We start from the raw sequence: 67,168 nt of genomic DNA on the forward strand, positions 1-67,168 counted from the left end.
CCTCAAACCTACACACAAACACACACACGCCCCCACGCACCCCCCCACACACGCATGCAGAGTCACTGAAAGCTACGTGCCTGATCCTCCAGAGACTCAGCTTGCATCATTCTGAGTTGTTACAAAACAAATGGCCCTTCCATCACTGAACATTACTCACACAGAGAGGATGCTGCTTATTGCATCTACTAGGTGTTTCTATACAACCTGTGTGATAAGAGAAAAAAGCCACATCCACATGGCATTGTTGGCTGATTGGCAGTCCAAACAGGAGTGAGCCACCTACTGAGGCCACATGGATGATGTCACTGACAGCAGATCCATCTGTTGTAAAATCACCTATTACGAGGCATACATGTGAATCTTACTGGGTTTTTTTCTCAATTTGTTTATAGATTTCAAACACATACAGTACAGACCAAAAGTTTGGACACACCTTCTAATTCAATGGGTTTTCTTTATTTTCATGACTATTTATAAGCCAAGAAATCCCACTTATTAACCTGCCAGGGCACACCTATGAAGTGAAAACCATTTCAGGTGACTACCTCTTGAAGCTCATCAAGAAAATGCAGAGTGTGTGCAAAGCAGTAATCACAGCAAAAGGTTGCTACTTTGAAGAAACTAGAATATAAGGTGTATTTTAAGTTGTTTTACACTTTTTTGTTTAGTGCATATTTCCACATGTGTTATTCATAGTTTTGATGCCTTCAGTGTGAATCTACAATGTCAATAGTCATGAAAATAAAGGAAACTCATTGGATTAAAAGGTGTGTCCAAACTTTTGGTCTGTACTGTATGTCACCGAAGTGTTGTGAAATATTATTTGTTTCTGTGTTTAATTTTGTTGCCACACCTGAATGCCTCTGATAGAAAAATGATTTTGATCATAATCGCCATCAAGAATCTTCCTTCACATTACTAGAGAGCAACGTTTGAGTTCGGCAGAGTTGTTTTAATTGCCTCACATTAGAGGGCATGACCGGCCATTTCAAGGTCCTGATGAAGTCTCTGTCTTAGATTTAAACAGGCCGCACAAATTCACGTCTCTGCTTATTCAGATCCGAAAGAAAGGCAGTTGCAAAAATGTGTTCATCACTTCATGTTTATGCATAAAGTAGTATCTCGACAAACAAATACAGATTAGCAGTTTGAATGATGCACAGAATTTCAAGTAGATTTTGATCTTCCTGAATGACACTGTTAATATTCATGCAGCTGAGGCAGAAGAATCTGAGTGGCTGCCAGTTGTTTCCATCAAGCCCTAATTGGGGCCACAATAGAGTTGTAACCGTGTTTGTGGTTGAGTGCTTGCGTCACAACTACGCTGATTGAAATGTTTGACAAAAAAAACAGGACAGTGGTCACGATTGTCATGAAACGGTGTGGTGAAGGTGGTGAGGCAAACGCTGTAGACCCAGGTTGAAGTGAGAAATTATGATTTTAATGAGAGAAGCACACAATCCAAAGTCCAAAATCCTGGCAGCAGAGCGGAGCGGAAGACAAAGGCTCAGCACTGGTAGCAACAGGGTTTACGAATGGACAGCAGACGAAACAATGACTAGGACCCGACAGAGACGCAGACACACAGGTGGCATTAAATACACGGGAGGGTAATCACAGAAACGAGACACACCTGGGAAACAATCAAGGGGAAGACAGGACAACACGAAGACTCAGGGACACAGAAACTCTAAATACACAGAAAAACACAGATCCCGACAACGATCATATTTTTAATCTTTTTGTAGGCGCTTGCAGGCGTGTGTGTGTGTATGTGTGAGAGGCAGCTAGCATTTCCACAACACACACACCTGAGCATACTTATCCCACGTATGATGATAAGTTGTGGATGTGTGAGCTTGTTGTTCCTGCACGGTTGTCAGAGGGGAGATTTGTCCCTTTCGTCTTCCTTGAAGAGCTTGAAAAACTGTTACATGAAGAAAGAATTTTAAATTTAGAAAATACTGAATAAAATTTTTTGGGGGGGGGTATGGACTGATTTGCAAGCATTTTATTTTTCTTATTTCTTCCAGTGCTGTGAGGTGAGGGAAGCAGAGGAGGAGGATGAGCGCCTCTCTGGGGAGAATGATGCCATTTGGCTTTGCATAACTGTGTGCTGGTGTGTAGATGTGCACACACAGTGTAGCCCAGCAGGGTGATGAGACAGAGGAACATATGAATGAAAACAAAAAAAAATGTCAGGCAATAGCGTCCTTATCACGATAATAAAAAAGCTAGGAAGATTTATTGAAGATTTAATTCATTGTATGTCACATCTGTACATTTATAGATTTTTGGATTTGTTATAAAATCTCTGTGTGGAGTTTTTTTTAGATCCTCTCATCTACCTTAAATACAGACCAATGAACATGTGAAATATTAGTGCAGGAAGAAAGTTTCAACGAGGCTTTCATAACAAGAGCATGATCCCACCTTTAAAACTGACTATTACATAACAAATACGTTCCTCTTTTTGAAGTGCTAAACCTGTAGTACACTTTTCAAATTTTAGTCGTGTGAAAAAATAGAACATTCTATGAAAACCTTATCGATTCAAGTTCATGTGAGACTTCTCAAAACTTCTGTAAAATCCGTATGTGACATAAAAACGACTACGTGCAAAAAAAAACTGTTCAGAGTTAGAAGGTGAATGTATGGAGTGGGTTAATTTTTCTTAGACTGTCTATAGGAACCATGTCATTCACTGCAGTTATTTCAACTAAAGGAATGTAAAAAACACAAAAAAAACAGTGACTGACTCTCTCTCTGTATATGTAGTGATACAATGTTTTTTATGTACTCAATATGTTCCTTATTTTGCTTAGTAGCTTCTGGGAAACGTTTTGAATAAAACTTTAATCTGACCTAACGTTGGTACGCTGCAGGATGTAAAATGATGCTATAGCTGTGGCAGTAGCAAAGGTCTGAAGAGAGATTTGCAAGCTGACTAACAGAAGGTGTTAGCAGTGCTCAATATGTCACTGTCTCTTGTTTGGTTAATTGCAGCATGGTGCCGGTGTCAACCTTTCAGCAAGCCAAAATTCACTCGTAAACACACACTCACACACCCATGGACACATTCCCACACATGCATCCCACGGCAATGAACATATCAGTCCATCATGACTGAATCACAATGTGTGATCTCGCGGCTAGTTTCTGTGCTCATAGGTTTTAATTTGATAGCAAAAGCTTCGGACTTTCAAAGTCACAGGAATATTACAAAACAGCTTTACTGATAATTATGTTACTAGAAAATAAAAAACACTAAGTTCATTGAAGCCTACAGATCAACGGAACAAGCTGATAGCTACGGGGTTAAAAATATCAAATATGACTTAATGTTTAAACTGTCAAAACAAGTCAAATATTTAATCTATTTACTGGCCTTCCAAACTGGGAGGCCTGTTAATCTGCTGTTTTCTGACAGCTGTGTGAACATGCGAAAGAGCAGCTGAATGTCACGGGGATCAATGAATGACAGGGAATTTGTGACTGGAAAGGAAGCAAAGAGATCAGATTCATTTTATTCAGGTGACTGTATTTTATTTATCTTATTCATCTTATTCAGCTTCCTGTATTAATAGGGAAGAAAAGCAGTTAGGGAGTGGACGTTAATATTTTTTAATTCTGTGGCTTTCGTTAGTGTATTTTTATAGCGTGTATAAAGTTGTGGCTGTTTTAGTTTTTGAGATTTCCTTTTATAGTTGGTGTAAAACAACTTTGTACTTCCTCCCACTCTCTCTGCGTTGACTCTCTGGTGAGTCAAATGTGATAACAAAAGGCCACGGAGTGGTAGTCACCTCCGAACTTTAATCAAGCCCCTTCAATCACTGACACAGGCACTGCTGGCAGAAGGAAGCTGAAGAAAATGTTTTTTGTTTTTTTGATCTTCTTCTCTCTGCTCTACAGAACACAACCTGAAGATAAACTTGTCTTTTGAGTCTAGGGGGAAATTATATCTATTTATTTATGAGCTTATCTTCTATAATTGTGTTACTCTTTTATTTGGAACATTTTTTTTTTCTGCGGAGGAGCTTAATGAGCTGCCTTGAACTGAGAATGTGTCCACACAGGACCCAATTAAGTGGAGTATAAAGACCATCATTCTTCGCTCCCCTCACTTGTGTGTTTGGTGTTCCTGTCGCCTCCTGAGTGGAAGGACGTGGGGAGGTACACGGCTAGATTCATTTTCACTTGCCAGCTAATTGCAGGTTAAATATGTCAGGCTAATGCTTATGCATGGTGGGATGTTAAATCAACTCTTTTCACATCCAAATTCAAGACACACGTACGGTACTGTGAGTAGGGCCTTCCCCCTTACAAATGTATTACTGCTACTTAGCTACAATCAAATGTTTCAGATGAAGGTAATTTTACTGTAAATCCAAAATGGAAATGGGGAAAAAAAAAAACTATCCCAACTCCTGTTCGCAACTCCTGCGGCAAACATTCATTTCTCAATCTAAAAGTAATCTGAAGCAATTAAAGAATCAAATCTTTGTCATTAATTGGTCTCTAAAGGGTTACGAAGTTTTTTTTCTAGGCTGTGGGGAATCCAGCAAATCACAATGAAAACAAGGACAAGTGATTATTGACAAGGGGGCGGGGGGATGAACTACTGTAAAGCCAACGAAGCATTTTAAGAATAAAAGAGTATTATATTAGTATTTTAAGCTGGTGGGAGCATGATGGTCTGGGGCTACTTTGCTTCTTCGGGAACCATTTAACTTCCCTTTAAGTGATGAAACCATAAATTCTGCTCTCTAGCAGAAAACCCAGAAGGTGCCATGTGAGTGGGCAATCCATCATTTTGTGAACTTTATCTTAACCCCTCTGGTCACATGCAGAGGGAGAATGGTCCAAAGCCAACCCGGAAGCCTTCATTTTGAATTTGAAGTTCTGCAAAAGAGTGACCTAAAAAAGAAGAAGAAGAAAAAAAAAAGGAAAACCTCATTTCTGGTTATAGAAACAGTTCATATTTAGATACAATTCATTAACTTTAGCTTAAACAAGGAAATAATCATTTGAAAACTGCTTTTTGTATTTATTCAGGTTATCTTTGATATTGTAACATGTTGGGGAATGGATGGATGGAGTTCCCATGATGCTTTGCAGATTGTTGTATCCACTTACTACTTAATTATGCTCCGTTTTACCTAATTTCTATAACTGAGTGTTGGTTTAGTATCACAGTTGCTCTTTTCATTTATTTTGAAGTTAGATAGTAACACATTTCTGACACTGGAAATTGCATGGTGAGTAATACGTATGTTCATTTTCATCCCCATCGTTTTTGCTTGGCTATATTTTGTTGAATGCTCGTTCAAGAGAATTAAGTCAATAAAGTAGCGCCTCTGCTCAAAAAGCATTTCTCTTTACTTCATTATTGCTGCTTTGAATGCCACAACATGAAATCTGGTTTTGGTATTCTTGAGACATTTCACCGTAACGACAAAAGTGGAAGCATACATACTTTTGTGTTCAATAAAAAAATATTTTGAAGCAATCATGTTTTGTTTTTTTTCCCCTTTCAGCAAAAGATACGACAAACAACCAAAGTCATGTTTTACTGACTTAATGAAGCTCATTCAAAACATTGCAAGGTGCCTGTGGTCATTTCACCAAAGCAGAGTGAGAAATCTTTAAAAAATTTAATAAATAAACTTGGTAAAAATGAACATCAATTGCAGCTCAATCCTATGAAAGTGAGGAAACTGGAAGTGGCCAATCTTTGCAGCAAATGAAATCCAAATGGGGATTCAGTTTGGTGGTCAGAGGCCAGACATTACACTTTTTACCCACAGGAATTATTTATTAAAGTCCTTCTAAACTCCCACATACACATTCATCCACTCCAGTGGAGAAGAAGGTGCCGCTGGCTTCTATACTGCAGTGTTGCTGAGACACACACACGCACTCTGTAATGGGGCTGCAAGCTTGTTTTTTTGTTGTTGTTATTGCTCTTTTTTTTTTTTAAAGGCTTTAATGCTTGTTGTGTGCACCCATGCTCTGGCCTCCACCACCCCCTCCTTTCCCCTAATGATTTCCATAAATGTACATTTCTCCCCCTTCAGCCACCTTTTCGACAAGTTGTTGAAATCGCACATTAGAGGAGAGGAGAGTGTGTCTTTGGGTTGCTGTGGCAACAGGGTGAGTCATTCTGCTGCAGTCAGTTTAGTCACACTTACACCGACTGTATGTTTCCCTCTCTTCCCGTTCTTTCCATCTCGCCTTCCCTATGGCTTCCTGTCCTTCACACACATGCTAACACACTCATGGTAAATTTTCCCCAGAGTGTGTATGTTTTCATACATCGAGGTTAAAAACTGGCTCATGTTTCTTCTTCTGATTATTATTACAAATTTTCTACATCTCTGCGTAAAGAACAAGACAGCTGCTATCTTGAGATCAATTGAATATGCGCGAGTTTGTGATGTGTGCAAGCGAGCGATGATAAGGGCGATCGGAATATCTCTGCTCTCCCTTTGATTACTTATTTATGGAGAAGGCTAATCAGTAAACCCAGAGTTGAGAAGCATGCTGTGAAAGAGACGGGGAGGCGTGAGAGGAGATGAGGGAGAAACTGAGAGGCAGGGGGGCACCTAACATTCATTCTCTTCCAACAACACTTGTTAGCTCTGATTTAAAGAGAATACTTTTAAAGTTGATCCCCCCCTTTGTGGTGCTTTTTCTTTTCTTTTTGATTAACACTGTGACTCTTTGCTTCCTGTTCGCCCATTAAAGGACTATGCATGTTTAGAGCTCGCATGTCAACGCCACACCTCTGCCTTTGGAAGGGAATCATCAGAGAACTCACTGTTGCTTAATTGTCACAGAGCTTGGACAGTGTTTTGTTATGACGAGGAAGTGAAAAATACCCCTTGCAGCTGACACCTGCCACAACTTTAGATTGAATAGTCGGAAATTAGTTTTAGCAACAGAGTCAATATCGCGGTTAAATGCCCGGAGTTACTGTTTTCCAAGCTACATGGAAGAAAAGTGATGATGAAACTAAAATGTGTAGCGCAACTTTAACTCAGTCAGTCCAACATGTTTAAAGGAAATCACAAAAGGATATAACAAAAGCGGCTTGCGTGTGGTGAACAGAAGCTCCCCTTGAGCCAGCGGGCAAGTGGTTGAGTGCAGATGTGACAAAATACACACCCAACATGCCACATGCCTCACCAAAGTCCCAATCAAGTACATGCACATGAGCTCTATAAGGAAACACATGAAAACATACTTGTTTCCTCCCTATACTCAAGTGAGCAGCTAACCGGAGTAGAGAAGGGTAAAAACACCTCTAAAATCAGAGAATTCACAATGTTTCTCTCACCGTAGGGGTAATATCTGTAAGTATAGATGGTAAGGATTGTGAAGAATTTCTAAGTCATACTATGAAATCCAGTTACAACTAAGGTGTGAACAGCTGTACTACGCAGCCTTCTGTTGCCAAACATTTCAGTTATGGATAAAGGCTCATTTTCAGTTTTTACTGTCCAGTCGAAAACTGCCTCAGACGATGTCGTCAAGCAGTACTCAGACTTTACAAACCCCAGTTCATACCTTTACCACACCAATGTGCTAATCGTAGTAGTTTCAGAAAACAAATATAAAGAGTGCTGGTTATAGATACATCCATCTAGTCGTTAGTGTTATGATCCATAAGTGTTTTAACTTTGGGTATTAATCGGGTCACTGTTTTCTTTTCTTATTCCTCGTTTCTTATTTGACTTGTTTCCTTAGATTAGTGTCCATTGTGTTTGTTAGATTCAGGTTTTCCTTTTGGTCTGCCATCCTTCTGATCTGTCTTATCTTTTCACCTCCCCTCCCAGCTATTTTCCATCTCCTACTTTCCCTCTGCCTTCATTCCCCCTCAGCTGCTCTCTATTTTCCCCTGATCAGTCCTTCTGGTTCTCGTGTCGCTCTCCATTCTTTCAGTATACAAAGCCTCCCCCCCTGCCCTCTCTCTCCCCAATTTCATTTCTCCTATAAGCATCTCCTCCCTATTTCATGAATATTTGTACTTTTTGATGAGCCAGAGTTCCTGTCTGCATTTTGAGCTGAATTCAGCTCCACCAAAAGTAATACTTAGAGGAAGCAAACTTTGCTTTATATTCTAGTATTTCCCTTCCATCCCTTAACCTTTCTTGAAGTTTTTGGTTTGCAATACTATTATCCCTTGAAATCCAAGACTTGGACACTGCCCAATGGGTCTTAGAGGCAGATGGTAGGTGGCAGTATAGCACAGTTCCTACCACCCACATCTTGCACAAAGAGCCCTGTTCCTCTTGTTCTGGCAGAAGGAGATAGAAACCAGTCAAAAATGACATAAGAACAAGACAACAGCACAGAAAACAAAAGCAATGGAAGCCAAGATCTGGCACATTAGACAATATCTGAAAAGAAGGCTATGCTGACATAAATAAAAAGACTACTCAAAGTGCCTTAAAACTAGAATCACATTCCCTCAGCTGCAGTCAAACACCAATATGCCTGCAAATCGGAGTAAGATCACAAGTTTCCCTCAACCATACAGATATATAGGGCAGGGGTCTACAACCTCAGGCTCTTTGGAAAATCCAATTATGGTTGCAAAATATATAATTTTAGGAATGTTTCCGCAATTTATCACACAAAATTTGCTTTTAATATCTATACATTTTTTAAAGTAACTAGCTTCGAACCGTGCTGCCTTCCTTCCTCTTTATCTATACTTATAGAAAAAGCTCCCCTCATTCTACAATTTGTTTTATTTTGCAATGGAGAATTAATTTTGCTCTAAAATCTGAATTTTAGTTTGATTTTAGTATTTATGATAAATGTGGCAATTCAAAAAAAGAGAAAATCCGAGAAGAAGGAAAATCGAGCTTGATAATTACTGAGAACTTAAAGATGAGAAGCCATGGAAAGTCCCGGTGTCAGTACTGTCAATGATCAGTACCACTACTGGGGCGATGCTATAGAAAACTTCTGAGATCTCAGACCAGAGGACTGAAGCATTAGGAACAGTAAATAAAAAGAGTGTTTGCAATCCAGTTTTGTTTGAAATTGGTAGTCTATGCTGCTAATAACAGCAAAATTGGTAACATCTACAGTAGAGTTAACCAATAGTTTTGCTGATGCCAGTCATAGTTATACCTCAGTCCAGTCACACATGGTATGGGTTTGAGTAATCATTGGCACATAATGCAACATTTTTCACTTGGTGTGATGGTGTTGGGCAACCAGAAAGACATCGGAATGCATCCTCAGATGGTTACTGTTTGGTAAGTTGAGCCACTGTGACAATGCACATGTTGAGCATTGGCATGATTGACCACCCAGCCTTGCGAGCCCACAATTTGACCCCTGACAAACTGTGTCGAGTGCTTATAGCAATCTGTCTACAAGGCATGACCTGCATCTGATGAGCTTGACTCATCATTTTGCCTGTCAGTTGCTCTTGTAACTGCGACTCATCATGACGACGCTTATGCCCTCTGGCGTCCATTGTAGACATGCAATTTTTTTGTTGAAACTGAAATAAAAATTCAGTGACAATTGGAGGTTAGACCTTAAATTAGTAAATTTGACAAAAGAAGGTTGAAGATGATATTTACAGGTAGGTCGTACAGGTTTTTAAAAGTACGTTGGCCGATATCATATCCTTTTCAGTCACTCTTGCTCTGTTATCCGGATGTGTTTTGTTATTTTGATAATGTGGATTTTATTATTTTTTATTTTCTTTATTTAACCAGGTGAAACCCATTGAGATCTAGATCTCATTTTCAAGAGGGACCTGGGCAGAAGTCTGTAATACACAGCAACCTGGTTACAAAATAAAACTAATTAATACATTAATTAATACATATGCACAAGTGTAAAACAATAGAAACAATAGAATTTAAAAGCAGTGACACTGCTTAATAGAATCTCAGAACTTTCCAGTCATGTCCTTGTTGTCGGGTAGACGCTTTCAGCTTGATGTCTCAAGATGGAGTGAGTCACTCATCTTTACCTCGGTGCTGACCCACGCATCACCCCAGGTTGCCCGAGGTAGATTGAAGTGATTGACATGGTCATAACAACCACACACACACCCCCCCACGCACACACACACACACACACCAACCCACACACGCACACCCCCCCCCCCCCACACACACACACCCCCACACAAACACACACACAGGAAGATGTCTTTAAGCAAATGCGTACCCATTGCTCAATAAATATTGCTTTGGGTGTCTCTTGGCCTTTGAAAACATTTTTAAATATTACCCTGAAGTGTCTCAAAATCTGATTGAGATCCTCTGCTAAGCATGAGACAAATTGCTACAGCTAAATTCAAGGAATTTTACAGGCTAGTTGCTAGTTGTTTGGAATAATGTCTGAATATGTGTGGGTGTATTTTTGTCTTCCAGCCCCATCGTGAAGCATAACTGCTGTAGCAAAAAGCCTGAAAGCTTTAGTCTGTATATCACATCACAAGCAAAAGCTGGCAGGGGGTGAATGTTGGGGGGGTTGCTCCATCTCCAGAGAGGTAGGCGGAGGGAGGGGGGTGGTGGGGATGCACAATGAAGAGCTGAATGACGCAGCCAAGAAAGGAAAGGGTGGGATGCATGGAGTAGAATCCCCAACAAGGAGATGAGGAAGAGGAGTAGGAGGAGGAGGTGGAGGAGGAGGTGGAGGAGAAGAAGCGTAGGCAGACTGCGTGGGAAGGAGATGCTGCATAATCAGCTTTCTAGGGCTTTCTTCTGCTTCTCCTCTTTACTCTGTCAGCCCTTTCCTTTTTTAAATGACCGTCTCTCTTCTCTTTTAATTTTTCACCTTTCGTCTACATTCGCTTCTCCCCCCCTCCCCAAGAACGACCCATTTAGCAGCACCAATTCAGATGTGTTAATATTTGTCTTGAAATTCACACTTTAGAAATTCATTTGAAAAAAAGCTAATTTCAAGTAGTCTCTGCTTGTGTCTTGAGACAAGACACCTCATGCTAACTATTTGCGTAAGCTGGAAACTAATACAAAAACAGTTTAGGACCAGTGGTTTGTCTGTATGCTTTTCCCCAGTCCAATTCGCAAAATAAATCTTTTTATAGCTTTGTGGCTATCTAACATTCTGCTCGGGTCTTCTCAGTCAATCCTATTTCACACTTATCATCTTTTGGCGTCACATTAAATTAGCTTCACAAAATGAGTGAGAAACAGAGGAGTCGACTGATCATGAGCAAAGAGTAGCCCGATGACTCATCGGCATCTCTTACGCGTTCAAACCGCGCCTGATGCTGCTCCTCTAAAAGGCAATCCGGAGTTTAGGAGGAGAGAGGCAGGGGAATGTGTGGGCGGAGGGGGAAGCGGAGGAGCAGGTGGTGATCATGGTAAAGGGAAGCGATGAGGCGAGAGAGAGAGAAAAGGAGAGACGGGGTTTTCCTATCAGAAGCATCCCCTGAATACTGAGTAACTCCACAACAGATTAGGTGGAGCAGGTTGGGAGATGGAGGAGAGGCGGAAGGGATTGCAGGGGTGTTCATTCATGTGTGTTGGGCAGACTTCAAATGTGCAACTCGTGGGTGGGTTTGTGAACAAATGGTACAAAAAAAGTCCATGGCTATTTGAGGTCCTAGACTCTATGAGTACATGTAATTGTGAATGAAGAACTCCTACTTAAAGAGACCGATCCAAGAAATCTGGGTTCACATATTTTAAAACTGCTGAGCAATGACTGACCCAGTTTTGGGTTATTTTGGAAGCCCTGTGCTGCTTCGTAACCACCATGCAGCCCTGAAATATTTCTTGTCTGAGTTTAAATTTATGTTACACTATATTTTAAAATTGGAGATTATATTTAAATCTCATAAGGTCTTATTTTCAAGACCAAGATGTTCTAAAGATGCATACAAAACAATCTGCTACAACAGACAATAGTCATTGCAGTTTGTTCAACAAATTTTAAAAAGTGAAAACAAAGACGGTAACAATCAAGCATTAAGAACATGCAACAGGCACCCAGTTTGAGTAATGATCATTTGAAGTGTGGACTGTAAAGCTTAACCCCCTTAGCCAAAGACTACAGTATTTATCCATCCATCCATTTTCTGTTCACCCTTTGTCCCTAATGGGGTCAGGAGGGTTTTACAGTATTTAATGGTTGGTAGAAAGTTTGTGTCCATGACAAATGGTGTTCAACAACTGCAAGGAACCATCAGGGGTGTTTGTATGCATTTTGTTGCCATAATTACTGTGAGGTAAGAAGGTGGCCCTGAGAAGTTGTTTCTTCATGGATGTATTTTTCATATTTCCATAATAAAAGAAGCATAATTTCTATTTTTCTTATGTCTACAATTTCTATGTCAGACATAAGATGTTCAATGTGAGACTCTTAATATGTTTAATATTCATGACCATGATTTAGTAAGGGCAAATTGTGCAGAAATAAAAGTAGCCGGGAACCTTTTTTGGTTTAAAAGTGACCCTTAGATTTGCTAGCAACCAGTTAGAGGTAGAACAGAATAATGTCAAACGCGAAAGACCGTTCCTTCTGCTTTTGAATGATATCAAAACCAGAAGGAACGTTCTTAAAGATTGCCATAAAGAAGAATCTATATTTCTATTTTTCTTATGTCTTTAATTTCTTTGTCAGACAGGAAAGCAGCTGTAGATGCAGCTTTCCTGTCAGTAAACAACTGTGTCATCTGCATACAGATGGAGAGATCCAGACTTAAATTATATACAGTACATTGTTAAAAATTATTGACCCAATACAGAGCTTTGTTTACACCTCACTAAGAACAATGCAAAGAATTTCATGGAACGAATATCTTTTTGAGTTACAGATTTAACTTTTACATCATTATAAGAATAATATTTGCATACAAATTTTTTGCTATTGCCACCAACTGACCAAAATTTAAGTATGTGAGAAATCCAGGGATGTAATACACAGATCAAAGTCAAGGTTCTGATCATTTCATAAAATCTGACTTGCTTGAGAGAAGAGGGAACAGCTAATTTAGTTTGCATTATTAGATAACACAATATTGAAGGAAAGAAAATGACCATCATCTTCACTATTCATATCTGTTATTCTTTTTTTCCCCTTGTAGGTTCAATAGAAGTTATTACTCATTCCACACTCTGATGATGACAATGATGACGTCTCCACACATAGCGAAGGACAAACCAATTTGGTTTTGCCACTGGCTGCCTGCCGATGTGTCAGACCCGGTTACTGGCTGGCAGACAATGGTGACTGTGGCGGAGGTAAGCCTTGGTATGATGCAAAAGAGTGAAATGAAATCACACGGAAGGCTGTAGCTGTAGCTGTCTCCCTCTTTCAGGAAAGATTAATGTCGGACTCCCCAAAGCCTTACAATCACCTCCACTTTTAAAGAATGAATGTAGCTTTTAGTAGTCTGCTCTTTTCATCCTGCTGTCCGTCAGGGTGTAATACAAAGAAATGTTTGAAACCAGGAAGCTGGCAGCTATTTTGCTGAGAATAAAATATTTCCTGTTATAGCAACTGTGTTAGAAACAAGCTGCATGTATTTGTACAGCCAGAGGCAGATAGGTATAGATTTCAAATCAGTGTGAAAGTATCATTTTATATCCTTTCAAGCCTTTTCCTACGTCATTGTTATTTTTGCCATTTCCTTAATAATGGGCATTTAATTGGAATGAGCTACTAACACTTGAATGCAACACAGATTTTTTTTGTCTGTCTGTGCTAAATCAATTCATGGAACTTTTCTGCGTCATAACATTTCCTCTGTTTCCTGTGGTTTCTCCCATCTCAGCTGATCGCACTGCACTTTTCTTCACCTCACGTTTGACATATAGATTTGACTTGTAGAATGGCAGTACAACAAAATTTAAAAAGCACATTTTTGGCTTCTTTTGAGACAAGCGACTTCAGATTCGTGGTGCAGAAATTATCTTTCTTTTAATCTGTTTTAGTCCAATTTCTACCATACAAACTCTCTCACACTTTACTGTTGGCAGTAGGGATCTAGACCTACAAGATCTCGCCATAACAAAACACCACAGTATTTCTCATTGAGGTGACTGCTATCTTCCAGACACAAGCCAAGTGAGGTCAGCGTCACCCGATGAGGTTGTAATAGAAGATGCCTCAACTACTCGTAGAGCATTCGTTTGGCAACATTTTGGATTTCCAGAGGGAACAATGCATAACAGAGTGACAGGGCATACCATCAATAGAAACTGGGAAATACTGTACTGCTGACCATGGTTTAAGCACTTCTCTAAGGTCTGAAGAGATTCAATTTGGTTTATTTGCTTAGCGCCAAATCACAGCAAATATCATCCCAAGGCACTTGGCACAAGCTGGTGCAATTTGTTTTATGGAATCAAAATTTTCATTAAAAAATAAAAATAAATTTTTTCTCAATCCAATCCAATCAGCTCCCATTACACACAGTCTAGTTTGATCCCTGCTGTTTTATTCCTCCGTTTATCAAAGTCAGTCAACCATATAATACCAATTAGTAAAAAGTTAATTATCCAAGAAAATCATGCAGATTTCCTCATGTCAATTGTTCTGCAGCAATCCTTTATCATGGTGGCAGGGCAAAGAAACAAAAAGTAGAAATCTCCAACAAAGTTTTGCTTACTTTGAATGAGAGGACAGAAAATTCAGAGAAAGCAGACATACAGTAGTTTCACTTATCTAGGATGAAATTTTTATCAAAAGGAAATTGGCGTAAATTGAGTTAAAGCCCCTAAAAATCTGCTTTTGTCTCAGAAAGAAACAAAGTTAAACTTATAAGCACTAAAAAACAATCTGATAGTGAAAACATAGTCAATGGCAGCATGAGGTATTGCAGTTGTTTCATCCAGGAAAGAGAACAGAATCTACAGAATTACGTGGCAAAGTGCATCTCAGCAGTCTGAGGGAGAAAGAAAGGTTTGTCAGTTCAGTTTAAAAAAGTCAAATTGAGATGCAAGTACCAAATTTGCAATTTTATTGAGCTGTATGACTCATCGGTGTGGAAAATCTTGTGGTGCCGGGAGGCAAAGGAGGCATAATTTGATTGATGTCCTACATTAATTAATCAGCGAGCTAGTAGGTGATTTTTAAGATTTCATGAGGTCCCATTATTTGCTCAACGACCAGCTCACCACCCAATCCCAGTCGACGAGGGTAGATGTAGATGCAGCTTAGCCAATGCGGCATGGAAGCTTGTTTAATGTTACAGAGGGTTATGATGACTTGTGGTGTTGCTTGTGAATCCCAGTATAATTAAATTCTGTTTCCATTTGGGTAAAATCTCATCGTGGTGAGGTGTTAAACCCTCTGTCTGACAAAAGGGGCGGCCTAAAAGGCATGAAGAAGACAAACATTTGACAACTCCCCTTTGTAGATGACAGACTTGATTTGGCTTTTCTATTCAGTTAATTTGGGGGGAGGTGATAAGGGCATGAAAAGAAATCAATGTGAGCCGCAGCAGCAGAGAGAAAAATGAAATGAGATTCATAAGAGGCAACAAAAACTGCGATCAGTTCCCACGTGTTGATAAACTACCATTCCCTCTGAATAAAGCACACTCTGGCCAGCTTCGCTTCATTCATTTATTGACAGATTGTAAAACAAGCCTAAAATAACACTTTTTTTTTTTTTAAACAATTTGGTCCCTTAAGGTTAAATAGGTTTGACTCAACAGTAGCTAAGCTGCTATGAAAGCTCATCACATTTCTTCCCCAAAAGAAATGAAGTTCACAAACAAGCAAATAATACAGATTTACTTTTTTTAAAGAAATTGCACAGAATCTAATGGGTGACACCGTTTGAGTGTGACTCTTTAAAAGTGAATTCCGTGACATACAAAATGTCTCTGCCTTTAACTAATAATTATAAATTATGGACTTGATTATTTTCTTCTACCTTAAGTCTGAGAAAGGATAAAGATTCTGTTTTTAAATGTGAACTCTCATGCAGTCCTACGTGTGGCTATGGCACCAATGCATTTGACAGGCTACTGATTGTATACAAACACCGTTTACTTCACTTTTACAGTATCAGTCTAAATCTAATGAAGAACATTGATTTAGCCTAGCTCTTGCAATATTGTGCTGGAGTGCACAGCAAACTGTATTACATATATATTTTATTTTACATCTGCACTGTTTCACTTAATAAATATGGCCATTTTCTCTGTGGTTTCTAAACTGTTGTCACGGATGTTTCAGGCTCTCGGTGTGTAGGGAAAGCAGTTGTCCTCCCGTTTCACAAGAAACCTTTTATCCTGCTGGTATATCGTATTACCCTCTTGCTGATGACATCAGATATTTGGGCCATAATGGTTCAATATGCATGTGGCGTGAATGAAAGGAAAGAGCAGCAATCATAAGGCTCTCCGGTCTCTCTCATTTGCATTCACCTCCTTTCATCTGAGTCAGGGAAGGAATTCAGCTCTTGCCCACTTTGCAATAAAAGAAGACTCTTTTCATGCAGAAGAAGAAGATATAATCTGGGCAGACAGGAGAGAGGTATTATCATCACCATCATCATCATCCACCCAAATAAATAGAGAAAGAGTCCTTTGCATTTACTGCAGGGCAACAGCCTCAGAGGATGAGATGACAGAGTTGGGGGATGCAAGGAGGACTTCCCTCCTCCTCTTATTATTAATATTTATCCCTGTCGTCTGAGGTGATCCCCTTGCTCCACATTACAAAGGCAGGGATTTCTACAGCCCATCTGAGGAAAACTTTATGAGCATAACCAGTTTATGATCAAGCTGACAAAGGTGCTGAAGATTAATAATGTACTGTAGTGCGTCCTCGCTTTACTCCTGATAAATAATCAAATGTTCTTATTTTACTCGAATGGCAGCTCCTGTTTCCTGGAATCGCACACAAGGAGTAAATCGATTTGATTTTTGTTCAGTTCAAGTTTGTTTGTTTGGGGTTTTTTTAGCAGAAGACAAAGGAAACCCAGTAAGGACAGCTGCATATACAGATCAAGTTTAAAATGACGACATGCTTTATAATGTATTGGTTTTTCCAGATAAAATACACATTACCCATAGAGCCACCAACTCCACAACGTCCCTAAATCTTTTGCTCCAGATGCTTTTGGTGTGAGCTACTGGAATCTGACTTGCTTGTTCAGCAAATCCCACCGGTGACAGACTGGACAGAAATCTAGGGAATTTGGAGGCCAAATTAAGCGTAAAACTTCTTGTTGTTAAATTCTTTGAAAAGTTGTACATGGTCTACCTTGGTAGGTTTGGTAGTTTGGCTCATACAGTCTGGCCTTCACTCCAATGTGCATAAATGAGCTACTTCCCTGTTGCCAATTCACCTCCTTGGACCACGTTTGACAGATACTGCTGCTTACTGAACAAAAGCTGAAGTTTTGGAAATCCTATGACCCCTTTCTCAAGACACACCAGTTTCCCCCTGATCAAACTCTTTACAACCCGTCAATTGTTAGGACAAACTCTTCACTTACAGGCTGCTTTCCATACAGTAACATATGTCATGATGAAGATATAATCAGAAGCCTTCCTTGCAAAAAAGCTCCATCGTAAACCCACATTGACCAAGCTCTCTCTCTCTGGGATTCCACTAGTCATTCAATGGCCCATGCATGTGTGAGCTTTCAAAACTCACATTATAATTATGGAACAACTAAAGGTTTGAGATTTCATCAACCATTATACATAAAAAAAAAAAATCACATCTGTGATGTGTTTTCTATTTCCCACAGCACCTGTTCCTGAAAACACTACACTTAGTTGAAATCCAGTGATTATTTTTTATACCTTTAGCCACACTTCAGACAGCTTGTCCTGTGTGCATATGGCTAAAAATCAGAGCGGTCAAACTTCATAAAGGTGGACTCAGTGTGTTTTTTCAGCACAGCTATAATTACTTCTTCATATTCTGGAGAAGCAAAGTAGTTTATTCTTTCAGAAGTCATCTAACACTGGGCTCTGCCTACCTCGCTTGGTGAGCCAAGGGAGAGCCCACGATTGGCTAACTTCGCAAAACACAACGAGATGGTGAAAAAGTGTCTTAATCCCACACTTTTAAGTTTTTCCTTTCACACCACCTGCCAGAGGTCACACCGTTATGATCAGTGTATGCTGAAAGGCAGAGCATGTTTTGAGAGCTTAGTGTGGTTTTGAAAGATTTCTCACAATAAATACCCATCATGTTCAGTAGCTTTTATGTAACTGCCTAAAAGATAGCTGTAAACCTGTGAACAAAAAGGTCTATTTTTCCTGCCAAGACAGAGACACGTTGTGTCAGTGCTGTGCCAAGTGCTAAGAGCTTATTGAGTTCTTACAGGTACACCAATTGTTCTTTAAGCTATCCAGGTGTTCTAAAACTTAGAAGTACCCATTAAGTAAAACACAAAAGCAAACAAAAAATCAGCAACAAAGTTGAGGAATGGACTCAGCAAAGAGAAATATAAATAGGTTTCCTTCAAAAGATACATTTTACAAGAAATTTGCCTTGTTTCAGAGAAGGTTGTAAGCTTGTTGATTTAAACAACCAGTTTGAACCTTTTCTTGCAAGGTTTAAAGTGACATAGAATCTGCCAGCATGGAGATTAATTTGTCTGATATGGTCTTGACAAATTAATTCAAATTTTAATCCTTCATTTAGTTCAGCTAATTATGACTGGCAGCTAACTGTTGTACTCAGTTCAAGAGCTTTTCACTTGTCTAATAGCACCTGGTTTCACAGTGGATCAATGAGCAGAGGCTGAACGTGGGTTCAGCTTCAGGTATTCTAACTGGAAAGACATAATTGGCAACACAAACTGAATCCAGACATAGAAAAGGCCAAAAAGGATGGAGTTATCAGTAAAGCAGGTATGATGTTTTGACATGTTTCTCTGCTTATCTATTGTTTTCCATAATCAATCATGTTCATTTGGAAACTGCAAAATGTGAACATGAAATACATTCAAAATGCTTACATTGAGTACATTTCTTTTAGATCTCTTGGTCTGTAGGCTTAATTTGTGGACTGGTTCAACATGTAATTTGTATGTTTTATTTATGGCTCTAGATTTCACCACTCAAGCCATGCACAAAAGAACACAAACTAAAACCAATGAGGAAAAGTTAGGCTGACGATGTCGATGACTGGAGCCCTGCTACACTGGGCTGTGGTCGGGGGAGGCATGTGCGGCTGTTACGGTAACACACTCGGTGGGTGTGTCCTTGGTCCGGCGAAGGGCCGTGTACAGCCTCTCGTCCAGGTTAGAAGTCAGCTTGTCCGTGAGCTCTGCTGTGATAGTTTGAGGGCCGTAACCCGAGGAGTTAGGTGGGTGAGGAGGTGAACGCTCGTCCGGGGGTTCAGGAGGGTGCCCGCATTGTTTGCTATCCTCCTGAGTGTCAAGTTGCTCAACCAGCCCTCCATCTTTTTCAAATAATGAGGGCTGAACAGGTGGAAGAGAGGAAGATGTGTGTTCCTCTGAATCTGTGACCGTAAGTTTCTTGTTCCTCAATTCAGACTCAGTAGATGTTGGCTCAACCTTTGGGGTGTCAGGAGTGCTGCCAGTTCCATCGCTGGTCTCCTCGTCAGGTGCGCTGACGATGCGGGGCAGTGTACTGTGGTAGCTTGTGTCCAAGGGGTAGTTTACACTTTCTCCCCTCCGCAGTGGGATACGGTGTCTTTCAAAGGAGGACTGGAAGTGTCTTACTCCGGGGTCACTCCACTGTTTGTGGCGCTGCCACTGCTTACGAAGGTGAACGCGAGAGCGGTGCTTTCTTGGCGACTCCTGCAGGTCAAACTGAGGATCGTGGCGGAGGAACTCATGGAAGAGCGCATCTGTTTTCTCGTCTATGCTGTAGTCACGCCGATGAAGGGTTATTGGTTGAGCTGAAGGCTGCACAGCCTCTCGAGGGTTGAGCATCTGACCATATGGCAGCCAGCTTGAAGCACTAGCAGATATTTCCATAGGAACTCCTCCACTGGCACCCAGCAACAACTCATCTTCAGGTTCCTCTTCGAAGAGATGAGACTCGAAACTCTCACCGATAGTGCCTGTTCGCCCCGCATTGGTGAAATGATGCCTTTTCTCGTGGGCAGTTCTGTCTTTAGGGCTGTCAGTGATGCTGCTGCTGCTAAACAGCCTCAGGTCCTCTGGACCTCGTGACGGAGCCTCTATTGACGCATACCCGCTGTCCATCTGTAACAGTTTACGAGTCCCAGATTCTCCATCACTACCCCCACGCTCTGATTCTGTGCTACCATGTTTTCTCTTTATTGACTCTTGCTTACCCAACTTCTCATCTGCATATGCAAAGAAGTCCTTGTCTTCCTCTCCACCCTCTGCCTCATCACCTAGGTTCTGGGACGGGTAACTGGGAAGCCCTCCTCTTTCAGCATCTGTGCATACACTCAGCGAACAAACACTGTCAGCATCGCTGCAAACCGAGTTCCTGTCATTGTTGCTGCTCTGGTCAGAGGCGGCGTACTGTTCTAGTGATGCACGTAGTGTCCAGATGTCTCGGTAAAGTGACTGTGAATCCTGGGGTTGGAAGGAGTCTGAGGAGTAGCCGCCTTCCATCCTCACCACAGAGAGGGTCTCTTCTTGGGGATCAGGGCACAAGCCAATCACCCCTGGTCCGCCATGGCTGCAGCTGGGCTCCACCACCACCTCTACCTCTACCCTGCAGTGTGCACACAGGGGTTGGGAGACAAAATAAAACACAATAATAAAATAAAATGGGAGAAATAAGGACACAAGTGCAACACAAGTGCCATTGTCAGAGCATTGACCTGAGAAACGTTACTGTGTTCACAGAGCACAGAATGATTTTTATGACTTGCAATGGCTGCTGCTGAATGTCCTCCGAGAGCCAAATCTTGAAGCCACAGGAACTAATATTCTGCTGTCGGGTTTGGAAAAAAAAAAAAAAAAAATCTTCCAAGAAGAATAAATCCACTTGAGTAACTGAGCAAGAGGCTCATAAAACAATTTTGCTCATTGCAGCTTCCGAGAAGTTAATTACATATTACCCAATATCATCAAGCACTCACAGGAAACATTAATGTTTATATGTTTATTTAATGTTCAGCACTAGCAAAATCAAAAATTATATACTGAGCAGTTTTTACTTTATGAAACTAAAAAGTTAGAAAACAATTTAATGTTTGAGGACCTTGTGAAATTACCCAGCCATGTCAGCAATGGAATGGGTTTTTATGCCAGAAATAAACTCTGTGTCCCAATTCTCCACACCACTCCCGGGGGAGGGAGGAAGGGAAGAGCACTCCGGGAATCCCCAACATCCTGCTTAAAACATGAAATCGAGTTTAAAAGCCCTCTTGTTTACTGGAACTTTGTCACACAAGTGGCTAGATTATGGCGAAATCGCATCTTCACACTAAGTTGGTATGGTGTTGGGAACTGATTACATCTCACAGAAAAACCATTCCTCTAAAAAAGATCAGGAACACTCTGTCATTTTTATCCAATTTTTAAAATGAAGAATTTAGCTGTGAATTCATAGCAGTTATTTCTGTAGGGTCAGATGAAATGTGCATCCTGCTAAAACTAGATTGTAAGAAGGAGGAATTTATAGATGGATGGATGGATGGATGGAAAGACATTTTACGGAAAATGACTGAATGCTTCTGAATGGATAGTTTATGGATAGACAGATGGATCGTTTAATGCATAGATGAATAAACACAATGATTGCTGAACCTACGTATATGTCTGTCGCAATAAGCAATGAATCAATTTATTGCATGAAAAATTTAAATGAGCTTTCTAATTTCCATTCTGATGATTGATATACTGAAGGGCAGTTTTGTTTTTAGAGACGTTGTTATCCATTTAATATGTGTTTTGGTTGTGTGGGATTTTTATTTCTGTTTTATTTGTTTTTGGTTGCTGTGTTTCATTTTGGATATTTAGAATAACTTATAATTTCAACGTTAAGTGTTTTTTTTTTAAACAAAATTAAAGTGTATTGGTCTTTGAGAGAGGGAACTTGCATTATTATGCCATTATCATTATTAAAATGGTCTCGAAACAATATTATCATTTATTGCAATAATTACTGGGCATGAGAAATTTCTTATTGTTCTTTTTAAGAATTTACCAGACAGATTAGTGAGGGAGTATTGAGACTCAGAGTTGAAGTTTTCTGTACAGTGTTACCATAGCTTTCTTGTTGCAGTAAAACATGGTTGCAAGGCAGCAAAGCAGTGGACGGGATGAATGGCAAGGGAATTAAAGATACCTGCCGAGGGAGGGGGGTGGTGTGGATGGGGGTGACAGGAGGCGTGTGGTGGGCTGGCTCTGATAGTAGGGGACATCCTGGATGCGGGCAATGTACTGGATGAGGTCTATGTGGTGAGTGTCATTGTCGTCCTGGTCCATGCTCTCGCTGGCGGCTCGCTGGCGTTGGAACTGCCTCCGCTTGGGGGAGCCTGGTACACACCAAACACAAAGAAAGAGCAATGAGTTCGACAAGCCTTGAGGCAGCAGGAGCCAAGTTACACTTAATTCAGCTGAAAGCTCTGTCCGACTGTTTGGGATTTTGTGATCTCTTTGGAGCAAGGATAGAAGAGCCTTGGGAGGAATAGGTGGTAGTGTGTGTACGGTAGATGAGGTGAGCGGCAGGGAGGATTAAGTCAAGGGCTCAAAATGATTTGGAACAACCAAACTTTACGTCATTGAGCCATCTGTCTTGTATGCTTGTGTGTTTACATCCAGCTCAGGCAAAAGGCGGCTCACAGTTGGCTGCTGGAGCTCCCTGCTAAACCGTTATCTGTTTACCATGAGAGAATGTTGGCAAAGACACAAAATAAGAGAAATCTACAGGAAAAAAAACAACAAGAAAACAATGAATGATGGAACAGAACGGAAAGAGTATCAGAAATGACCTCTTGTGTCCAGACTGGACGCTCTCTGGCTGCTGTCCAACTTCCACTTTTTTATTTTGAAGTAGGGGCTGGCCCCCTCCAGACTAGCATGGCGCCGAAGTTTGGTGAGAAACTGGAAGACGGGCCTCGGACTTCCCGCAATGCCACCGGTGGGGCCCATACCACTGTTCCCCATCATCGGCGCTGCCTCTCCTACGCTGACATTGCTGCCCCTGTCCCGGGGCCTCGCTCGCATCATCTCAATCTAAGCAAAGACACAGAGATGTGGTCATGCGCAAAAATCTCCCCACAGCAGTAGTCTGAGTGGAAACCTCTCTGACAGTCCGTCTCTAATGTGGTGTTTCCACGTTTACCCTTCAACCATCATTCTTTCACGCCGTGCGAGCTCTAATCTAATGTCTGCAGAGATGTCTTTAGGTGCAAAGTCTGGCCAAAAATGCACCACTTGAGAAGTGGTCCATGTTTTCATCATCATGAACTTGGTAATATACTTTATTCTAGTTTCACTCTATTGTCTTTGGACAGTAGTTATATCCTTACTTAGTACTTTCTGGTAAATTGCAGGTTTACTCCTAGATATAATGTTAGGTAAAGTCACTTACAGAGCCGGAGGTCGGCTTCTTTGAGCCGAGAGCTGCAGAGATCTCACAGAAGCTGGTGTCAACCACAGAATTGAGAGCATCCCCGGGGAGGGCACAGCTGGGATTCACACTTAAATTGATCAGCGGTGTTTGTGGCAGGGGGCAAAGCATTGGCTAAAAAGGGAGGAACAAACCAAAAAAAGGACTCGTTTTAGGCTTCATCTGTTGACAATGTGGCTTTTTGGAAAAAAAAAAATCTAATAAAATCATACAGAAGAATTGTAGTCTCTGACCTGGAATATGGAAAGAGCTGATTTAGCCACAGGACGAGTCGTTGATGTGATGGTGTTTTCAGCCGAGTCACACTCGTGAATCGTGACGATTTTGAGTGCCGGCGGGGGGATGTTGAGGTTTGTGAGCCGTGCGTTCTTCAGGTGGTGGAAGTCGCCTTCGGTCAGAGTGTACCTGAGGTGCACAGGTGAAAGTGTGTTTGAGGCAGAGGATGTGCACTGCCTTCCAAAGGTACCACTACCTCAAATTAAAAAGAAAGATCTGAAAAGTGTGGCATGAATTTGAATTAGACCCCCTTTAATCTGGTAAACCCAAAATAAATGCAGTGCAACCAAACAGACTTTAGGAATCAACAACTAGCAAAAGAGTTCACTTAGACATATTTTAGTCTCAGTTAGACTGGATGTGTTCTGTGAAGATCGCAGAGGTTTGCTGGAGAACATTAATAGACAAACAGCAATTATGAGAGCCTTCCAGAGTTTTGTTCAGTCCATCATTTGTAAAGGGAAAGAGTGTGACATAATTACAAACCTAAGAAATAAATTAATAAGCCTGACAGAGAGGGCTAATCAATTAATTTAGCAATTCTGACTTTATTGGAAGAGTAACAAGAGAGAGAAAAAAAACTGCGTTAAAATAAAGTCATAAGAAGTCCCATTTGCAGATTACCACAAGCCATGTTTTCGACATAAATGTGCTATAGACTATTCTGTTTTGAAAAACTGGATGGATGGACATAGCCCTGAACGCATCGTGCATGGTAGTAGCAGTGGGATTAAGGACATAAAAACTGGTTGCAGTTGATAGGAAGATGGAAGGAGGTTAATGAGAGGCACACCTGTAAAAAAAAAACCTGCATAACACTTGAGAAGTGACAGGATTTTCAGCTTCCAGCAGGAAAAAGACCCTGAGCATACAGTCAGAGCTGCAACGATATAACAAAGTCCAGACTTAAATCAAATTAAGAAAATTACTGAAACTCTCTGGAGAAGCCGCAGAGATCCAGATGGATCTCTGGTGGAGGAATCTGTCAACTCAACAACTATTAGTCCTGCATTTTTCTTCAGCAGAAATGTGGAAAGTCATTGAAGCTAAGTAAAAGGCAATCCTGGAAGAAAACTTGTTTACAAAAGATTTTACCTTCTAGCAGGGCAATGCTCCAAAACACACAGTCCAGCCAATGTGAATGACTTTAGGCTATTTTTGCAAAGAGGAGTGGATTCAGTTTTATTAATTGAAAAAATTCTAAAAAAAGACCCAGATAAACAAGAAAACATTACAATAAAAATCAGTAAAGTTTGTGGTTGCAATATAACCAAAAACTTCAGTGAACATTAATACATTTTTAACATGTATTTCTGTTAAAAAAATTCAACATGTAGAAATACTTTTGCAACCCAATGGAAGTGGCACACATTTGTATTATAAAGTTCACATTGGTGTGTCTTATTGTTGCATAAGAAACCAAATCAAGGGAAGATCTCTGACTTCAGAGACATCACAGCCTCACGAAACTCAAGGTTAGGCCGCATAGAATAATGTGCAGGGCTTCAGGAGAAAAGTAGGGCAGCAAAGAACAAACAAACAAAAAAAAACTCTTTGTGTCCCCCAGCATATATAATGGATTCTGCGGTCATTCTCAATGCTACACCAGCGTAGAAGTTGGACATACTGAATTGTTTACATTCTTTGATCTGAGAAAACAGCAGTCAATTAGTGCAAGTGTCGAGTGCTGAACGAAAAGTAAAAATCCCTTTTCAAATGTGTGTGTGTGTGTGTGGGTGCGCACGCTGGCTATCTGACCTGCGGCCCTTCTCCTGGGGTTTCTTGCCATGATCAAAGAGAGCAGCTTCATTGAAGGAGACACGGCGGCCTGTGGGGCCGGTGGACAGGAAGCGCTCTGTCTCTTGGTTGTGAGAACTGGCCATAGACAGGCAGTCTGACTCATCCACCCTGATAGTGATTTCTGCCCAAACGTAAAGAAACAGAGGGAAGTCAGAGAGACTCAGATGTTCAGGCTGATAGATGAAGAAGAGTTTTAATAAAAGATGAAAAGGAGATGGATGAGTAACTATATAGTAATGCACTCAAAGTGACTGGTGGGCAGCTGGTCAGGAGGTTCATCAACATTCAACAAAAGATTGAAACCCAGTTACGCTGATTTAAACGTAAGTTAATGAAGTTTCTCAATGCCTTTATAATGAAGTGGTGCCAAATCATTTCCTATGTGTTCCCTAGCTGTTGTGTAATTTCACAATGTATTTTTAAATCAAATCACTAAAATGATTTGACTTAAAAATCATTTTAGTGCTAAAATGATCGGTTTCTTTGCTGTCTATACTTTTAATAACTCCTTTTTCAAAAGTTAAAGCTCCTATAACATTTCACAAGGTTTGAGCATGCTGTACAGATTGTCCTTAATTGGTGGCTTCGGTGTTACTGACCCGTATAGTTTCTTTTATAGAATTTAAATCTTAGTATGGCTGGTCATGGAAAAGGGTTGATTTTTGGAAACAAGTATAATTTATTTATATAACAAATAAAAATCGCAAGCGCTTCAAGGAAAGCCTGTCATATTACATTTCTAATAAAAAAGGAGAACAGAGTAGAAATATGAAAACAAATTACAGATTTTATACATGGATATATACTTTGGAAAAGTATTATGTTAAAAACTTTGTTTTAGCACAGGCTGCCAGATTTTTGTTTCATTTGCTCTGATATCTTGAAGGGATCTGGAGGCTATATTATGTCAAATCTACGTAGCTTTAGCTTTTTATCATACCATAATGCTCTTTCGAAACATACCTGGAGTGTTTGTTTGATTCGTTCATGCATGTTTGAGAAATTCTCTTGGCAGCCATTTAGGGGTGCCTATGTGTGTGTGTGTGTATGTCTAAGAAAGAGTTTGTGTGTGGCCTTTGAACTCTTTTTCTGGTGTTTAAATGGTTTTATAATTCACGGGTCAAAAATGACCCATAAGACAATCTTTGTACCATAGTGGTGTGCAGCCCACATGGAAATATAAGCAAAAACAAAGTGTCCCTTTTTCTAATGATGGGATCCATTTAGGAAAAGTAATAAAACTTCAAGTTGGAAAAAGATAGTTTATGGTATTTTTTTTCTACATCTAAACATGGTAGTGGGTCACTTTTGACCCGCAAGACGACACAAGGGTTAAAAAAAAACAGCTTCCATCAGAGTCAATTCCTCCTTTTAAGTGTCTGTTCATTTATCCCTTCTTCCTTTCTGCATCCCCATCTTACCATGGGTGGGCTGAGACTCCTCCATATAAGTGGCAGTTTTCTCGGGGTCATCGTTGGCCCTGGGATTGAAACACAAGAGCAGATTATTGCTGTGACAGAATTATCCACAAAGTTTCTGACAATAAAGACACCCAGCCATTCTAACCATTTAGTTTCATGTATGTGCATAAATCTAAATGGTTAAATGGCTAAATGGTCTAAATCTATATAGCTCTGACTGTTTGTTTAGTGTTGTTTATCTCCTGGGGGAAGATGCTGAACCCCAGTATGAAGTCTTCTGTTGCATCAAACAGGTTTTCCTTTAGGAATGCTCCTCAGTTGCCAGCTTCTCCGTACTTGCTGAAAAACACACTCCTACATGACTACACTACCACCACCAGATTACAGGCTGTTAAGTACCAATACATGCCACCCTGTTCAGATTTCCATTTTGTTTAAAAAAAAAAATCATCCATAGTTATTCACTGCAGGTGATCAACTTCTTTGTAGAGGTGTATGTGCTAAAATCCATTCATGCAAAACTATGAGGAAGTTCTTGGAGTAGAAAAACCTTTGCACTGTGTGCCTATCTGTGTGGTTATGCTAAGTGAAAGCCTAACTTTTACCAACAATAACATAACTTTCAGAGCTTACTCATGCCTTATTAGATTCTAGACGCACTTTTTAGGTTGCAGGTAAAACTCGCATTAAATTCTGTACTATCAATACGACAGAACGTCTACACCTACTCACCAGTTGCTCTGCGTTCTTTCTCAACAAGTTTATTACACATTTGGGATATTTTCTTAAAACCCTCTCTGTTTTATCATCCTTATTAGCTGCTGATCCTCTATAGTGCCTCCTAAATCCCATGCAGAGGATTTGCTTGATGAGATGAGAGGAAAAAAAAAAAAAGAAAAAGAAACCAAAAGCTCTCCCTAGTCATTTTCCTCCATTTTATTTCACTGAGCAGGGCTGAAAGCTGCATGCATGTGCTAGTGTGGGTGTGAAGTGACTGGAGGGACATCTCCCTCCACCCAGATCTGTGCTTTTCCTTGTCTTTCATTTCCTCTGTGGCTCCTGCTTTGCCGTACAAGTGTGATTTGGTGACTCCGATAGGCATGTGTGCATGTGTGTATGTGTGGAGTCTTTGCACAGTGCTGGGTTGAGACGCAACATTAATCACCGCCGATGGCTGCTATGAAATCTCATTACCCTCATCATTTGTACCAGTCGGCCCGATTCTCGTTTTCACGCCTCGGCCTGTGTGCTCGCTGTTTATCTGCACCTACAGCTCTCGTGTGCTCGTGTGTACGATGCTGTGCATGTGCTGCCGTTAGACGGAGCCACAGAATCCGAGGGGTGAGGATGGCGGGGAGGGGTGGGGAGTTCTGGGGGAGGAGGGACCGGCGGGAGAGGGAGGGGTCAGCCATTTCTGCAGTGAATAAACACAGATGATTCACAGATAAATAGCAGTGAATACTGAAAGTGCCTCCAACAAGGTGTTTTCATAACAGCACCACAGGAGGTCCTGACATTCAAGCAGCAGCCATGTAGAATGAGCGAGCAAGCTGCGCTGTCACGCTTTAACATGCTTACACGTCTCTGTAGCAATCCTGCAAGCAATAACAATCCAGCAATGAAAGCATATCGGTAAAGGCTTTTTTATTATTATTATTTGCACTGCAGGGACTGTCAAAAGTTTGCACACCCCTGACCTGATATTGAAAAATTACATCTTTTTTTTCTTTACATTTAGTGTGACGTCTGTTCTGTAATATTTAGCTAAAGCACTATTTTATTAGAAGAAAAAGTAAAAAAAAATAAAGTTACTGTAATAAGCTGGTAGCATAAGTAGCCTCATTTTAAGCAAACATGTTGATTGAGTTTCACTACTGAGACACTGTCCCACATCATTGCCAGCTGAACTTTGCCAATATTTTCCAAATCCATCCGACTGTTAGGGCATCTCCTGTTCACAGTCTTCCATGAGTGAGCTGGGAGACCTTCTGCCAGATTTAGTTTTGGAAATTTTGGCTACAATTTTCTAATTTTGTGAAGTTGCGAACAAGCTGTGACTTAGTGTGGTGCTGGACAAAGAAATTCCTCTCCATACTTGTGTATTAAACAGTCACCTTCAAGCTTGGGGTCAAAACTAACTAGAATTAAGAAGTGAAGATAATTTCATAACTGGACAAAAAATCCAATTCGAACTGAGCAACAACAACAGAAATAATTCAGACCATCAGTCTACAGAGGGTATGATGTTCTTTAGATGATGCACAGTGTTATTTTTTCAATGTCAAACATACCTTGTAGAAAAGTGGACAAAAACAAAAACTTGGATTAAACAGACAATTACACATTCTTCAAAATAAAGTTAGATATTTTAGCTATTATTTTAGAGGAAAGGTCCAATCCTAACTCTTAATTCACAAAAACAAGTAACGAATACAGGTGATTGTAACCACACATAGAGCACAACCTGTACTCGCCAGTTTTCAGTCTTGGTCTTGCCTTCTCCTGACTGATACCTTTGTACATTAGATCCCTTTTATTTTTTGCAACCTCTCTGAAAACGATGATGTAGTCAAAGGATGCAAATGAGTTTCTAAGACTAAATGCTTCAGTTCAAAACAAAGGTCCAAAAACGTTTTTGTCTAAGAATTCCTGTTTTATTTTCCTCTCCAAACTGTTTTGTTTTTCAGTTGAATTTATTTGAATTGTACAGGATTTATGTCACATAAAAAAAGAAAAAGAAAAGGGCATGCCGTGGTGGGGTAGGGGTTAGCGCGACCCATATTTGGAGGCCTTGAGTCCTCGACGCGGGTTCGACTCCCGGACCTGACGATATTTGCCGCATGTCTTCCCCCCTCTCCTTCCCCGTTTCCTGTCAGCCTACTGTCATTTAAGGGACACTAGAGCCCACAAAAGACCCCCTGGAGGGGTAAAAAAAAAAAAGTTTTGAAATGATCTCATGCTTTTTGCATGACAATTTTGGCGTTTGTATACTTCTAGAATCTGCTGTATGTCTCACTTGTTGCTTGTTTCACGCGAGTCTTGTTACATCCATTTTGCAATTACGATCAGCTCCATAATGGGTCTATACTGTACATATTAGGTCTAACGCCAGACTCTCCTTAAATGTTGCATCTGAGTTTAGCAACAACAGACTGTAAAGAACCTCCCAAATCTTCTGGATTTGTAGCCTAACTTGTGGTTTTGCCTCAAACTGAATGAATTTTAGGGAGTTTTTTATGTGCAGCAGAGCATTATAGTAGGTTTGAGGGGGATTGGTGGGTAGATAACCAAGACATTTGGCAATAACATAAAATATAACGAAAATCAATACAACGGCCCTTTCCTACAGCCTCAACATCAGCAGCAGACTTCAATCAGCCTCGCTGAAACATGGTCAACAAAAAGTGAGCACTGAGGGGCTTTATGAGGTTATCATTTATTACTGTGCTCTTGTTATTAGATTATACAGCTGCTGCTTTTATTATGTTCTCTGCTTTTATCAGTTAAGTCTGTCGGTCTCATGTCGTTTCAAGGTTCATATAACTTCAGACGAGGGGGGCGTAAGCAAACGGTTGAGCGACAAATAAAATACATGGTGGACCTACTGTAGGTCTACCACATTGTTTCGATGCCGCACCTGTCACAGAAGCGCCCTCCTCGGCAGCAGCGGCGACAAACGACGAGGAAGACAGAGATGCTGACCAGCGTTCCTACCAGAAAGACAGAGAGGATGACCAGGAGGAGCACATAGCCATCCGGCTGCTCCTCGGGCTCAACTGGGATCTCCTGAGGTAAAAACACAAAAAGGTACAGAGATGTTAAAACGACATCTTTGCCTTTCATAGGCTAGACGATGCTGCTTGCATCTGTCTGAAACAAATCAACTTTAGAGGGAAAAAGTCCATGTTTTCAGTAATGTCACACATTAACAAGCGCAGCAGCTTGTGAATCCTTGCTGTTGCCAGTTAAAATTGCGTTGATTCATATTTTTCAGCACCACAGGTCTTTGTAGCAAACTGTCGCTTTGGGCCTGTACACTGCTTTTTGAGGTTTTTAAACAGATTGCACTTAGTGTTTGGACTGATAAACTGTTAGGGGTTTGAGGAGCTCTTCTGCTATGAGGCAGCATGATACCAAAAAAAAGTATAAAAAACTTTAAATGACACAACATCATTTATTTGGCTTAAACCAGAAAAGCAACAGATGTTCCTACAGTTGCTTAAGTAATATTAGGACATATTGGTTATAACAGACATAATCATGTTACATACAACAGTGGCTTTTTTTTTGTTTTTGGGTGGGTTGTTATCTTCATATTTTTTTAATCAATGTTATTTTGTGCAGACCATCAGGGAACAAAATCTACAGCTCATCTTGCTTCAAGCACTGACCTTGTGCCATTCAGATTGATGAAAAGAAAATTAGTATCACATTAAAATGGTTACAAAGGACGAGTTTCATCATCTGGAGAACATTGCCAGAGAGCAGCTCCACTACAAAAAGGCGAGATCTTTCTAAAATGCAGAAGAGGAGCAGAAAGAGAGCTCACCTCAAGCTGGCATTTAAAAACTCTGCTCAGCCTGCTTGTGTATTTTGGTATTATAGGAAGGTGTTTTATAGTTTACTGAAGATATTAATATGTTGTAGGTCTGACCTGTTACTTTTAGAAGCCCTCTAGACTTCTGATGCCTTCAGAGAAAGTTCCTCTCTTACTGCTTATTATTAAATCTTCAACTCACAGTGAGGCATCATCCATTAAATACAGACATTTGGAACAACGTTCCCAAAGACCTGAGTAGAGCTTTAGAGTTTTATGTTTTTAAAAGCAATTTAAAGACTTTTTATCCTTGCTTTTGGTTACAGTTTTGTAATTATTTTTAGTGTATTGTAGTAATTGATTACATTTTAGCTTACTGTATGATTATTCGGCTCTATTGAATTTTTCATTTGAATTCACTGCCTTTGCCTCATGAAAAAAATGTAATTTTTAGTTCTGCGTTGTTTAGAATGCTTTTGTTTGTATATAGATTATCTTTCCACTTCACTTCTGTGTTTTTATTTGCTCTGTTTTATATGCAACGTTTTGCAATGTCCTATAAGTTCAGTAAGACAGCCACCTGCCTTCTGTAAGCAGTGCATATTTTTAGATACAAAAGATAACTTTCTGGAAGTTTTCTGGGATAACTGAACTTGTCTTCTTAATTTTACTCGCCAAAACCAAACCATAATTTAATACTTTAGCTAGCGAGACCATATAGCTTTGTTATTTTCTGCAAAGTAAGCTAGAAGGTGACAAACAGATGCTAACCTTCGAATGGCACAAAATTGTTTACTTTGCAACATGAGAAGCTTTAACAATAGAGCCGATTTATGGCTGCTTCCCCCATAACAGCAGCACCATGCAGTTTAAAAGATTGATTTTAAGCCCACCGGTTGGTTGGCTTGCATAAACTAAATCTATATATACAACTGTCTGAATGATCAATAAACTCCAGGAACTATTAACCTGTCTAAGATTCACATTAGCAATGGGAGAAGAAGGAGTACAGCTGAGGGCGAACCCACAGCACAGGTGGATGCCACAATTAGCAGTTTTTTTGTTTCACACACATTTAAAGAAGAAGGACAAAACAATTCCCGTTTAAACCCGAAATCATCATGGTCTTTTAATTATTTTTCTCCGGAGTTCTCTATGCTACATTACACTACTCAATGTCTGGACAAGTGCAGTAAAATACTTCAGTATAGTTGTCCAAATGTGCCCATAAAAAGCAGAGACATTGTAAAACTGATACATTTTTCCAAGTACTTGCATTCACACTGAATTCTGTAGTCTAAAGGACAAACAAGATCTAAAGTAAGAACATTAAGAGTGTAGATGAAGCAATGCTGCGCTAAAGAATCTACCAAAACAGTTAGCAACTAAGATTGTTTCTCGCAATAAATGTAACATTTCCTCTTTGTCAGTAAGTTGTTCAACACAGCCTTGAGGTTTAATGTCCCCAGAATCATGACAAAGTAAGAGAAATGTGAAAAAAAAAATGAATTACTTGTGATATTCTGCAGAAAGCCACAGCATAAAGTAGGTCGTTACTTCAGCAATTATGAGAAAGACTTCCCAACATGATTATAGCTCACAGCTAATAAAAAACTGAATTTCAGTTTCTCTGAAAATTTACGTAACAATTACTTTTTTTTTCTTTTAACAGCAATGCATGAACTCAGTGTCTGCACTCAATATTTGGTTGGGAGCTCTTTTGCATAAATTACAAAAGTGGTACCTTTGGCAGTATGGGCAGACATTAAGTTCTGCTATAAAATGAAATCAGCTTCTGTAAAAGCTGATTTCTAGAGCTTCTAGTAAGGAGAGGGAAGCATGAAGTGCAATAAACGTTGCTGGTAATTGGCTAAAGTTGAGAAAACCTCAGTGAACCAACACCAGCAGGTGACATAGCTTTCTAAGTTTGACTGTGGAAACGTCACACTAGACCTAAAGAAACGTTGCTTTGATTCTGTGGATCACCTGTGGGGCATTGGGAATGCTCCCACTGTAAAATGACAAATTTTCTTTCATCTGAAAATTGCACTTTGGACCGCCGAGCAACAGTTCAGACGTTTTTCTTTTTAGCCGAGGTGAGATGCTTATGACATTGACTCTGGTTCAGGAAATGCAACAGCTGTAGCTCAGGCCCTGAATACTGTATGTCTGCATGTGGTGGCCCTTGAAGTGCTGACTGCAGCTTAAATCTATTTCTTGTCAATCTCAACCAAGCACATAAATAAGCTTTTGCTCATTGTCCTAGTTTCTTTTGCACCATACTTTTTCCTCCCTTTTAGCTTCCCAATAAAATTCTTGTCTTTTGTCTCCCTTATCATTTGTTTATGTTATAACATGACCATTAAATAACATTTTTGTATGGAAGACGCCCGTCTATTTATTTTATGTAATATTGAAAACGGACTTGAGTTTGTTTTTTCTTATTACCTATGTCGGGATTCTTTAACAATTAACAGAAATAATTGTCAAGATGCACACGTGGGTGTGCAAATAAACTACCGAAGAGTTTCAATTGATTTAGAAAACAAAAATCTCACTTTTTAAATGATGTTTTCAATGTCCACCTGCATAAACATGGCAGACATTTGGATATCAGACTGACAATCTTTGAGCTCTGTAAGAGACAACACAACAAGTGTTAATGTCTGACGTCACGCCATAATTTCTCTGCAAAGGGAAATTAAAGCTGAGATTAGATCAGAGATTTAATTATATCAGACCCAGGTCAGGATGTTCTCTATTAGCCAGTCAATCGACCAGAAGAGAATATGAGGGGAAAGTATGGCTCTGGTGCTGATCTGCACGCAACACACACACACACACACACACACATGCATTTAACAGGAAGTTTGAGAACAAAGTCAGTGGTGGAAAGCAGACTTACTGTGGAGTTCTCTGGTAGGATGTTCCAGACGGCAGACTCATTGCTCATGGTCCTAGCCAGCTAAAGAGTCCCCCTGAGAGACAACGCAAGCACACAAATGCACAAAGGAAGCGCCTGTCACTGGAGCCGTTTATCAAATCACAAAGTCAGTCACCAAATGTGCTGTTTTGTCCAGGGGAATAAACCCAGGCATGTCAGCCAAAAAGCAAGCTGACAGAATGGTGTTTATTAGCTCTCTAGAATCTAACTGGGTGCTATAATTTGTTGATTTTAAGGACAGCTGAAAGCAAAATCTATCCTGGAAACTAGAGGGACGCTGCAAAAAAAAAAAAAAGGGCTAAATATCTGGGGTTTTGGAAGTGCCCAGGCACTGAAATGGCTTTTGTAAATTGAACCATTAACTCTTCGGCTGTACACCACCACACATAGTTTTGGATCAGCCTGACAACTGAATCTATTCCCCACATATCCTCTCGCACAACAGAGAGAAACACCAGCTCTTTCAGCACTGCTGCCTTGTATTTGCTCTTCCAGATCACACCCTTTAATACTGCTACTGCTGCATCAAACACCCACACACATACACACGTACGGATGATGCTACTCACCCAGCGAGGAAGAAGCAACATGCCAGCAGCATTCAGCTCTTCTTGTTTGCCAGTCAATCACTGCAGCACTCAACTTCAGCAACACAATCTTTAATCTGTTACCTAGTTCCCATCTGACTTCCATACACTTGTAAGCCATCTAAGAAAGAATGGTTTGCTTTGCAGTATATTGCTGCACCACATCCTGCTTTCTGCCAGCCCAGTGATCTTACCCTGATGGAGGGCAGCGCGCAGCGGCAGCAGCAGCAGCAGCAGCAGCAGCAGCAGCTCTGGATTTGTGTGTGTGTATGTGTGTGTGTGTTAGGCTGTATAGCTCAGGACTCTCCTCCTCAGCTCCCTTGCTGCATCCTCAGCCGACTGAGCCAGAGCAGCAGTGCTTCCCCCTCAGGACCGCCCCGCTGGCCTCGGAGCAACGGGACGAAAGCGCTGCATGTCTGGCAACAGGCAAACAAATAAGAGAATTATTATGTTATTACACTGTTGACATGATTCAGTTACCCATATTCAACAAATACTGTAAGACTATTTTGAAGATTTCTTTTATTTCTCCCGATGACTTGGTGGAGGGTTGGAACTTGATCAGCTCTGGCTATGATTGGCTAATTAAATACTAAAAATGAGTTGTTGTTTTTTTATTATTATTATTTCTGTACAGTGAATGAATCAGAAGTAATAATTTGCTATTTTTAATCTATCACTGCACCTACCAACAGCAAGTATTTTTGATACTTTTCTCAGTTTAATAACAAACACAAAGATTAGGGATATAGACTTTGACAACTGTATTTTTATTTATTTATTTTATTTTTTAGCTAACTTCGTCGAAGAACCTGCAGCTAATTTTCCTTGAAGTTTTATAGTCCTGGTTGAAACAGAAATTGCGACTGGTTGAAGCCTAAATCTTCCGGCCAATGAAAAATCGGCGTGTCGGACAAGAAACTGATGATTGGTGCATCACCATGTGAAGGAACGAAAACTACTTTAAGTACAGCATGATAACAACAACAATAACTTTCATCGCCTGGTCTAAATGGTTACATGAAAATGATAGATATTCAGTGTCTGGTGGAGCTGTAATAAACCCGAGCTGTGGCATGAGTTTGTAAAAGAACTGTCAGGTTTCTCTGTGTTGTAAGCCCTGAAAATAGCTCTGCTGATTAGTTGCCAAAGCAGATGGTGAGACGCGGGTGACCCAGCAGTACCGTATCCTTTCACGCTTAAAATCTCAATTCCTACCAGCTGCATTACCGGTGTCACACGGCGCCGCTTTCACAGCGCGTTTAGATTTTGTTCCATCTTTTAGCGCCAATTATCTTAACGCCTCCAACAAAGTAGGAAAAACAGCCGCAAGATTTCAAGAAAAAAAAAAATTCTTTGTGATTGTGTGTTTGTTTTTTTTCTTATTTATAATTCCTGAAAGAATGCAGACTGATCCCGTATGTTTTTGTTTGGAAAATGATTGGAAAACAAAAAAAAATGCACAAATGGATGCAGCGAGGCATCTTGATATTTCACAGGCGCCTTTGATTTTTATCTGTCCGGCGTTTGGCAAAGCTTGAGCGAAGGCAGCAGCACTGCTCACGATCTGAACTGGCGGCACACACACACCTAAACACGCACACACGCACGCACACACACACACACACACACACACAAAGCGGCTACGGGCAGTACTCACCTACTCGACCAGCCCGGTCCATACAGGAGGTAGAGGGGTCGAAGGCAGCAACACAAAACACTCCTGTGAGCACTTCAATGTGTTCTTTTTCAAGCTTAAAAGTATTTATGAATGAAACGCCACCGTTTGGGACACGCCCACCGCCCCGTCAGAGGCGCACCACGTGACGTAGGGAGTGAGGTAAAGGGAGTGAGGGATGAAGGGTCTCTCAAATCATCCCGAAGCGCATCACAGCTGGAGCACAGCCAGAGGAAAGCCTGGGAGGCTGAACTATATGTAGAACAATATATTTTACACACCTTCGTCATAGCGAAGGAATTGTTGCTAATTTTTTTTTATATATAGCTCCTTTCATTTGATTTACACGTGTAAACAAAGCCTTTAGATTATTTGGAAAAATAAGATAAAAGTATGACTTCCCCCCCCTCATTTTAGTAAATCAAAACATGCTCCAGTATCTGCCAACTCAACTGTGTTTCTCAATTATAAAAAATAACCTTGTGGGTCCACGGTTTGTGTTGCCAACAAAGGAATTTTGGCGCCATCACCTGGCAGCGAGAGGCTATGAGTTTGCCGTGTCCATAATGGCTTTTGGGTTAAGGATCTCTGCAGGTTCTTCTCTTACCGTGGGGCTTCTTAGTTCCTTTATTTGACCGGTCGCTTTAAATGGATAGGCCTGTCTCTTGGTAGATTCGCAGTTGCAAATGAGTATACATTTCATTTGCAAAATATAGTGAAAATGAAATATATATTGCAAATGTATAAACATTGTTCTTTTACTCTGTGAACTACTGACAACATGTCTTCAAAATTCCAAGCAAACATTTAGCATGTATTTACAGAAAATGAGGAATGGTCAAAATAACGTAACAGATGCAGCGCTTTCATACCTGAAGTAAGCCAAAGAAAACAAGTTAATATTATTTTAGTAACAACAATACTGATACTTTAACTCAGGAAGAGTTCAGAAATCAATATTCTGTGCAATAACCATGAGGTTTCCAGTGGAGTTCAGTGCAGTGGGCTCTTAATTTGTATCCAGAGCTGCATATTGTTTTTTGAGGAATTCAAGAAACTACACTACCCAACGTCCTTTGCGTCTTTGCGCGAGCACAAAGCCTTATGGGTAACCCCCAACGTCCTTGTCCTTGCGCACATCGACTGCCTTCACGCTTGGGCCGGGGATATTTTTTTTGTCATTCACCTGTACTTGAATAGAATAAAAACTTTCAAACATGATGGCTGCCAGGTTTCTCCGCCGGGCTCTCCCTGCGTTGAGGCAAGCTCGCTCCTACGCTGAAGCCGCCTCCGGTGCCCCGCAAATGTCCTTCACTTTCGCCTCTCCGACGCAGGTATTGGTTGTAGATATTAGCTAGGCTCAAGGCCTAGCTTAGCCTGTCTGGTATTTACAGCACTTTTTTGCAATTAAAACGCATTGTCACCGGTTGCTAACCTGCATATCCCTGGTGTTGTGCAGATTTTTTAGCAATTGGACACATTCGCTGCCATTGCGTCAGACGTAAAATACGTCAAAAACACGGCTTAGGTCAAAGTTAGCATTGTGATGAGGTTAGCTTCGATAGCTAGCCTGGCTGTCATTCAGTGGCTTTAGCCAGTTCTGTCGTTTGTCTTTAATCATTATCACTAAAGAACCCTTTCTATTAATTTAACCAACTTATTTTTTACCTGTTTTTACAACAACAACAAAAATGTTGACACATAAATGTCTATCTTTGTTTAACTGGTGTGATAAACCTTAACCAACAGAAAAAAATGCTTGTTGATAAACTGTAACCTTGGAAGTTTATATATATTAAACAGTTTTAATTTGACTTAGAAGCTTGAATTTAGAATGTAAAAAAAAATGCATTTGTATGGTTTTACATTTAAATCTCATTGTGCAGCGTGATTGTGCTCAAGCTCTTACAGTTTGATTTGGGGAATCAAATCAACATCTACTCGTTCAATTAAAACATTAGTTCATAGGTCTTTGTACTTATTAGAGTTGTTGTGCTAGCATCTTTTGCACTTGACAAAGTTAAGCTCATATTGCTCATTTTCGATATGATGTCAAAAAAATATGTAATTCTCTCTGCATAGGATTTAAAGTAGTCTTCAAACCAGTTGTTTATTTGACACTTATGATTTGTTGGTGCTTTTCTTTAGTGCTTTTTCTTTTCTTCATTATAAGCCTTTAATCTATTATTGAGAAGGAAAGGAATTACTGAGATCTAAGATCTCTTCTTCAGGATTGTCCTGGCCGAGATGGGCAACTCTGCACAAAAGACGGTTTCAAAAGGCTTGACATGTAGCAACCAAGACACTAAAGATAAAACTAAAGTTGCCATAAATGTCTAAAAAAGATAATCAAACTTGGCAAAAGCACCTGCAATTTGTTGTGGGTGATTTCAGGTTTTTAAAAAATATATTTTTTAAAATACCTTTTAAAAAATAAAAGATATTTTATGTCCAAGGTAACAAATTCACTCAGATGTCTTGTAGTTTATATTTACAATAAATATGCAGGGGGGTGGGTTAGGATCACAGATGTGAAATTGGTTTTCAGGACTAAGAAAATACAACCGTGCTGTTGATGAGAAACAGAGCTAGACATAAAAAAAAATAGAGATCACAAATAATTAAAGGACTAGTAAATAATGCAATAATTGGAAAAAAAAAAACATCTGACAAAAATAAATGTTGTTTTATATGTGTGTTTTCTCTCCCAGGTGTTCTTCAGAGAGGCCAGTGTGAAACAGGTTGACGTCCCCACACTTACCGGTGCGTTCGGTATCCTCCCGGCTCACGTACCCACCCTGCAGGTGCTCAGGCCCGGTGTCGTCACAGTCTTTAATGACGATGGCTCCTCTGCCAAATACTTTGGTAAGATCTTACTCTGGTGCTATTACACAAGCACTTTTGCCTGTATCATAAACATGTACATCACACTGTCACAAAATGTGGAATTTGATTACAATGTTAGGCACGTACTTAGTGATTTATATTTAAACCTCAAATATAACCCATTTGAATTTAATTGAACAAATCAGCGTTGTTGTAAATGAATATTTTAGTAATCGAGTAATCTATTGATTATTCTTACGATTAATCGAGTAATCGGATTTTTAAAAAAAGATAAAGTAAAATATTGGTAAATCTGGCATAACACCGGTGTTACTATCAGATATCAATATCAGTCCAATTTTTCATATTTGAGCCTCCCTAAAAGTTACTTTTTTGTAGTTTAGAAAACTAACCTGTAATAATAGTGGCTCACTTTCTAAGTTAACAAGAATAAAAGTTATACAAAAATCTGAAATTATATTCAATTTAATAATAAAGAGCAGGCTCACAAATACACTTATAAAAAATGTCTATGCTCCAGCTTTTAGTTTATGTATTCATCTTCAGTGAGTTTAATAGATGAATTCTCACCTTGCCCCATACCTGTCAAGCTTTGGGTTTGAGAATACGGGAAATGTCACCTGGAGTGGAGGGGGCTTGGAGTGGTGGAGGGCAGGCGAGCGAACGAATGAACGTAAGATGGGGGTGGAGAGGAGGAAATAGACCAGGGGACAGTCCGGGGGGGGTTAAACGTCAAAAACACATAACCAAAACAAATCTGTTAATTGCAATGACCTTGTCCTAGCATGGCATCATCTTACATTTACATTTCACTGTAAACTTTGATTTGTCTTTTTGCACCGAGTACTATGCTAATTGATTCATGGAAAAGCAAAGACTTTCCATGACTCCTATTCGAGTAGGAGAAATGTGTAGGAATCCTGTTAAACTCTATTAGACCACATGTATTTGGACATATACTGCTCTTTTTGCCTATCATGCACACATCTAGAATCACACATTTAGAAGTTCTTACTAAAAGACACTGCGTGTGTTTTTGCAGTGAGTAGCGGGTCAGTGACGGTCAACGCTGATTCCTCAGTGCAGCTGCTTGCTGAGGAGGCTGTTCCCCTGGACCAGCTGGACGTAGCAGTGAGTATAAACTCTGCCGTATTACTCACCTGTGCCGTAAGGTATTAATTAAATTAATACACTAGATTAAAAATAATTTTCTCTGCTATTCTGGAATTCCACTTTGCATAACTTGTAATGCCCATTACAGCACATTTCTCTAAAGTTTTTCACTTAACATTTTGTATTTACGTCTGCGCTCAATAAATCTTTACGACTACGACATACTAGTTCACATCTCTTTCACAAGTTGCTTCTTGTCATAAAGGTAACTGGGAAAAGACACAAGTTTACTATTAGAGCTAAATGTTTAATGAGCATTTTGCAGTTGATTTTAGAAGCTCAGACACAATTATTGTCTGAACTTTTGTTGGATTTTCCAGGCAACATTTAGGTAATAGCAGTTTTCAAAATACCAATATAAATCAAGTAAAAACGTATGGTTTCAGTTTTATCAAATTAATTTGCTAGATGTTTTACATAACAATTTAGGCATTCTTTTGGTGAGACAGTAAAGTTTACCAGAGTTAGAAGATTAATTAAATAAGAATAAGGAAGGCAGTTAGGAAAAATCACAATTTCTTCTGCACAACAACTGCATTTAAATTAACCAACCCCACCATGTTTTAGTATTCAAGCTAATTAGAAGCGGAATGTCCTCTGATTTCTTTTTGGGACATTGAGGACATACTCTAATATTATAAGCCATTCCTTTTTGTCCTTAATTTAAAAACTACTACCTATATCAAGGGAGGTGCAGCACATTCTTACCAATGAATGTTTACATCTGATTGTTGAATTAAAACAAAGTTTAAGCTGGGCTTTATTGGGATTTTTTTTCTTATCCCCATAAGATAAGAAAAAAATGTCAAATTACAAAATTTGACATTTTCTAATGTCAAATTTGCTGACATTAGAAAACTAATGCCGTTTGTGTGTAAACTGAATATTTGGTGCTTTTAAAGCTACAAAACTCACAAAATGCCATGAGGAGAGTTTGCTGTGTTGTTGTGCCATTGGTTACTCATTCACAATTGGCATCAATTCGGTCAACTTTTTTTCCCCCCTTCACATCAATTAAGCTTTTCTCTTGAGCTCTTTGTAAAAGGTTATCTGTCCCTGCAGTCTCAGATCATGTGCATTCTGCTCTGAAAGGACTTCTCTGTCGACTTAAAGTTTGAAACAGTGTGACTGGTGCTTCTGGTGCTGAGAGCAGCTCTGCAATACTCTGCTGTTCATGGCGTACACTGGGCTGGATGAAAAACGGCACCAAATGAAGTAGGGAAAGTTTAGCCCAAGCAGAAGAGGCGTTTGTGCTCTTTGAAAGACCCAGATCTTCAGACATGGCTTCATATCGTTTATGCCTCGCTAAAATCAGGAATTGATGGAAATTTGCTGCATCGCAGTCGAAGGTTCTGAGCTCGAGTAAAATCCAGTTTTGTTTATACGTTTGTAAAAATTAAAACAAATGCTAAATTGTGACTTATTTTACATGAACGCATATTTTGAATTATGTCAAAGATTACAACAAGGAACAAATGAAGTCATTGTTGTAAGGTCTAAAATCTGTCTTTAACATACTCTATGATTAAAACAAAATAGGCAAAATAACTGTATAAATGTGATGTTTCAATCTATACCCTGCTGTTACATTCCTTCCTTTCTAAACAGGCACTGACGTTAATTCTTTACATACCATGATCTTTCAAGACTCTTACAGTATTATAACTTGGGAATTTCAAATTTATAGTAATAATTATAATAGAATTGTTTTATTGAAAACTGCAAAGAATACCATAACAAAGCAATTTGTTTATTAAATGCATTAAAACTTAACTCTCAAACTTAACTTAACTCTGCGCAGCATCAACCACCAGCAACAAGGTTCCTGCCATCAAAACCGCTAAAATATAACAAATCACGGTTCCTATGGCATTAAAGCTTTTTGAGTTGCAGATGAATTAAAGGAAATAATCTTCTAATTTCTTTTTTTTCTCTTGGGTTTAAACTACTACCTCCATCAAGAAACCTGCAGCACATTCAAAATGTGAACCAGCAAGTTAGACTTCGAACACAACTGGAAATGCGTATTGTCCAGAAAAGGAGTAATTGGAGCATGTCTAACGTATTTCAGCTGTGATGTTGATGATGTGGGTGTTTTTTAAAAATAACTTTAGTCTGTTCCGTTCCAAGCTTCAGAGAACAAAACGAATATGTTTTGTAAAACCAGAAAACGCCATCGGGGTCAGTCGGTCCATTTGACAAGGATGAAGATCTGACACAGGAAGTGGAACTCGTGAGCTTACATGGAGCAGTGTTTAGTTATTTGCTTACTGTTACTAGCTGCGTTTCCATTACAAATGTGGACAAACCTTCCATATTCCTGTAATGTCGAAAAACAGAATTTCTCAAATGCAGTGACTCCATGAAATAAGAAAGGCAATTAAAAACGCACGTGAATTAAGTTTGTCCAGCTGATAAGTCATTAAGAAAACATGCCGCGCCATCATCCTCCTACACCTACCTGTCGTCTTCTTTGTCTTTTCCACCAGTACTAACACCTGGTTGTTGATCACAGGACTTCTGTGATGCAAAAAGTGTTTCTATTGCAGTTTTGCGAAATACACTAATGTCTGTACAACTGAGAAAGCACCTCAGCCTTGTGCAAAAACCTTTTATTGAAAAACCATAACTAAATGGTCTGTTTACATTTATTTATGAAAATAAAGCAAACTTATTTCCATAATTCCAGTTGGTTCAATTTTAAGGTGAATGGAAATGCAGCTACTACCTTTCTGTTGGACTGTTTAAGCCGTAGGAACTGTGAGATGTTATATTTTAGCGGGTTGTAAAACCGGGAAGCTTGTTGCCATGCCTCTCCTTGGCACACTGGATTCATTCACACAAAGGGAACAATGTAAGTGATCCTGTTATTAAATGGAAAACCTGCTTAATAGCCCACATTGTGGTTAAGCCAGACATGTGTTAATGCTATTAGCATCACTTCATACAACTCCTGTTTTTTTGGGGGGGTTTTTTAAATAAAGTTCTCATTTAAAATTTAATCAGTTGGTTTCCTCTGAGGGAGGTGTCTCTGACTGACTTTGGATTTTGACTTTCACAGATGACCAAATCTCTGTTTGATATTAATGTGATGGCGCGTGTCTGAGGAGGAGACCCGCAGCACTGAGGTCGATGTCACAGTTTATCACTTCAAGCTGTCAAAGCCGCCGGCTTCCCTTTAAAGTATACGTCCAGTACGTTTAGTCGCAAACTCTACGAAGGAGGGGAGCTTTTATGTTTTACTCTTCTAAGTTGTTCTTTAAAGCAATATCAATTGGCTTAATTTCCCTCTAACTCTAATTAGATTTTCCTATCCATCTGACCAATCTGGAGGTGAAGCTCAGATTAAATGTCGGCCACGATAATGTTGGGCCGTGTTATTATCCACTCATCATAGAGTTGTCAGTCTCTCGCTCTGGGCAGTGTTACAGTCTGTCAGCTTGACTCTGTCGCAGTAAATGAGTTATTTTTTTTTTCTTTCCTTCCTGGTTGTCTTTCACTCCATAGTAACAATGCACATGGGCCCACACTGTTAATAAGGCGGGAAAGGTCAGTCACTGTCGAGTTATAGCAGATGTGCCAAGTCCCTACTGGGAGACCTTTAACTTCCAGCTATGTTTGGCATTTCTCGTTTCTAATCGCGACTGTGACAAATGGAGCTTTCAGAGCAAAGAGACGGTGGGGATTTTCTCCACTCGTCTTTGTCCTCACTTTCCACTCTTGCTCGGTCTGGCTATTTCAACTTGGACATCCCCGTTGGGAGATGCACGCCAACAGTCTCGAAATGTTTGGAGTTGAAGTATTTTCCTGTTCTACACACAGATGGAAAAGGAGAAGAGAGTCTGGAAGAAAAATGTATTTCTGGACCGTATTTCTTGTACAGCTGTAAAAATGTTGAATCGTCCATCTATCCCTTCCTCCCTCCCTAGAGTTTTTTTTTCAGTTTAAACTGTGTCTGTTGTTGAAATGTGCACTAAACTCTTGTTTTTGTACTTTTTACTTGTATGGTAAAAACTGATAGAAAAAAGAGCACAAAGTCTGGGTTTCTAAAAAAAAACAAAAAACTCCTTTGTTGTTTTAAGAAAAAACAGACTCATAAAGCTGCACAATCTCTGAATTATTTTCCTACTTTGGATGCATGTTCCAGATTGCAGAGCTTGAATTCACTTTTTTGTTTCATTGCTCCATCCCTTTTTTTTTTCTTCTTCCATTCATTTTCAGGCAGCTAAGGCCAACCTTGAAAAAGCCCAGTCCGAAATGGCCGGTGCAGCTGATGAGGCAGCAAGGGCAGCAGTTCAGATCAGCATAGAAGCCAACGAGGCCATCGTCAAGGCTCTGGAGTAGACTTGCGGTACAACTTCTCAGCTCCTTTTATCAATTTTGAGTGAAAAAGCTGGACATTTGACGCATTATTGTGTTTTTGTTCTCCTTTTTGGTTTCAGATAACCTGTTGCTTGGATGAAAATGTTCTGTCTTCTTGGGATTCCAGCTCAGACCTGTCAGTGTCCGGAAAATACCATTCTTTCTTTGTACAGTGAATGAAGTTAACAATAAATTTATTTGGAGTTACTTTGTGAACTGTTTCCTAAATCTGTTATTTTGATGCTCAAAGTGCGCCGTTGTTTCAGATTAACCTCCATATCTGTTTATACAATTCAGTAACGTCATTTTATCACAATCGCTTTCAGTTTTCCGTGCAGCAGCAATTACTACCACTTGATGGCAGCAGAGAGTAATTAACCTTATTTAAGCTGACCCATTTTTTGTTTGTCATGACAAATGAAACATCCCTCACTAAAGTTATGATGATGCCATTCCTAAATGTTGTCAGTAAACCCCCAAACTTGGGAATTTTCTAATTTCTTTGGTTCTGGGACCCGGTATCAACTGCTGTTGCTTTGTGACTTGCCATAAAGAGATGTGTGGGCAAGCATTACTTGCAATCCTATGTCCCAAAAAACTGAGCTGGCAGTGCCCACTTCTGAGAGACAACAAAAAGCATCGGTGATGAGGATAGTAAAATGTCTCCACTGTCTGTTCTGTGGAAAACGGAGCCTCACGCTTGGTTTGCAACCACAGCGTCCAGCTCTCATTCACTCTGAGGCAGTGACCTCAATCACGTGCTGAATTGTTGTTCTCAGAACAAGAACCACAAACCTTTCTAAAAACACAACACCCGCAGTAAGTGTAAGGTTGATTTTTTTTTTTTTTGTCGTTATGTTATGCTCTCTAACAGAGCTCTGAGACCCTAATAGAAAAGTTGTATTTATGATTAGATTATAGTATACTTTGTATTCGGCAGTGCTTGATTTTAGTCAGGGGTGTGTTTGTCTATTACATAAAATCCAATTAAAACAAATTGAAGTTTGTAAGTTTGAGTGTAGAAAGTCTTGCTTTCCGCACACCACTATGCGGTGTAATTGCTGCACATTCATTTGAAACCGTTCTCAGATTTAGGTTACTTTTTTATTTTAAAGTCATCCATTTTAATCAGAAAAAGTGAGGCACAGATGGGAACCCAAGTGAGTAACGCAGTTGGATTAAAAAAAGCAGTGGTCGACACCTTTCACATCCTTCTCTCTGTTCTTCTTTCTAATCTGTCATCAAAACCTCGTTCCAACTGACAACATTTATAAAGAGTGCAGACTCATCCTCATGCATCGGTTTTTCACAATGCACGGCACGTGGCACTTCAGACAAAAACGGCTGTATGTATATATATATATATATATATACATATACTGTATATATACTGCTCAAAAAAATAAAGGGAACACTTTAAGTGTTAAACACCTGTTTAAGTGTTCCCTTTATTTTTTTGAGCAGTGTATATATATATGATTGAGGGAATCATCATTAATCCAGATTTATTTTGAGGCAAGGTGAAACCAAATAGTTTTGTCTTTTTTTCTTCTGATTTCTTCGTCAAAAAGCGGCCTTGTGTTTTCCACAACAGTGACCGGCTCTGGTGTGTAAAACTCTGCTGGGTGTTTGTGGAAAATAAAGACTCTGAAATTGAGGAAGCTGTTTTTTTTTTTTTAGGTTGTGGCGTTTCCAGTGCTGATTGCTTATGGATGTATTTTTAGTCAACAGGATAGATGTGAGGTGAGGGCACGGTGTGCTTTTTAAAATTTTTTCTTTTCTTTTTGTCTTCCTCAGACGCGCATCCAGATTAAGTGAATGTCTCATAAATGGGCTTTCAGACCTGAGTGTCTAAGTGCTGCATGGCAGCAAAAAGCATCCCGCTTTATAACTGCTGCACATTGATAATAGGGGATGAGTATTGAGTGAGAGCCCTTACTGGAGAGCCATTTCGAGTTGAGTAAGGGCCTGGGATAATAAGTCACCGTCTATACCCCATGTACTGTAATTAAAAGACTGTACCGTCTGCACCCGGGAGTGAATAACATCATCCAGGCTATGACAGTCCACAGAGTCATCTTTGAGTGGTACTCCATAACGAAGCGAGTCACAGCTTTGGGAAAGCGTAGCGTAGCACGTTTATTAAATAAACCATATGGGGAATACAGGAGACCAGCCCATGTGAGTCATTTTATTTACAATGATGTCACCTCAGAAACAGACATGAAAGAGTTCAAATTTTATTTTTTTTTTACCCTTGAGTTTAAAGAAATGTGTTATGAAAAGTGGTTTGTGCTAATTAAAAACGGTATTGTAGCGTTTAATTAAATGTGCTACTTGGGATGCTTTCAGTGGAAAATGGCGGTATCAAATAATGACGTGAAAAACTCAATTATAAAAAGGTTTTAAATCTACTGCTCCTGGTATAAGAAGGTGAAAGTGCATACATATATGAAGACTTCCTGGAGCAACTCCTCAGCTGCTCTTGAAATTCTTTAGAGTAACCTGATGCATTCCTTTTGAGATCTTTCACCTACTTTATGACGCGAGACATGCTCAGTATATGTAACTGCTTAGTGAGACATGGCAATTGCTATTGAAACTATCAGAAAATGTGGATAAATACAGTTACACAGCGTTGTTACTTTTTTCAAATAGTGACAGCTCGATTTGAGTATTTTTTTTCCCTCAGTAAATGATTTTTGTAACACAATTCTGATGCATGTGTATCGCTACACCACTGTGAATACAAATGTGTAGCCCTCTGATAAGCAACGTCTCTGTAATCCAGTTCACAACAACTGACTGTAAAAAACAAAAAAAAAAAGTGAAGCAATACCTTTGACAACTAACAGTGGGATTGACATTTGGCTTTGATCAACAGTTTTCAGTTCTCTGATGGACATGGCATCCTCTGAAGCAGAGAACAAAGACAATCACATAAAGCATTGAAACCAGCATGGCTGAGCTTTCTGCAGGGATGCAGAGGGCAATAAAATTAATCACAAAGCCGATAGAACTGAGGCATAAGATTTTCTTTATATGTGGGTAAAGGCTGGAATATGACACATTCTCGTTATGAGACAGTGTAACATTTTCCTGTGTCTCTTTGGGGCGTTTTCATGCAGGCTTTAGTCACCAGCTTGTATGGATCTGAGGCAAGCAGACCAACTTTAACCTCCCCAGCCTTGAAATGCAGATTAGAGTCTCTGAGTGGACGCTCGAACCAAAAATCCTCTTCATCGCTTTTACATCAGTGCTCTCATTCTGCTCACGAACACCGTTGGACACGCTTCATGCACACTCACGTTGACATTTCGCACTTGGTGTTAATGATAATTCAAGCAGCTGACAGCAGTTGGCGACACGTGGATTTATCAGTCACAATCGGGACAAATAAAATAGTGTAATGATTGAATAGAAGGGTGGCGGGGTAAAAACAAAATGAGAGAGGGACAGATGACGCATTAACTGGCATGCTGTGACTCGTAAAAAAGTGCTACATGCGCATACCATAAAAAAAAAAAAAAAGAAGACTGCACATTTGAATTTCTATTTACTTGAAGTCAATGTAATGTTTTTATGGGATGTATGAGCAGGAAACAGAACAATGGACCGGTGCATCTGTTTTTCTGGCTCGTCCTGTTTGGAGGCTGTACTCTGTAAACATCAATGCAGTCTTGGCACCCTAGATAATATCTGCATTACACTTTTACAGAACGAAATCTAGTGTCTTGCAAAGGTATATAGTTTAAAATAAGGTGCTAAATTATAAGACAGTTTAAGGTAAACAGATGCAGAAATATGCATTCAAATCAGTCTATTTGTATCTTATACAGCCATTTTACAATGCAGTATAACTTGGTTCATAATTCATAAGGGTAAAATATTATCTAAGGAAGGCCAACTGAGAACATTGAGTTACAGGCAGCTGTAATTGTAGGTAATTCATAAATGGAGAGCAAAAGGGGAAAAATAGCAGGTGGAGAAAACGGGGTATATCCTCCAGCAGCGTCAGCCTATAGCAGCATCGCTAAGAATAAGTGGATCCACTCTAACTATAAGCTTTAACAAAAAGCCTAGTCTTACATGTAGACAGGGTGTCTGTCTTATTAACTAAAACCAGGAACTGGTTCCACAGGAGAGGAGGCTGCTAACTAAAAGATCTGCATCCCATTCTACGTTTACAAACTGCAGGGACCGCCAGTGAGTGCTCTGTTCAGCCAGTGGGTTTTCTATTGGGCACATATGGAAAAATTACATCAATAATTTGTGACGGCGCTTAATTACCAAGAGCTTCAAATCTAAGAAGGAGGATTTCAAGTTCTAGTTTGAATTCAACTTCTAGCCAGTGACAAAATGTGATTTATCTACAATCTTTTTCTTATTCTCACTAATACTCTCACCAGTATTCGTACCCATTGAACTTTTCCGCATCAAGTTGGAACCAAAAGCCTTATTGTAGTTTATTGTCATTTTGTGTGGTAGACAAATGTTAGATAAATGATAAATGGTTTTCAAAAACACTTTACAAATATCTAAAAAAAGAAAAAAAAAAGTGACATGTATTTTTCAATTCCCTCTATCACAGTGCCCCTAAATAAAATCCAGTGCAATTGATTGATTTGAGATCTACTTATACTATCCCAACCTTGACACATGGGTGTGGCAGCATCTGTTGGAAGTAACAAAATACTTGAGACTGGACCAGAGGTTTCCGCAAAACAGCAACCATAAACATAGTCTGTGCTACAATGGAATGCTTTAGATCAAATTTAGTTCAATCACGGTCATATGTTTGAATGAACCAGTTAATGCTCAGATTGAAATCTAGCTACAAACTGAAGACGAGACCTATGCAAAACAAATGTTCACACACATCTCCCATCCAATTTGAATGAATTTGGAGAAGAATTGGCAAAAGGAGTTGGAGTTTGTGGATCCGATAGATTCTCTAGACATGAAGTAGAAAAAAGTGAATGGTGGTTCTAACACATAAAACCCAAATAAAATACAAAATGTTTGCCGTAACCTTACAAAACGTGAATAAAAAAGGGTTGTGAATAAGTTTTGCAAAGGACTGTGTATTCCCATAGCAGGTGGCAAGCTACGGGATATTAGGAGTGCCTGATGTATGAAGGCAAATAAGAGACCTGAGAGAGGAATGAAGGGGAAATTAAAGGTCTGGAAAATTTAAATGCTCTCACCAATGAGCCGGTTATGACTTTGAGGACTGCAATTTTCCACAAGCCGGAGTGTTCCAAAATTACACATAGGATCCGTCGTGCATAATTATCTGCCTTCGAAATTTTATTATACCGTAGATGTCAGTGTGGTTCAGCTGCATAAACACATTCCTCGGATGGCTTTCTTATGCGCAGAAATTCTTTCACCTGTGAGAAACGGTCAAGCGAGTCCAAGTTTGCATGAAAGGCGGTTTTAGAGAGAAACAGAGGCATCCAGGGAGCGGAGCTGATTGAAGTGCTGACCTTTTGGTGGGACCGTGCAAAGAGGGGGCCTGCAGACTCTCAGTCAGCTGTCAGATACTGCATCCAGCCTGGTAGTGGGAGTAGGGGCCCTGACACCAGCCTCCCACCACTCTGCCCTGCTTGTGTCATCCATCTCTGCATTCTTCCAGCCTTCCATTCCACATTAACACCCACCCATCCACCTGCCAGAGACGAAGAGCCAGGCAGCGCTGCAAAAACACTCAGCCAGACACAAACATCCACACACAAAACAAAAACAGATTTTAACCTGTGCCAGCTAGGTAACATTTCTCTACAAATAGCAGTGTGGGCATTTGGGAGAAAAATCGCAAAGCCGCAAACAGCCTGCTGTAGGGGTGAGATAATCAGCTTTGTGGTAGCAGCAAATGGCCCCCTGAGTGGCAAGGCAGGTAATCACTGCACTGAGTGCTTCTGTGGGAGAGGAGGAAAGTGCTTTTTTCCGTCCTTTCCATGCGAGTGTCTGGGCATATTCGCTCCAAAAATGAGCAGCCGACTCAAACGCGCACAGTTATAAAAGAACTCCAAATGGGTAGCCGGTTGCAAGCGCTGTAGCACATAAGCTGTCAGCTGTACAAGAAAAAGAGTCTTTTTTAAAAACTGTGTATATATATATATATATCCTCAGAATACATTTGTTTAACCATGAAACAGAAAACGACAGTAAAAGAAGAAAAACTTCAGACAAATCCCTGTCCCCCAAAAGCAACCCAGGTTGAGTAGGCTTACATGGAAGGTTGAAGCCACACATCTGCTTGAATCGACATCAGAGTTTTTTTTCCACATCCTTAATGTGTTTCTCATTAAGCGGTCCCTTGATGAACTCAACTAGGTTACTCATTACTGATAAACAACACACACGTTTCAATTCCTTTTACTGCTAATTTAAGACTCCTATTAGGAAGCAGGAGATGTTTTACACACAGCTTCGGAACAGCGAGAGTAAACGGCTCAATAGCTCTCAAAGAAATACAATACAAATCCAACACGTCGTTTGCTTAAGAAAAAATCACTTCAGCAAAAAGTGATGAGGGTTTTGCCTTTATAGCTGGATCCATCATTTACTCTGTAGCATTGTCCCGTACAGTCAGCCTGACCTTGTGTAGACTTTACTCCAAGAAGCTGGCTTGTTCTTGCCATGTAAGAGTCACACAACAACAGGTAAGGAGAACTTTAGTCAAATGAGTGACCAGGAGTGCCAGTGTAATTCTGGGGGAGCTGTGTGTTTAGCAAAAACCCGTGGACAGGATAAATATCGGTTGCACACTCAAAAGAATCTGGTTGTGGTGGAAGAGGAAGAGAGTTAAGAGAGTTAATTGTTGAAAAGTCTAGTTAACAAACCACAAAAGTAAGCCACAAACTACGGAGCCCAGGTGACATGAAGATTTGTTCTTCTTTCGTGTGATGTTGCAAATGCATTGCGTTCTCACGCAATAAATATCGCATTCCCAATAAGTTAGCAAACACATCCTGGTCTAATTGGAGGTGAATAGTTTTGCTTGGGACATTTAATTTGCATTCTTGCATGTATTAAATCTGTCCATGGCAAGTTTTGCCGATGCCAAGTTACCTTTGGCCAAGATGGTTCCTGATAATGAGCATTGACGTTCCAGCTAGACGTCCTGCAGCGGTGTGTATCTGCAGGGTGGAACCTATCATCAGCGTACAGTATGTACAGTGCCAATTTAGGAAGTGTGAATATTTGTGTCAGGTCCATAAGGTGAGGATGGAGAGCTCTTTGAATCTGTGTCAAAGGTCGAGTGACGCACTTATAGGATATTGGTTCTGTTCAAGGAAATGAGAAGGGAGAAGCTTGGCCTTCTGTGACCTCAGCAACACTATTCACAGATCTATATTTAGTTATGAGGCCAACGAAGAGGCACTTTCAGGCTATATGTTTCTCATTATTTGTCCTAAGTCATCAACAAAGCAGAAAGCACATGCAGTAGTGCATTTCACAGGGTATCATTGTAGCCACTTCTGTGCAGAAAGATTAATAATATACAGAAATAATTTTATAATTCTGTTGTACATCTCAATAAATTACAATATCATTGGAAATATTTGTACAGTATATTGCAGGTCTTAATTTTGATGTTTATGGCTAACACATTATTAAATCTCTAATCTCTGTTTTTGAGAAAATTGCAATATGATGCAAGATCAACAACAAAGGGATTTTGTCCTGGTCTACATGGTCGAGGATAAGACTGATGATCCTACAGAAGATAGTCTGCGTAATCCTTCAAAAAGACTGTAAGTGTGTCATACATTTTTCAAAGGATCAACATTTATGTGTGCATAAGCAATTTGTTGTTGATTTTAACATTTCAGTCACAGCAGTGAAATCTTCTAGTTTTTATTAGCTGTTCACCATAGTCATCTAAATTAACTTTTTAAAAATATCACTCTACGTGAGGAATCAGTTTCAACGTAATCTTCTCGAGGCTATTTCAGCCCCTTTTCCTAACACACTTTTCCTCCCTCTCAACTTTCCATCAGTTTGCATCACTTTGTGAACAGCTGGATTCTTTACTGTGACCTTTTTGTCTCCTCCATATTGGTAGCAAATATTTGAACTCCTCTCCTTGGTATTGCGTAAAACTACGAATTTGAGAAAAAACAAAGCTTCAAAATAAACATAAAACAATTTTTTTTCTCTGTGTGCGATCAATATATTTTATTTATACATTTCCCTTATTGAACTGAATCGCTGCAAAAATTGAACAGATGCGGCTGTGCACGTGACGGACTATAAAATCAGGTAGATTGTCCACAAGATGACAGAGACGGTTGACTTTGACAACTTTTACGTAGATCAAGAGGAACCTGAAGAAAATTCCCATACACGATTGGCGGCCCTATTGCCACACGGTGACTGATTGCCAACACACAGGAGGAACATTTGCCACGTGTGTCGCGGATTATGTAAGTGTCACAATGCAGCCCCCCTGCAGGAAGGTGGTCGAGTGCTCGTGAAGCAAAGCAAACGCAACCAGATAAATACGAGCGATCCCGGTGCAGACGACGCTTGGCTCTGTCCAAACAAGGCTAACATCTGTTTGCTCTGGATAAGGCAACCCTGCAGTGAACGAAGTTTTCCTCTCTCCCCCCGTTCTTCTCAGGTCACATCCCTCAGTCCCATGTAATTTTTCCATCAGGCCCTGAGTGTTTTTTTGTTTTTTTTTTCCCTGCCTCCTGGGGCCGGTTCACGCGCCTTTTCCTACAGTCTGTCTTCAGCTGATCTGCTCCCCTTCCTTTTTTCCAAAACACATACTGAATGTGCCTGGGCACGAGATGACACATTCACGCATGAGTGCGAATGAGCACACACCCACTGTGCAGAAGCAGTCTCTTATTTGTCCCTTTCTAATTGCACGCTTAGCGCAGGTGACGGCCCTATGGTGCGTTCTGTTGTACTCATGCGTGCGCCCAGTCATGCCAAAGAAAAGGGGAACTGAGGCAGCGCGTAAATAACTCCAGAGCAGCACCTCCGGACTCTCTTCCTTCCTCTTGTGTCGAAACTTCTGCATCATTCAGTGTCTTCTGCCACCTGGACTCTTTTGAAACTTTTCAACTGACTGATAAATCCCTTCAATTCGTTTTTTTTTTTTTTTTGCAGATTGTGCAAATTGTAAATATAGAAACAAATCTCAGAGAAAACTTTCAGAATTTTCTTCTTCTTTTGGCGAAGGACTTTCCAGACATGCTCGCATAAGTCACAGTTTTGCAGAAGCAGAGCGTGCAACAAGTTGAATGCTTTGCACTGTGACTTGCAAATGTGACACCCCTTTTGACCTTTGCCTTTCCAGTTAATCCTTTTTGTGCCGGCTGACGTTTGTTGCTGCGCCCAGTGTGACTGAAAACTCTCCGAGGCTTCATGGTCACAAGCCTCTTTGGTGGAGCAGCGTTGGAAAATATGCCAATAAGCTAGTTTCCACTCAGGACGCCCAAAGCTGGCAGAAATAGCTTCTTTGCCTCTGGCCTGGATTCCTCTGCTGATGTCCCTGAGTTGCTTGTGATGGATATAATTAGAGGGGAAAGTCACTAATGAGATGAAAACTGTAACTTGAAAAAGCCTATAAAAAAAAGAAATCCTGTGATCAAGATTATTTTTACACCTTTGCAACTGATCATATAGAAATATTTGATGTTATGAAAAGTAAATGTTTTCAGAAATGTTCAAACTTCTCTTGAGGGTGGAATTTTTTTCTAACACTTTTAAAATATTTCTCACATTTCTCGTGTAAATGAGGAAATAGTCGAGTGGATTCCAACCGTCCCCCTGCTGTGTTCCTCTTTCAGCTCCACCTTCCTCCACCGTCTCATTGCGTGAACCCTCCAGATTGTCCCTCTTGGATTTTCCGGGGTCTCATCACCGACTGAGGCTTAAATAATCCTGTGAATGTGAATGTGAATTGTGTGCAGTGTAAATTACTCCACAGAAATCCATCGCTCATTTATGGCCTCCAACTTACCAACCGCCTTGCAGAAGCATTCAGATCGCTTCAACATTTTTCATTTTCATGGATTTTCAATGGAAAATTGTGAAGTGGAAGGAAATGATACGTGGTTTTCATAGTATCAGTTTTGAAAATCTAGTGATTTATCAATTTTTGTCCGAAGTGGGACAGATTTGTTATGAGAGTGTCTGTGAAAATCCATTTTTTTGCATTGGATTTTTAGTCTGGACTTTGACTGGGGCATTCTAACTCATGGATATGCTCCACTTTGGTGTGCAAACAGGACACCCTTAAGAGTTTAATAAAGGCCAGATAGGAGAAATCATATAAAATCCCAATACATGTATACTAAACTGAAACACAGTGGTTTGCAGCATGACAAAATGTAAAAAACAAATCACCGGCCATAACTGCTTTTTTAAAGCGCTTTATATGGCAGTGTGCTGCTGCACTGCAGCGTACGGTGTCTGTAACAAAAAGCCGCTATCGAATGTTTCACATCATTTCAACCCTGGTCAGAAATGCTCTGAATGCAGCTACTGACAGTTCTCTCAAGTAGAGCGTTGCCAAAAGAATCTGTTCCAATACTCCAAATGGCAAGCCAAAGTTTTACTGTAAACACCTCTGAAAAGGTCAGATTTCAGAGTAGGCTCACTTCTGCATATGGTAACTATGTGTAAATGTGTAGGTATGTGTCATTCAGACAAGCAGACAGCTTGTCTGAGACAAAGCATGATATGACTTGATCTGAAAGACAGATTTATCTTAATATTGTATATTTTTATTTATGTTTTATATTCTCAGTGTCATCAAAAAAAAAATCAATAACTTTCTTTTATTGATTTATTTACTCTCGTCTGCCTCCTTTTGCTGACTTTGCCTTCAGAATTGCCTTATTTCTTCATAGTCCCAACAATGTGGAACAAACAAAGGTTGTTACATTTTAACTTCTGTTGCCTTTCTTTAAATACAAACCAGTCTACCCATTTGCTTCTAACCCCAGGCATCCACACAACTATCCCTCACTGGATATGCTCCCTTTTCTCTGATAATTCTCTGCAAGTTAGAGAGATTATGTCTGAAAATCCTAGTTGATCACCAGCTTCTGAAATACTCAGATCAGCCCGTTTGGCATTAACAGTCAAGTTACGTTCAAAGTCACTTAAACTCTTTTTGTTGCTCACAGTGTTTGAACTTCATCAAGTAACATATTCACCATGAAAGATAAACCTAAATGCATTGAATTGTTGATTATGTGTGCTAATAAGATATTGGACTAAATAAAGTAGCCAGTCAGTTTATTTCTTAGTTAAAATGACAATTTACTAAGTTACATATCCATCATTAAATAACATTTACGTAGATTAAATAAGCTGCATTTCATGCTGGTCATTTGCTAGTAGTTCAAATGATGATAGTAGTTCAAATGATGAATTTAACACTAGTATCGTACTGATTGTTGCTTCCATTTTCATACAGGTTTACAATGGTAAAACTGGAACAAACCAACAGAGTAAATGTTAGTTCTTTCAGTGGGGAAATGTGATCAGCCAGAGGTCAAAGTCATAATGTCATCTGACAAAAGATCATAAAAATATTGATTACCTTCGTAAAACTGAAGTGGCCGTGGCTTTTAATTATTATTCCCAACTTTGATTTGAATGCCTGAGCATGTCAAGCGGAAACATCCCACAGTGCTATTCATAAACTGTGTTGACTACCAGATATTTTACACCCACGGAGAGCAGAAGCCCAAATTAACCTGACCTGCCTGTAATATTGCTGCATATTTAGCTATAACACACTGTGTTCCAGTCAATTCCTGCCTCCGCTCCCATTTGTAGTCTCAATTTACCCTTTAAACTGGCACTGAACTTGGCACATCACAGCCAGCCCACCATGCAATGTGTCTGATTATGTAAAATTCTCCTCCATGTTCTTGCTATTGTGTGACAAACACTAGCGGAGGCCCGATAAACACATCCTTTACAAGCAGTCAACACCAGACACGTCATCTGGCGTGGCAGAAATAGACACAACTGACTAATTAACTGTGAACTCATTTTTGGCTCCCTGGCTATATCAAGTAACGTTGAGAAGAAAGAGTAGACATGGCTAAACATAGATAAGTCCAAAGTCTGGTTGGAGAAAGAGAGGTTAGTAGATTAGCTTTCGCTCCTGGTATATTGATGGAACCCATTAACGTTTTAACACACACGAGTCGATGAGCTCGTAATCCTAACCCAAACCAACAACTGATACAAACGCAGTCATGTTCAAAACAGGGTTATTTGGCTCTCAATCTTACACGTTATCTATCACTCAAGCGAACAAGCATGTATGCATGTGATTACACCAATGGATAAGTTATAATTAATCTAGAATGCATGTTTGGAGGCAAACGTGCTGCCCGACGTTTGCCTCCAGGCCTTCCCGAGACTCTGAACTTCCTGTAGCTCAAAAAGCAAGAGAAAGTAGTAGCTCGAAAAAGTTGTAGTAGAATAACGCAGAGAAAACACCAATGTTAGTTAATACTTGAAGATAAACATACAGTACCTGTGAAAAGTATCCAGACCATTGGATGTGTTATCCTTTGGTTGCTTTTACAAATTATTCATGATCAACAAAATTTGGCTTTTTTTTTTTTTGGACAAAAAAATATTTACAGAAAAACTTCATTATCAAAGTGAGAATGGATTCCTACAAAACAATCACAATTGAATGTAAATATATCATATATGATGATGCTTATCCACTGATATACAAGTCACTTGTATTAATTTACACATAAAGGGTGGAGGCGATCGGTGGACAAGATTTTATTTAGGGTTGTCAGAACAAAGGTGGTTGAGAATGTATGCACTCTTATAAGAAATTTAGCAAATGGAAATAGGATTCCCCCCGCCCTCCTTTTGACTATTATGCATTGCTTTATGTTTCACACAAAATATACTGAAATTTGTTGTTGTAACTGCAATATTTTTTTTTTAATTCTGGGATTATGACTATTTTGGCAAGGCACTATTGGTAATTAGAGCTATTAATAATATGTAGATGTTTTTCTGTGTGTCAAAGCTGCAATGAATTGCTTGATATTATCTTGCTGTTTGTAGCTGTTTTCCAGTTTAGCTATTTTAGGCTAGGATCCACTAAGTGGGCATTTCAGCTGAAACAGCACAGGAAATGCTGCTTTCGTCATGTATTAGATTAAAGTGAAGCCTTCGCTTTGATCATCAGCTACACAACATCACAGGTCACTGCAGCCTTTCCACTGTGAGTCACTTTGGCTTCCCCTGTCATCCACCCATACACAGTAAATATTTAACTCCGCGTCATTGGTGGCGTTCTCGGTTCAAGATTCTGCAGCATTTCATTGATTTCAGCGACAACACGAGATTTTTATTGAAGTGGTAGAAAAGTGGCAGGCAGCAGAAGGCTGGGTTCACATGTATGAAATTGTCAGCATTTTCATAGCATTTTATTTATTTATTTATTTATTTATTTATTTTTAGAAGGGAATCCTGGAAGGTTTCCCTGATTTGGACTGCTATGAAAGCAACTATGTCTGCCAAAGTGCAATGAACCCAAAGTCCAGTGAACTCTCTCTTTTATGGAATTACTGCTGTTATCGTAACAGAACCACGGAGAGCGATGGCAGTGAGGGGAAGACTAATGGGCAGGGGGAAGTGGTGGGTGGGACAGAAGGTTGGAAAGTTTAGGGGAAGAGAGGGAGAGACGCAGAAAAGATAAGAGGAGAAGGGGGCAGCGGAGTCAGAGGGTTACAGAAATGGATGACGTTGTCAGTGGGGACGGAGGGCTATTTGCGGTAGGTGAAAGGGGGAGACAGGGTGGAGAGGGCTGCTGTATACTCCTCTTGGTTGACGTCACAAATGAGATCAACTCAGCACGACCTGACGCCTCGATCATGTGACCTGGAGTGACCTTCGCAATCCACGATTAAATTACTCTGTGTCAGCTGTAGAGCGAAGACCTGCTACAGGCTTAAGGCCTGGTCCAAACAACGGGGGGAAATACAGAAAGCAAAGCAAAGACCCGAAGAGACCTTTTCCTCAAAAAGAAAAAAAGAAAAAAGTGAGGTACCAAAGCAGAAAAGTGAGAACTAATTAGAAAGAGCACAAGTTCAAGGGTGGAGAACAGAGAGACAACAGGAGACGGACAGAGCAGAGGCGCACCAGCCAAGATTGAATTAGCCTCCAGCTTTGGCTACCCCTAAGCCTGGGACGGAGGAGGATTAGTGGGCTAGGATTCGGGAGAGAGAGTGAGTGTGTGTGTATGTGTGGGAGTGTGTGGAAGTTTTCAACTGTGTGGGTGGGGAGCAGGGCGATTTGGCAAGTTCTGAACTTGCTTGCACTAACAAAGGAAATGCCTGCATCTGGTATTCATCACCAGTGTGTACTGTACAAATACACAAACACACACGTGCGCGCGCACAGACACGCTTGCATACATTCATAGCTATTATCTGCTATCAGTTGTTTCTCGCTGCTTAACTTCTGGGAGTAGTGGTGCTCATAAAACAGAGCTGGTGAGCTGAATTGGTGTCCCCCTTATTTCACGTTGACCTCCAAGAGCGGAACATTTACAACTAATGCCGCTTGGTGAATGGGCAGAGCCACTGCGAAAGTCCATATCTTTTGTTTTACCAGAAGAAATACGCAAGAAGTCCATTCTGTGTTGCCAAAACCACCTACCCAGACACCCACACTTCCTGCCCTGAGTCTCTCTCTCTCCTCCTCCTCCCTGTTTTACTCCTGTTCTCTCTCGTCTATCTCTCTACTTTGTTCTGCTCTGTTCTATTTTCTCCTCTCCGCGCTGACACCTAACCTTTGTCGGACCACGGATCCCTCCAGCACCGAGCCGTGGGCAGCCAAACAGACAAATAAACAAACACGCAGAGCTGACACCCTCCCAGCTTGGTCGAGTTTCACAGCTAAAAAGGTTCTTATCGTGGACGGCTTGTGTCCTGTGGGTGGATTTCATTAGCTCAGTTAACACATTCGGTCCAGTTCCCGGCTGTCCTATTGTGGGCCTTTTTAGTGAGAGCAGACCGGCTCTGTAAAAAGCAGCAATTATCAGGTTGATTTTGCGGGGGCTGTTGTAGTTATACCACTTGGAATAGGCTGTACAGTGAGCGGTTTGCAGGCCCAGATCAGGACTTCGGGACAGCACAGAATCACGACACAAAGACTGTGAACGGGACAAATGTCTCGCCGCACACGCACAGAGTATGCAGAGCTGTGTGAAGCCTTGTGTTACAAACGTGAAAGGCCAAGTCATAGCAGGACTTTGTATTCTCACAGGAGACATGAGGAGGCTGAATTTTCAAAGATGACTACTACGCTCCTGCAGGACACTGAGTTTCGTAGTAAATAAATGGGAATTTAGAGGGGAACTTATGTGTTTGTGTATTTTAGCTTTTCTCACCTTGTAAGTTCCATTCTTCCAGCAAATACTATGTTATAAGAACCCACTGAAAAACACCTGGAGATGTTCTGATGTGGGGGTGGGAGTTAGATTTAGGTCAAAGGTGTGAATTCAGCTTAGGTGAAGTTTAGGGTTAGGCATGTAATAGTACTGGTTTGGTTTCAGATTAGCATCAGGGTTGGTTATAGAAATGATTGAAAATTGGATGGAAGTAAATGCAACGTCCTTGTGAAGACTTTGCACACGGACTACAAGAACTTCTATGTGTGTATATACTGTATATCTTTCTACACACATAGTAGAAAAATATACTGTGTGTGTGTGTGTGTCTGAATATCCATATGAAAACTGCTTCCTGAATACGAGTCTTCTGAATGCCGAACTGCAGGAGTATTTATTACCCTTTAACTTTTTCATATTGAGTCGCATTACAACAACCACAAACTATATAAATTGTTCCTTTCTCGCTCATTGTGTGGGTTTAGTATTAGTATATTGCTAAAAGGGACAAGGGACTTTTCAATTCTTATTTTTGACAATGGTTTTCTTCAAGCCACTCTTCTATGAAGACAGCATAGGTGGAATGCTCAACTTCCCTGTCAGCAGATTAACACAACTCAGCTCTGGATCTCTGCGGTTTACCATGGTGTTACGTGGAGTAATTTAGAGTCACTTGGATGCTTTTCTGAAAAATGCACACCTAGCCTGGCCTGCCAGAATAAATGGATGACCATGTCTTGATGGGTTTGATGGGTTTGGGGTGACTGTGGCTCTTTGGTAGAGTAGTCGTCTTGCGATCGGAAGGTTGCAGGTTCGATTCCAGCTTCCTCCTGCCACATGTCGATGTGCCTCTGGGCAAGGCACTTAACCCCAAATTGCCTACCGATCTGCGTATCGGTATATAAATGTGTGCGTGCTTGTGAGTGCGACTGGGTGAATGTGACTCTAGTGTAAAGCGCTTTGAGTGGTCAAAAATGACTGGAAAAGAGCTATATAAGTTCAGTCCATTTACCATTTACCATTTGATGTTGTCCCATACTCTCTCCGTTTCTTAGATTAGAGACCTTCAAAACTTGGGATACTGTTTTGAACTTAGCTTTGCTTTAAACATCTCCAAAACCTTGTCCCTGACCACTTTGTTGTGCTCCATTGTCCTCGTGATGCTGTATGTTCATCACATTCTTTAACAAACCCCAGAGGCCACCATAAAACAGTTGCGAGATTAAATTACAAACAGATGGACAAAGTGAAGGGATTTTGCGACTTCTAGAATAAATTCATTGCACTGAAATTGATTTATGTTTATTAGCATAAAGCAAAAATGCAAACACACACTTCTCTTTATTTGTAAAGTGAATTGAAACCATGTATCATTTTTCTTCCGTGTCACAGTCATGCTTTACTTAATTGCCACTTTAACAGACGCTCCCAGTAAAACAGATTTTCGGCTGCATTTGTAACGTTAAAAAAATGCTCAAGAGGAACAAGCACTTTTACAAGTACGCGTTCCTCTTGGATGTGTTCCACACTTTGCACCAAGCAAATCGCCCTTCCATTGTTATAAAATGGCAGCTAATTAAGTGCTCCTTTCTTTTCCAGTTCAGCCAGAAAAAGTGAGTAAACTGTAGAGTCAGAGCATACTTAGAATGCTGCAAAGCCCCCGAGCCAAAATATGAGGAACGGCATTGTCATTACTCACTTGGCTCACATGCAGCGTCTCATCATCTTACCCTCCACTTGGGAATGTGTTGACTAAGGAAGGAGTGACTAACATGTTCTAAGTCCTTTATAGAAACAAAATACAGGCAGTATATGTTGTTACTCATAACTGTGGAGGGACATATAAACACTCCATACCATACCCTATGATGAATGCACCATCTGTGAAGTCTGAATGCAGTTAGGACAATTGCGAAACCCTTGGAAGGACTCCAGCACACTCGTACGAGCCGCTCGGTCAACAGATCTTGACGGGTTCAGTCGGTATTCGCTCAGTCTGAAGCAACGGAAAAGTATTGTGCTTTAATGTACGCCCTCATCTCCACGAGGAACTTTCTGCTTTGAATTGAAGTGAATGCGTAGGTCTCCGCTGAAGTTTTAACAACAAGAAAAAAAAACAAAAAGTTTCCCAGAAGAAATGTCGTGACTCGCGTTTCTGGAAATGGGGGCTCTGGTGGAGAATGTTCCTGGCCTGGATGTTCGGTAGTTACTGTAAACTGTGATTGTGACTAAATCGTAGTCTAAAAAGTGACACTTTCTTTTCTTGTCCACTGTTACCGCATGTTCCGCACAGTTTCTCTCCCTTTTTTCTCGCCGACACTCGCCCAGGCGCGGTGTCTGCTTCGGTGTACGAGGCCGCAGAACTCCGAGATGGATGTGTCACCAATCATCTGTGCTGTGAGCCGGGAGGGCGAGTGGGCCGAACTTCAAACAGGGCGCCTTTCTGCAGGTGTGGGATCGAAGGGCCCGTCTGCACTAAAAACATTCCCCGTACGGCCCCTCTCCGCTGTGTGCTCATGTGACACCTTTTCAGATACCAACACAGTACCTTGTGTTCTTTTGTGCTGTGTTTGAAAAAGTAACACTCTTCTCACACCACATTTGTTACTACTCGCTACTACTATGACCAGGCATCTTTGGGTTATGTAATCCAGAGTTTGTGGAATAACAGAGTTGAGATTATTTAACCTCCACTGGAAGCTAGGTAGATCGGCAAAATCCAAGCTTTCTCAGATGTTCACAATAAATACATTAACAATTTAAATAATTTTTTTTTATTCCACGTTTTAATTATTATCGCTGTACCAAAATTATTGAAGCCAATGTACGGAATTACTCAAAAGAACATACACTTTTAAATACGCTTGAAATACTACTGGATCCTTGGAGCCACCCTTTGGTCCTCACACATGGACACTGTTTGGAAGAAAGCCCAGCAAAGGCCGTACTTCCTGTGGCAACTCAAAAAGCACAAACTTGAGAAAGTTTAGTCGTTACTCAGCCTGTTCTGTGTTCGTCAATCTCTGTGTGGCTTATCCTCAGCAGGACAGGTCTAAACTGCAACAAACAAGTAACTCTGCAGAGAGGATCACCAGGACTGACCTTTCCTCGTTGTAAGTATTTAAATTAAAGAAACAATTTCTTGTTTGCTTATTTTTTTTTGTGTCTTTATCAAGAGCAAAGAAGAACCGAAGTCAAATTCCTTGCTGTTATGTATAAGCTTGGTAAATAATGGTAATTGTGATTAGTCTGGTGAAGTGCTATGCTAATGTTAGGATGTTAATGTCTTCTGATATGACTCATTGATCATTTGGCTCATAATGCCTGTCAGTGCAGATACAGTTTATTGTGTGCAGAGAATACTGACAGAGAAGAAGGTTTACCTTTATAAATGTAGGACTTTGCTTGGTCCGAAGGTATCTGAGTGCAGTGTGGAGAGAACTGACACTGAAAAACAAAATGACACAGTGCAATAGGTTGTGATTACTAAAAACGCACTATACGAAGACTTACTGGGGGTAACACTGACAATCAACACCAATATCAGGCATCACAATTTGAATTTCATCAGGAACTACATCTACCCTGAGAAAATCTGAACAACCCTATAGAAATGCTTACCTGGAAGGAAATTGACTTGACAAAATTCATGATTCCAGTAAAAATCATGTATAAGTACCAGAAAAAGTTAACAAAGGCCTGATCAAATTTGTTACTTAAGCAATTCACTTGAGTTCACTGGGAGACTCAAATTTATTACTGCAATTAACATAATACTAAACTCTTGGGAATTTCTCTGAATCATGTGCACATAAAAGTGTTGTGCATCATCACAAGTCAGTACATGCACATCATATACATGTAGGAGCTCAGGAGGCTTGGTCCAAAATGATGAGATGAATCCATGACAGCCTCTGCACTGTTTGTTTTTACTTTTATAGGCTTTGTAAGGAGCCTGTAAAAATAACACATTGTCCCTGTTGTTTCAAAATAGAAAAAAAATCGAGCAGTCAACTAGCAGCGTCTTGACTTAAAATCAAAGACGTGAAAGAAGAATCTTTCCTCTTGTCTCTTTCTGCTTTGTCCTCCTCGTATCTCAGGTTTCAAAGAACACAACAGAGATCAACAAACAATGAAGAAACATAAGAGAGCTGAGTGCAGGAGTATAATGCAGCTAAAACATTTTGTTTTAGAGGATCAGCAGTTTATTATTGACTTTCAACATTACTCATCGGAGAGGTGTGCTAACTCTTATGTCATCCCTTTTATTGTGTTGTAGAAATTTCACATCGCAAATGTCTTATTTTGCACTAAGCGATAAGTTATCTGTAATCACAGAGCTGACAGAGAAAAACCATCTCAATCCCTCATTGTCTGCAGAATCTTGAAAACCCATTTGTTAGTCTTCTTAAGCATGATTCATAATTTTCTAACAAATCTACCAAATAATAAAAATCATAAAAACCTCAATTTCAACCAAGTATATTCTTTTTCGTCATTCAAAATGGTTATTGATTAACTGTGGATGTTATTTATACAAATTACAAATAACAACGGGGCCGGGAAACATAAATCTTCTTGATCTGTTGGACTTTAAGTTTGGTTTAATTATTTTCAATATGTTGCTCCATCTTATGATTCATTTTGTTTCTGTGATTGTGTTACTTTGGCCTCAATGTCTCAGTTTTCTGCCCTTGTACACCTGATTTCCACCTGCTCAATCACTCACCTGAATCGCATCCAGTAATAAAGTCCCCTGTACTCCTCAGTTCAGTCCCTTCATGTCAGATCCTCCAGTTGTCCTCCTGCTGAATTTATTGTCAATCAATCAAATTTTATTTGTATAGCACATTTCAGCAGCAAGGCATTTCAAAGTGCTTTGCATCATAACAAACACAAAAAACACAAAGTAATTTTTTGGTTCTGTTAATTAAAATATAATTTTCACTGGTCTTCTGTGTTTCTTCGCTCTGCATTTGGGTTCTTGACATCTCTGCATGACACTTTAAAAACATTTACATTTTACTTAGTCAGTTGTTAATTTATTGCTATTTCAATATGCAGGCGACAGGACTTATGCCCTTAACATCCCCTTGAATATCATCAAGGGGATCTTCTTAATCTTCAAGCAGTCTTTGCCAAGAAACGGCTCATCTTTGCTTTAGTCTTAAATAGTCTTAAAGGAAAACACGTACATGCTATTTTCTCAGATATAAGGACATAATAGATGAAAAAAACCAAAAAGCATCTACGTGTGTTTCAAATACCTAATGTATGATTATCTCAGTAATATTTTGTGACTTAAATATACTTACCATGGAGGAAATACTAGATACATTTCTAAAAGGAACAGTTCAGATGAGTTATGATTCTGCTGTCAAGGAAAATCCGGCAGAAGTGTCGTAATAAAAGGATATAGGGGTTGCAGTTTTATTTAGCAAATAACAAAAAGGGAAATGGAGAAGTATTGCCTGTTCTGTTAAAATTTTGAGTCAATATAAAACTCAAAAAAAAATTGTTTCATCCATTTTTGATTTAACTCATTTTAATGACTAAGAAAATTGTAAAAAAAAAAAAAAAAATGTGTAAAGATTAACTGCTTTAAGTATATTTTACATAATTTCTATTAAGAATTTTTTTTTTTTTTTAGATGAAACTCGTAGATCTTTGTCTCCGAGGACTGCTTTCCTCGTTATTTGCTCTCTTTGTGCGAGTGTTTCTCGAGAAATGATTTTTTTCTAAATGAACACACCTTGCATGATCCGTCTTATCATCCGGTCTGCATCAGCCTGCATGACAAGCGAGCATCCTTACTTCATGTGCCAGATTCCTGTGGCCATGCTGTGAGTTAGCGAGGTGTGGCCGTCCTACTCACAGCCACTCAGGATGAATCAGGAGGAAATGGTGGCAGCCGCAGCAACGGCTTGAGTAGCGCCGGGCACGGTTCATTTTTCTCCTGGGGCACTGGGCGGCCCGTAGCTGACTTTGATGGATAGGAATGTTGCTCACCCACACACACTTACACGCCCACACATGTCCCACACACTCACAACAGCAACGCTCTGATGCACAACTCGCAGACCGATACACAATCTCAACCACACACACGCACACGTGCACACACGCACGCCGAGCAGATCTGACGTTCTGTGTGAATTGTTTACGACCCGCCCACATGGCCTTCCTCTCTGTCAATAAACTTCTTCCCAGAAGTATGTGTGATGCATGATCATGTAGATGGCTATTTGTGGGGGTTGCGCCTGTGTTCTTCATCACGGGCTTCACCATGTGCATCCTGGTGCAACGTCGTCAAACCCATTTAGCGTTCGGGCTGCGTGATGACAAATCTGAGCATTAACTTTTGTTTTTCACCTTCATTTGTCACATTAGCAGCGACAGAATGAGAAAACATACTGCATCAGGTGTTTGTATATTGAAACAAATGACACACAGAAAGCATAATTCCCCACCAGGAACCCTGAATCCTTGCTTGACTGAAGGATGAGAAATGTAGAAGACGAGGCAAGATTTAGATTACATGTGGCGGGAACTGTGCCTTTGTCAGGCAACCTGTGAGATTTTCAATTCAACTGCAGGGTTTAATCTGGTCTAACCA

General features: G+C 40.1%; 2 protein-coding genes across 3 annotated transcripts; one reads left to right on the forward strand and one right to left on the reverse strand.

Annotated features, from left to right (window-relative positions):
• Nucleotides 1-15,564: 15,564 nt before the first annotated feature.
• On the reverse strand, nucleotides 15,565-36,859 carry cbarpb (CACN subunit beta associated regulatory protein b). 2 transcript variants are annotated; one of them, XM_032571941.1, is made up of 11 exons: nucleotides 36,738-36,859; nucleotides 35,272-35,493; nucleotides 34,452-34,524; nucleotides 30,647-30,795; nucleotides 27,010-27,068; nucleotides 25,547-25,709; nucleotides 23,746-23,917; nucleotides 23,474-23,626; nucleotides 22,872-23,115; nucleotides 22,226-22,415; nucleotides 15,565-20,644 (listed from the first exon to the last, which is right to left on the reverse strand). In XM_032571941.1, exons 3-11 carry the CDS (start codon nucleotides 34,497-34,499, stop codon nucleotides 19,123-19,125), a joined length of 2,700 nt encoding a protein of 899 aa, XP_032427832.1. In that variant the 5' UTR covers nucleotides 34,500-34,524; nucleotides 35,272-35,493; nucleotides 36,738-36,859; the 3' UTR covers nucleotides 15,565-19,122. The 2 variants fall into 2 exon arrangements, with proteins under 2 accessions (XP_032427832.1, XP_032427831.1); XM_032571940.1 differs by having other exon boundaries at nucleotides 35,060-35,493.
• A 990-nt stretch (nucleotides 36,860-37,849) lies between these two features.
• On the forward strand, nucleotides 37,850-45,353 carry atp5f1d (ATP synthase F1 subunit delta). Its single transcript, XM_032572978.1, has 5 exons — nucleotides 37,850-38,089; nucleotides 39,467-39,620; nucleotides 40,645-40,733; nucleotides 44,997-45,126; nucleotides 45,218-45,353. Exons 1-4 carry the CDS (start codon nucleotides 37,973-37,975, stop codon nucleotides 45,117-45,119), a joined length of 483 nt encoding a protein of 160 aa, XP_032428869.1. The 5' UTR covers nucleotides 37,850-37,972; the 3' UTR covers nucleotides 45,120-45,126; nucleotides 45,218-45,353.
• Nucleotides 45,354-67,168: the final 21,815 nt, after the last annotated feature.

Source organism: Xiphophorus hellerii, chromosome 9 (genome assembly GCF_003331165.1).
Source record: "Xiphophorus hellerii strain 12219 chromosome 9, Xiphophorus_hellerii-4.1, whole genome shotgun sequence".
NCBI classification, from domain to species: domain Eukaryota; kingdom Metazoa; phylum Chordata; class Actinopteri; order Cyprinodontiformes; family Poeciliidae; genus Xiphophorus; species Xiphophorus hellerii.

Bases quoted from the DNA above. Each gene is read 5' to 3' on its own strand.
- cbarpb (XM_032571941.1), bottom strand. From the start codon at position 34,499: ATGAGCAATGAGTCTGCCGTCTGGAACATCCTACCAGAGAACTCCACA. The intron at 25,710-27,009 runs GTAAGATGGGGA...ACGTTTGGGCAG, and splicing joins GGAGTCTCAGCCCACCCATG to AAATCACTATCAGGGTGGAT. The intron at 20,645-22,225 runs GTATCTTTAATT...TGCACACTGCAG, and splicing joins CCACCCCCCTCCCTCGGCAG to GGTAGAGGTAGAGGTGGTGG.
- atp5f1d (XM_032572978.1), top strand. From the start codon at position 37,973: ATGATGGCTGCCAGGTTTCTCCGCCGGGCTCTCCCTGCGTTGAGGCAA. The intron at 39,621-40,644 runs GTAAGATCTTAC...GTGTTTTTGCAG, and splicing joins CTCCTCTGCCAAATACTTTG to TGAGTAGCGGGTCAGTGACG. The intron at 40,734-44,996 runs GTGAGTATAAAC...ATTCATTTTCAG, and splicing joins TGGACCAGCTGGACGTAGCA to GCAGCTAAGGCCAACCTTGA.